The 72,089-nt window shown below is 41.0% G+C and overlaps 7 protein-coding genes and 1 long non-coding RNA gene across 16 annotated transcripts in view; 7 read left to right on the top strand and 1 right to left on the bottom strand.

The window, feature by feature from the left end:
- Nucleotides 1-3,408: 3,408 nt before the first annotated feature.
- On the top strand, nucleotides 3,409-4,984 carry LOC139765427 (uncharacterized). 2 transcript variants are annotated; one of them, XM_071692791.1, is made up of 2 exons: nucleotides 3,409-3,561; nucleotides 4,064-4,984. In XM_071692791.1, the coding sequence occupies exons 1-2, from the start codon at nucleotides 3,550-3,552 to the stop codon at nucleotides 4,556-4,558; spliced, it is 507 nt and encodes a 168-aa protein (XP_071548892.1). In that variant the 5' UTR covers nucleotides 3,409-3,549; the 3' UTR covers nucleotides 4,559-4,984. The 2 variants fall into 2 exon arrangements, with proteins under 2 accessions (XP_071548892.1, XP_071548890.1); XM_071692789.1 differs by having other exon boundaries at nucleotides 3,500-3,561; nucleotides 4,061-4,984.
- Nucleotides 4,985-8,996: 4,012 nt separating this feature from the next.
- On the top strand, nucleotides 8,997-10,330 carry LOC139765428 (uncharacterized). 2 transcript variants are annotated; one of them, XM_071692792.1, is made up of 2 exons: nucleotides 8,997-9,114; nucleotides 9,614-10,330. In XM_071692792.1, the coding sequence occupies exons 1-2, from the start codon at nucleotides 9,103-9,105 to the stop codon at nucleotides 10,109-10,111; spliced, it is 510 nt and encodes a 169-aa protein (XP_071548893.1). In that variant the 5' UTR covers nucleotides 8,997-9,102; the 3' UTR covers nucleotides 10,112-10,330. The 2 variants fall into 2 exon arrangements, with proteins under 2 accessions (XP_071548893.1, XP_071548894.1); XM_071692793.1 differs by having other exon boundaries at nucleotides 9,039-9,114; nucleotides 9,617-10,330.
- A 4,203-nt stretch (nucleotides 10,331-14,533) lies between these two features.
- LOC139765429 (uncharacterized) lies at nucleotides 14,534-15,882 on the top strand. Of its 2 annotated transcripts, none has more exons than XM_071692795.1 (2): nucleotides 14,534-14,666; nucleotides 15,169-15,882. In XM_071692795.1, exons 1-2 carry the CDS (start codon nucleotides 14,655-14,657, stop codon nucleotides 15,661-15,663), a joined length of 507 nt encoding a protein of 168 aa, XP_071548896.1. In that variant the 5' UTR covers nucleotides 14,534-14,654; the 3' UTR covers nucleotides 15,664-15,882. The 2 variants fall into 2 exon arrangements, with proteins under 2 accessions (XP_071548896.1, XP_071548895.1); XM_071692794.1 differs by having other exon boundaries at nucleotides 14,592-14,666; nucleotides 15,166-15,882.
- Nucleotides 15,883-20,239: 4,357 nt separating this feature from the next.
- Nucleotides 20,240-21,531, top strand: LOC139765432 (uncharacterized). 2 transcript variants are annotated; one of them, XM_071692802.1, is made up of 2 exons: nucleotides 20,240-20,369; nucleotides 20,869-21,531. In XM_071692802.1, the coding sequence occupies exons 1-2, from the start codon at nucleotides 20,358-20,360 to the stop codon at nucleotides 21,310-21,312; spliced, it is 456 nt and encodes a 151-aa protein (XP_071548903.1). In that variant the 5' UTR covers nucleotides 20,240-20,357; the 3' UTR covers nucleotides 21,313-21,531. The 2 variants fall into 2 exon arrangements, with proteins under 2 accessions (XP_071548903.1, XP_071548904.1); XM_071692803.1 differs by having other exon boundaries at nucleotides 20,255-20,369; nucleotides 20,872-21,531.
- On the bottom strand, nucleotides 20,340-50,628 carry LOC139765433 (uncharacterized). The gene is made up of 3 exons (XR_011716661.1): nucleotides 50,598-50,628; nucleotides 49,974-50,115; nucleotides 20,340-20,415 (listed from the first exon to the last, which is right to left on the bottom strand). It is a non-coding gene; the product is annotated as an uncharacterized lncRNA (long non-coding RNA).
- LOC139765430 (uncharacterized) lies at nucleotides 26,969-28,135 on the top strand. Of its 2 annotated transcripts, none has more exons than XM_071692796.1 (2): nucleotides 26,969-27,027; nucleotides 27,527-28,135. In XM_071692796.1, the coding sequence occupies exons 1-2, from the start codon at nucleotides 27,016-27,018 to the stop codon at nucleotides 27,914-27,916; spliced, it is 402 nt and encodes a 133-aa protein (XP_071548897.1). In that variant the 5' UTR covers nucleotides 26,969-27,015; the 3' UTR covers nucleotides 27,917-28,135. The 2 variants fall into 2 exon arrangements, with proteins under 2 accessions (XP_071548897.1, XP_071548898.1); XM_071692797.1 differs by having other exon boundaries at nucleotides 27,530-28,135.
- Nucleotides 30,964-32,302, top strand: LOC139765431 (uncharacterized). 2 transcript variants are annotated; one of them, XM_071692801.1, is made up of 2 exons: nucleotides 30,964-31,088; nucleotides 31,591-32,302. In XM_071692801.1, the coding sequence occupies exons 1-2, from the start codon at nucleotides 31,077-31,079 to the stop codon at nucleotides 32,083-32,085; spliced, it is 507 nt and encodes a 168-aa protein (XP_071548902.1). In that variant the 5' UTR covers nucleotides 30,964-31,076; the 3' UTR covers nucleotides 32,086-32,302. The 2 variants fall into 2 exon arrangements, with proteins under 2 accessions (XP_071548902.1, XP_071548899.1); XM_071692798.1 differs by having other exon boundaries at nucleotides 31,022-31,088; nucleotides 31,588-32,302.
- Nucleotides 50,629-66,539: 15,911 nt separating the features above from the next.
- The window catches only part of LOC139765720 (5-phosphohydroxy-L-lysine phospho-lyase-like), a 203,296-nt gene continuing 197,746 nt past the window's right edge, over nucleotides 66,540-72,089 (top strand). For all 3 annotated transcript variants that reach the window (XM_071693523.1, XM_071693526.1, XM_071693525.1), the window contains exon 1: nucleotides 66,540-66,644. The gene's annotated coding sequence lies outside the window, so the exon portion shown is untranslated. The remainder of the gene's footprint in view (nucleotides 66,645-72,089) is intronic.

Here is a 72,089-nt window from a genome sequence, read left to right on the forward strand (position 1 = left end):
ATCTTTCCTCACTCATTCTCTCCATGTGCCCAAACCATTTCAAAACACACTCTTCTGCTCTCTCAACCACGCTCTTTTTATTTCCACACATCTCTCTTACCCTTACGTTACTTACTCGATCAAACCACCTCACACCACACATTGTCCTCAAACATCTCATTTCCAGCACATCCATCCTCCTGCGCACAACTCTATCCATAGCCCACGCCTCGCAACCATACAACATTGTTGGAACCACTATTCCTTCAAACATACCCATTTTTGCTTTCCGAGATAATGTTCTCGACTTCCACACATTCTTCAAGGCTCCCAGGATTTTAGCCCCCTCCCCCACCCTATGATCCACTTACGCTTCCATGGTTCCATCCGCTGCCAGATCCACTCCCAGATATCTAAAACACTTTACTTCCTCCAGTTTTTCTCCATTCAAACTTACCTCCCAATTGACTTGACCCTCAACCCTACTGTACCTAATAACCTTGCTCTTATTCACATTTACTCTTAATTTTCTTCTTTCACACACTTTACCAAACTCAGTCACCAGCTTCTGCAGTTTCTCACATGAATCAGCCACCAGCGCTGTATCATCAGCGAACAACAACTGACTCATTTCCCAAGCTCTCTCATCCCCAACAGACTTCATACTTGCCCCTCTTTCCAAAACTCTTGCATTCACCTCCCTAACAACCCCATCCATAAACAAACTAAACAACCATGGAGACATCACACACCCCTGCCGCAAACCTACATTGACTGAGAACCAATCACTTTCCTCTCTTCCTACACGTACACATGCCTTACATCCTCCATAAAAACTTTTCACTGCTTCTAACAACTTGCCTCCCACACCATATATTCTTAATACCTTACACAGAGCATCTCTATCAACTCTATCATATGCCTTCTCCAGATCCATAAATGCTACATACAAATCCATTTGCTTTTATAAGTATTTCTCACATACATTCTTCAAAGCAAACACCTGATCCACACATCCTCTACCACTTCTGAAACCACACTGCTCTTCCCCAATCTGATGCTCTGTACATGCCTTCACCCTCTCAATCAATACCCTCCCATATAATTTACCAGGAATACTCAACACACTTATACCTCTGTAATTTGAGCACTCACTCTTATCCCCTTTGCCTTTCTACAATGGCACTATGCACGCATTCCGCCAATCCTCAGGCACCTCACCATGAGTCATACATACATTAAATAACCTTACCAACCAGTCAATAATACAGTCACCACCTTTTTTAATAAATTCCACTGCAATACCATCCAAACCTGCTGCCTTGCCGGCTTTCATCTTCCGCAAAGCTTTTACTACCTCTTCTCTGTTTACCAAATCATTTTCCCTAACCCTCTCACTTTGCACACCACCTCAACCAAAACACCCTATATCTGCCACTCTATCATCAAACACATTCAACAAACCTTCAAAATACTCACTCCATCTCCTTCTCACCTCACCACTACTTGTTATCACCTCCCCATTTGCGCCCTTCACACAAGTTCCCATTTGCTCCCTTGTCTTACGCACTTTATTTACCTCCTTCCAAAACATCTTTTTAATCTCCCTAAAATTTAATGATAGTCTCTCATCCCAACTCTCATTTGCCCTCTTTTTCATCTCTTGCACCTTTCTCTTGACCTCCTGTCTCTTTCTTTTATACATCTCCCACTCAATTGCATTTTTTCCCTGCAAAAATCGTCCAAATGCCTCTCTCTTCTCTTTCACTAATAATCTTACTTCTTCATCCCACCACTCACTACCCTTTCTAATCAAACCACCTCCCACTCTTCTCATGCCACAAGCATCTTTTGCGCAATCCATCACTGATTCCCTATATACATCCCATTCCTCCCCCACTCCCCTTACTTCAATTGTTCTCACCTTTTTCCATTCTGTACTCAGTACTATATATATATATATATATATATATATATATTCTTTGTTTTTTGTCCCCGGGGATATGAAACACTAAATTCCCATGTGCACTTTCGTGTACTTATCACATCATCAGGGGATATACAACGAAAAGACGAAGGTAGGACGCCATTTGGTAAACAACTGACGAACCGAATGGAGGTCAGGTGCCTTCAAGTATGGCAAAAAGAGTATCATAAAATAAAACATTTATTATGTATACAAGAAAGGGAACTCTTTCCAAATTTCATCAACAATAAAACTATCAAATCTTTATAGACCTTCATAAATATTACTATTACAATTCTTTGTGAATCTAACAACAGAAGATTCAATATTATTTCTCGTGTTACTGGAGTTAGATTTAATAATTGAGATGGCATTAATCCAGTTAGTACAATGTTGATGATTTCTAAATTCATTAAACAAGGGATTTGATTCTTCTCTTGCTCTTACACTATATCTATGTTGCTTAAGTCTAACAGAAAGATCCTTAACAGGCTGCTCACCAAAAACTCATCAAGACTTATACATGGTACTCTATAAACAAATCGTGCAGAACTTTCTGGGATTTCCTGATTAAGATATTTTCATAGCAGTGTTGTTTCTGAAGGCAATATTTCCATTAAAAGATTTATTCAACAGAAGTAAAGTCAAAGTATTACTAAAACGGACTAGTAAAAGGTTCCTGGCGTCAAGGGGAGGTTTAGGTATAACTGTATATGATGATTTTTTTGCCAACTTAAGGGATTTATCAATGAAAGGCGTACGATACTTTAGCATGGATCCAATAGACTTTACCCTCTCAAACTGATCATCAATAACCTTTGTAATGCATGTATGTATTGCCCTAAGGAGCATAAACATCAATGATGATCATCTATCATATTGAGTTGAGTAATAATGGATATATGAGCACACATTGGTAGGTTTTATGTATATGCTAAACATTAACATGTTTCCATCACTATGGATTATGATATCTAATAAGGGTAAAATACCATTATTTTCAATTTCTACATTATAGTTAATGGAAAGCACTAAATTCTTAAGGCAGAAATGTTTGTAATTTTCATTTCTTGGCCAAACACAAAGAACATCATCTACATTCCTAAACAAAACTGCGTTAGAGGGTAAGATATCTTTTAGTAAATTTATTTCAAAGACTTCCATGGAAAGATTACTTCACAAAGGTGAAAGATGGTTCCCCATTGCCATACCAAATTTCTGAGCATAATATTCTCCATTAAATTTAAATAGAGAGTCATTTATACAAGAGGTTATCAATAAAAAACAGATAAATGAATATCTTTTATATAAGACTTCATCTAAATATTCTAAGAAGTCATCAACTTAGAACTTTTATGAACAGATATAATAAACTCTGGTATATAAAACATGAGGAATTCAGGTTGTCAAGGCAATAGACACAACGTACGTCGCAAATGAAAAAAGAATATATATAAAAGATTCAGGCTACCGAACCAACACAATAAGTAGTGGCTGTCCTTCAAGGATCATCGTAATGTGGTGGGTGCGTCGCCGCCCTGGCTGGTATAAAAGACAGCGCCGCCACCACCTCACCACAGTCGGCACACAGACAATCCGACGCCATGAAGACTTGGGTGAGTTGAACTTTTAACCTCCCATCTTGTAAAACAACACATCATGCTACGGGTAGACACAACCAACTTCAGTTCTACAATACACTTTTGATGTAGACATATCATGGGATAACATTCCACGTGCTCTTGACCAGAAGTTGTCGTGTACGACTGACTATTTTCAAGACATCATTATACTTCGGTAACATTCAGTGCGCGTACTCAACGCGAGAGACAAAAACTCAATTATTTCTCCTCCTTATAAAAATAATAACCTAACTATTATTACATTTCATTATATGTGCCTTAGTTTACCTTACCGTAGCCATAAGAAATCATCAGGAGGTACAACAGGTCCCCAAAGGTAATGTTATTGTGCATTTCTCTTATAGAGTGAGTGCAGGATAACTGAGGTGTAGGTGGGTGGGCAGTGGCTTCCGTGTGGAAGTTATATTATGGACAATTGTCAACGACAACTTAACTCTTTATATATGCGAACTAAACCATTATATACACCCAGCAGGTGGCTACTGCTGCTGCTTTGGCAGCCTTCTGCGTGGTGGTCGCCACCGCTGAACCACTGGCAGAAGCTGACCCTGAAGCCGACCCTGCACCAAGTTACACCTACGGCAAGAGGAGCGCAGAAGCAGATCCCAGTCCTAGCTATGGTTCTTACGGCCGTCGCAAGAGGAGTGCAGAAGCAGATCCCAGTCCTAGCTATGGTTCTTACGGCCGTCGCAAGAGGAGTGCAGAAGCAGATCCCAGTCCTAGCTATGGTTCTTACGGCCGTCGCAAGAGGAGTGCAGAAGCAGATCCCAGTCCTAGCTATGGTTCTTACGGCCGTCGCAAGAGGAGTGCAGAAGCAGATCCCAGTCCTAGTTATGGTTCTTACGGCCGTCGCAAGAGGAGTGCAGAAGCAGATCCCAGTCCTAGTTATGGTTCTTACGGCCGTCGCAAGAGGAGTGCAGAAGCAGATCCCAGTCCTAGTTTTGGTTTTTCTGGACACTATTACGGCTAACGTGACTGGACGACTGCAGAGCCTGACCCTGGTCTGGTTCCTGGCTTAAAGGGTCGTCAACCATTGGCCTGGGGATCTCTGAAAGTGGGGACAGGACAATGGCAGCCATGACAACTAGTGCTGAACATTAACCATGGCAAGCTTTTCTCTCTTACATGTTTGTGTCACTGGTTATAAGACATTATTCCAGAAAAGCAAATAAAATATAAAGCAACTTCTCATACAATATATATCTATCCCTCGTCTCGCTTCTGTAAATACTGTAATGGATATGGTGGTAATCATTTTTCACTTTCTTATTTAAGCCTTGGTCCTGAAAAATCATATAACACACATGTGAAATTTTCCTTTTCATTCTATAAAGTAACCTGACAAAACCAATGATACAAACAAGTTCATAAGTCAACAAATAAACATATAAACCCATGTTCACGAGTTTTTTAGTCCCAAAAGGAGCTAGTTGGTATGAATACACAAAATATATCTCTATCTATATATCAATCTATCTATCTATCTATCTATCTATCAATATATATATATATTTCTTCTTTTTTCCTTTTTCGCTATCTCCCGCGTTTGCGAGGTAGCGCAAGGAAACAGACGAAAGAAATGGCCCAACCAACCCCCCATACACATGTATATACATACGTCCACACACGCAAATATACATACCTACACAGCTTTCCATGGTTTACCCCAGACGCTTCACATGCCCTGATTCAATCCACTGACAGCACGTCAACCCCGGTATACCACATCGATCCAATTCACTCTATTCCTTGCCCTCCTTTCACCCTCCTGCATGTTCAGGCCCCGATCACACAAAATCTTTTCCACTCCATCTTTCCACCTCCAATTTGGTCTCCCACTTCTCCTCGTTCCCTCCACCTCCGACACATATATCCTCTTGGTCAATCTTTCCTCACTCATTCTCTCCATGTGCCCAAACCATTTCAAAACACACTCTTCTGCTCTCTCAACCACGCTCTTTTTATTTCCACACATCTCTCTTACCCTTACGTTACTTACTCGATCAAACCACCTCACACCACACATTGTCCTCAAACATCTCATTTCCAGCACATCCATCCTCCTGCGCACAACTCTATCCATAGCCCACGCCTCGCAACCATACAACATTGTTGGAACCACTATTCCTTCAAACATACCCATTTTTGCTTTCCGAGATAATGTTCTCGACTTCCACACATTCTTCAAGGCTCCCAGGATTTTAGCCCCCTCCCCCACCCTATGATCCACTTACGCTTCCATGGTTCCATCCGCTGCCAGATCCACTCCCAGATATCTAAAACACTTTACTTCCTCCAGTTTTTCTCCATTCAAACTTACCTCCCAATTGACTTGACCCTCAACCCTACTGTACCTAATAACCTTGCTCTTATTCACATTTACTCTTAATTTTCTTCTTTCACACACTTTACCAAACTCAGTCACCAGCTTCTGCAGTTTCTCACATGAATCAGCCACCAGCGCTGTATCATCAGCGAACAACAACTGACTCATTTCCCAAGCTCTCTCATCACCAACAGACTTCATACTTGCAACTCTTTCCAAAACTCTTGCATTCACCTCCCTAACAACCCCATCCATAAACAAACTAAACAACCATGGAGACATCACACACCCCTGCCGCAAACCTACATTCACTGAGAACCAATCACTTTCCTCTCTTCCTACACGCACACATGCCTTACATCCTCCATAAAAACTTTTCACTGCTTCTAACAACTTGCCTCCCACACCATATATTCTTAATACCTTACACAGAGCATCTCCATCAACTCTATCATATGCCTTCTCCAGATCCATAAATGCTACATACAAATCCATTTGCTTTTATAAGTATTTCTCACATACATTCTTCAAAGCAAATATCTGATCCACACATCCTCTACCACTTCTGAAACCACACTGCTCTTCCCCAATCTGATGCTCTGTACATGCCTTCACCCTCTCAATCAATACCCTCCCATATAATTTACCAGGAATACTCAACAGACTTATACCTCTGTAATTTGAGCACTCACTCTTATCCCCTTTGCCTTTCTACAATGGCACTATGCACGCATTCCGCCAATCCTCAGGCACCTCACCATGAGTCATACATACATTAAATAACCTTACCAACCAGTCAATAATACAGTCACCACCTTTTTTAATAAATTCCACTGCAATACCATCCAAACCTCCTGCCTTGCCGGCTTTCATCTTCCGCAAAGCTTTTACTACCTCTTCTCTGTTTACCAAATCATTTTCCCTAACCCTCTCACTTTGCACACCACCTCAACCAAAACACCCTATATCTGCCACTCTATCATCAAACACATTCAACAAACCTACAAAATACTCACTGCATATCCTTCTAACCTCACCACTACTTGTTATCACCTCCCCATTTGCGCCCTTCACACAAGTTCCCATTTGCTCCCTTGTCTTACGCACTTTATTTACCTCCTTCCAAAACATCTTTTTATTCTCCCTAAAATTTAATGATAGTCTCTCACCCCAACTCTCATTTGCCCTCTTTTTCATCTCTTGCACCTTTCTCTTGACCTCCTGTCTCTTTCTTTTATACATCTCCCACTCAATTGCATTTTTTCCCTGCAAAAATCGTCCAAATGCCTCTCTCTTCTCTTTCACTAATAATCTTACTTCTTCATCCCACCACTCACTACCCTTTCTAATCAAACCACCTCCCACTCTTCTCATGCCACAAGCATCTTTTGCGCAATCCATCACTGATTCCCTAAATACATCCCATTTCTCCCCCACTCCCCTTACTTCCATTGTTCTCACCTTTTTCCATTCTGTACTCAGTACTATATATATATATATATATATATATATATATATATATATATATATATATATATATATATATATATATATATTCTTTGTTTTTTTGTCCCCGGGGATATGAAACACTAAATTCCCATGTGCACTTTCGTGTAATTATCACATCATCAGGGGATATACAACGAAAAGACGAAGGTAGGACGCCATTTGGTAAACAACTGACGAACCGAATGGAGGTCAGGTGCCTTCAAGTATGGCAAAAAGAGTATCATAAAAGAAAACATTTATTATGTATACAAGAAAGGGAACTCTTTCCAAATTTCATCAACAATAAAACTATCAAATCTTTATAGACCTTCATAAATATTACTATTACAATTCTTTGTGAATCTAACAACAGAAGATTCAATGATATTTCTCGTGTTACTGGAGTTAGATTTAATAATTGAGATGGCATTAATCCAGTCAGTACAATGTTTATGATTTCTAAATTCATTAAATAAGGGATTTGATTCTTCTCTTGCTCTTACACTATATCTATGTTGCTTAAGTCTAACAGAAAGATCCTTAACAGGCTGCTCACCAAAAACTTATCAAGACTTATACATGGTACTCTATAAACATATCGTGCAGAACTTTCTGGGATTTCCTGATTAAGATATTTTCATAGCAGTGTTGTTTCTGAAGGCAATATTTCCATTAAAGGATTTATTCAACAGAAGTAAAGTCAAATTATTACTAAAACGGACTAGTAAAAGGTTCCTGGCGTCAAGGGGAGGTTTAGGTATAACTGTATATGATGATTTTTTTGCCAACTTAAGGGATTTATCAATGAAAGGCGTACGATACTTTAGCATGGATCCAATAGACTTTACCCTCTCAAACTGATCATCAATAACCTTTGTAATGCATGTATGTACTGCCCTAAGGAGCATAAACATCAATGATGATCATCTATCATATTGAGTTGAGTAATAATGGATATATGAGCACACATTGGTAGGTTTTATGTATATGCTAAACTTTAACATGTTTCCATCACTATGGATTATGATATCTAATAAGGGTAAAATACCATTACTTTCAATTTCTACATTATAGTTAATGGAAAGCACTAAATTCTTAAGGCAGAAATGTTTGTAATTTTCATTTCTTGGCCAAACACAAAGAACATCATCTACATTTCTAAACAAAACTGCGTTAGAGGGTAAGATATCTTTTAGTAAATTTATTTCAAAGAGTTCCATGGAAAGATTACTTCACAAAGGTTATTTCAAACAGTTCCATGGAAAGATTACTTCACAAAGGTGAAAGATGGTTCCCCATTGCCATACCAAATTTCTGAGCATAATATTCTCTATTAAATTAAAATAGAGAGTCATTTATACAAGAGGTTATCAATAAAAAACAGATAAATGAATATCTTTTATATAAGACTTCATCTAAATATTCTAAGAAGTCATCAACTTAGAACTTTTATGAACAGATATAATAAACTCTGGTATATAAAACATGAGGAATTCAGGTTGTCAAGGCAATAGACACAACGTACGTCGCAAATGAAAAAAGAATATATATAAAAGATTCAGGCTACCGAACCAACACAATAAGTACTGGCTGTCCTTCAAGGATCATCGTAATGTGGTGGGTGTGTCGCCGCCCTGGCTGGTATAAAAGACAGCGCCGCCACTACCTCACCACAGTCGGCACACAGACAATCCGACGCCATGAAGACTTGGGTGAGTTGAACTTTTAACCTCCCGTCTTGTAAAACAACACATCATGCTACGGGTAGACACAACCAACTTCAGTTCTACAATACACTTTTGATGTAGACATATCATGGGATAACATTCCACGTGCTCTTGACCAGAAGTTGTCGTGTACGACTGACTATTTTCAAGACATCATTATACTTCGGTAACATTCAGTGCGCGTACTCAACGCGAGAGACAAAAACTCAATTATTTCCCCTCCTTATAAAAATAATAACCTAACTATTATTACATTTCATTATATGTGCCTTAGTTTACCTTACCGTAGCCATAAGAAATCATCAGGAGGTACAACAGGTCCCCAAAGGTAATGTTATTGTGCATTTCTCTTATAGAGTGAGTGCAGGATAACTGAGGTGTAGGTGGGTGGGCAGTGGCTTCCGTGTGGAAGTTATATTATGGACAATTGTCAACGACAACTTAACTCTTTATATATGCGAACTAAACCATTATATACACCCAGCAGGTGGCTACTGCTGCTGCTTTGGCAGCCTTCTGCGTGGTGGTCGCCACCGCTGAACCACTGGCAGAAGCTGACCCTGAAGCCGACCCTGCACCAAGTTACACCTACGGCAAGAGGAGCGCAGATGCAGATCCCAGTCCCAGCTATGGTTCTTACGGCCGTCGCAAGAGGAGTGCAGAAGCAGATCCCAGTCCTAGCTATGGTTCTTACGGCCGTCGCAAGAGGAGTGCAGAAGCAGATCCCAGTCCTAGCTATGGTTCTTACGGCCGTCGCAAGAGGAGTGCAGAAGCAGATCCCAGTCCTAGCTATGGTTCTTACGGCCGTCGCAAGAGGAGTGCAGAAGCAGATCCCAGTCCTAGCTATGGTTCTTACGGCCGTCGCAAGAGGAGTGCAGAAGCAGATCCCAGTCCTAGTTATGGTTCTTACGGCCGTCGCAAGAGGAGTGCAGAAGCAGATCCCAGTCCTAGCTATGGTTTTTCTGGACACTATTACGGCTAACGTGACTGGACGACTGCAGAGCCTGACCCTGGTCTGGTTCCTGGCTTAAAGGGTCGTCAACCATTGGCCTGGGGATCTCTGAAAGTGGGGACAAGACAATGGCAGCCATGACAACTAGTGCTGAACATTAACCATGGCAAGCTTTTCTCTCTTACATGTTTGTGTCACTGGTTATAAGACATTATTCCAGAAAAGCAAATAAAATATAAAACAACTTCTCATACAATATATATCTATCCCTCGTCTCGCTTCTGTAAATACTGTAATGGATATGGTGGTAATCATTTTTCACTTTCTTATTTAAGCCTTGGTCCTGAAAAATCATATAACACACATGTGAAATTTTCCTTTTCATTCTATAAAGTAACCTGACAAAACCAATGATACAAACAAGTTCATAAGTCAACAAATAAACATATAAACCCATGTTCACGAGTTTTTTAGTCCCAAAAGGAGCTAGTTGGTATGAATACACAAAATATATCTCTATCTATATATCAATCTATCTATCTATCTATCTATCTATCAATATATATATATATTTTTTCCTTTTTCGCTATCTCCCGCGTTTGCGAGGTAGCGCAAGGAAACAGACGAAAGAAATGGCCCAACCAACCCCCCATACACATGTATATACATACGTCCACACACGCAAATATACATACCTACACAGCTTTCCATGGTTTACCCCAGACGCTTCACATGCCCTGATTCAATCCACTGACAGCACGTCAACCCCGGTATACCACATCGATCCAATTCACTCTATTCCTTGCCCTCCTTTCACCCTCCTGCATGTTCAGGCCCCGATCACACAAAATCTTTTTCACTCCATCTTTCCACCTCCAATTTGGTCTCCCACTTCTCCTCGTTCCCTCCACCTCCGACACATATATCCTCTTGGTCAATCTTTCCTCACTCATTCTCTCCATGTGCCCAAACCATTTCAAAACACACTCTTCTGCTCTCTCAACCACGCTCTTTTTATTTCCACACATCTCTCTTACCCTTACGTTACTTACTCGATCAAACCACCTCACACCACACATTGTCCTCAAACATCTCATTTCCAGCACATCCATCCTCCTGCGCACAACTCTATCCATAGCCCACGCCTCGCAACCATACAACATTGTTGGAACCACTATTCCTTCAAACATACCCATTTTTGCTTTCCGAGATAATGTTCTCGACTTCCACACATTCTTCAAGGCTCCCAGGATTTTAGCCCCCTCCCCCACCCTATGATCCACTTACGCTTCCATGGTTCCATCCGCTGCCAGATCCACTCCCAGATATCTAAAACACTTTACTTCCTCCAGTTTTTCTCCATTCAAACTTACCTCCCAATTGACTTGACCCTCAACCCTACTGTACCTAATAACCTTGCTCTTATTCACATTTACTCTTAACTTTCTTCTTTCACACACTTTACCAAACTCAGTCACCAGCTTCTGCAGTTTCTCACATGAATCAGCCACCAGCGCTGTATCATCAGCGAACAACAACTGACTCATTTCCCAAGCTCTCTCATCCCCAACAGACTTCATACTTGCCCCTCTTTCCAAAACTCTTGCATTCACCTCCCTAACAACCCCATCCATAAACAAACTAAACAACCATGGAGACATCACACACCCCTGCCGCAAACCTACATTGACTGAGAACCAATCACTTTCCTCTCTTCCTACACGTACACATGCCTTACATCCTCCATAAAAACTTTTCACTGCTTCTAACAACTTGCCTCCCACACCATATATTCTTAATACCTTACACAGAGCATCTCTATCAACTCTATCATATGCCTTCTCCAGATCCATAAATGCTACATACAAATCCATTTGCTTTTATAAGTATTTCTCACATACATTCTTCAAAGCAAACACCTGATCCACACATCCTCTACCACTTCTGAAACCACACTGCTCTTCCCCAATCTGATGCTCTGTACATGCCTTCACCCTCTCAATCAATACCCTCCCATATAATTTACCAGGAATACTCAACACACTTATACCTCTGTAATTTGAGCACTCACTCTTATCCCCTTTGCCTTTCTACAATGGCACTATGCACGCATTCCGCCAATCCTCAGGCACCTCACCATGAGTCATACATACATTAAATAACCTTACCAACCAGTCAATAATACAGTCACCACCTTTTTTAATAAATTCCACTGCAATACCATCCAAACCTGCTGCCTTGCCGGCTTTCATCTTCCGCAAAGCTTTTACTACCTCTTCTCTGTTTACCAAATCATTTTCCCTAACCCTCTCACTTTGCACACCACCTCAACCAAAACACCCTATATCTGCCACTCTATCATCAAACACATTCAACAAACCTTCAAAATACTCACTCCATCTCCTTCTCACCTCACCACTACTTGTTATCACCTCCCCATTTGCGCCCTTCACACAAGTTCCCATTTGCTCCCTTGTCTTACGCACTTTATTTACCTCCTTCCAAAACATCTTTTTAATCTCCCTAAAATTTAATGATAGTCTCTCACCCCAACTCTCATTTGCCCTCTTTTTCATCTCTTGCACCTTTCTCTTGACCTCCTGTCTCTTTCTTTTATACATCTCCCACTCAATTGCATTTTTTCCCTGCAAAAATCGTCCAAATGCCTCTCTCTTCTCTTTCACTAATAATCTTACTTCTTCATCCCACCACTCACTACCCTTTCTAATCAAACCACCTCCCACTCTTCTCATGCCACAAGCATCTTTTGCGCAATCCATCACTGATTCCCTAAATACATCCCATTCCTCCCCCACTCCCCTTACTTCCATTGTTCTCACCTTTTTCCATTCTGTACTCAGTACTATATATATATATATATATATATATATATATATATATATATATATATATATATATATATATATATATATATATAAATATTCTTTGTTTTTTGTCCCCGGGGATATGAAACACTAAATTCCCATGTGCACTTTCGTGTAATTATCACATCATCAGGGGATATACAACGAAAAGACGAAGGTAGGACGCCATTTGGTAAACAACTGACGAACCGAATGGAGGTCAGGTGCCTTCAAGTATGGCAAAAAGAGTATCATAAAAGAAAACATTTATTATGTATACAAGAAAGGGAACTCTTTCCAAATTTCATCAACAATAAAACTATCAAATCTTTATAGACCTTCATAAATATTACTATTACAATTCTTTGTGAATCTAACAACAGAAGATTCAATATTATTTCTCGTGTTACTGGAGTTAGATTTAATAATTGAGATGGCATTAATCCAGTCAGTACAATGTTGATGATTTCTAAATTCATTAAATAAGGGATTTGATTCTTCTCTTGCTCTTACACTATATCTATGTTGCTTAAGTCTAACAGAAAGATCCTTAACAGGCTGCTCACCAAAAACTCATCAAGACTTATACATGGTACTCTATAAACAAATCGTGCAGAACTTTCTGGGATTTCCTGATTAAGATATTTTCATAGCAGTGTTGTTTCTGAAGGCAATATTTCCATTAAAGATTTATTCAACAGAAGTAAAGTCAAAGTATTACTAAAACGGACTAGTAAAAGGTTCCTGGCGTCAAGGGGAGGTTTAGGTATAACTGTATATGATGATTTTTTTGCCAACTTAAGGGATTTATCAATGAAAGGCGTACGATACTTTAGCATGGATCCAATAGACTTTACCCTCTCAAACTGATCATCAATAACCTTTGTAATGCATGTATGTACTGCCCTAAGGAGCATAAACATCAATGATGATCATCTATCATATTGAGTTGAGTAATAATGGATATATGAGCACACATTGGTAGGTTTTATGTATATGCTAAACTTTAACATGTTTCCATCACTATGGATTATGATATCTAATAAGGGTAAAATACCATTATTTTCAATTTCTACATTATAGTTAATGGAAAGCACTAAATTCTTAAGGCAGAAATGTTTGTAATTTTCATTTCTTGGCCAAACACAAAGAACATCATCTACATTCCTAAACAAAACTGCGTTAGAGGGTAAGATATCTTTTAGTAAATTTATTTCAAAGAGTTCCATGGAAAGATTACTTCACAAAGGTTATTTCAAACAGTTCCATGGAAAGATTACTTCACAAAGGTGAAAGATGGTTCCCCATTGCCATACCAAATTTCTGAGCATAATATTCTCTATTAAATTAAAATAGAGAGTCATTTATACAAGAGGTTATCAATAAAAAACAGATAAATGAATATCTTTTATATAAGACTTCATCTAAATATTCTAAGAAGTCATCAACTTAGAACTTTTATGAACAGATATAATAAACTCTGGTATATAAAACATGAGGAATTCAGGTTGTCAAGGCAATAGACACAACGTACGTCGCAAATGAAAAAAGAATATATATAAAAGATTCAGGCTACCGAACCAACACAATAAGTACTGGCTGTCCTTCAAGGATCATCGTAATGTGGTGGGTGTGTCGCCGCCCTGGCTGGTATAAAAGACAGCGCCGCCACCACCTCACCACAGTCGGCACACAGACAATACGACGCCATGAAGACTTGGGTGAGTTGAACTTTTAACCTCCCGTCTTGTAAAACAACACATCATGCTACGGGTAGACACAACCAACTTCAGTTCTACAATACACTTTTGATGTAGACATATCATGGGATAACATTCCACGTGCTCTTGACCAGAAGTTGTCGTGTACGACTGACTATTTTCAAGACATCATTATACTTCGGTAACATTCAGTGCGCGTACTCAACGCGAGAGACAAAAACTCAATTATTTCTCCTCCTTATAAAAATAATAACCTAACTATTATTACATTTCATTATATGTGCCTTAGTTTACCTTACCGTAGACATAAGAAATCATCAGGAGGTACAACAGGTCCCCAAAGGTAATGTTATTGTGCATTTCTCTTATAGAGTGAGTGCAGGATAACTGAGGTGTAGGTGGGTGGGCAGTGGCTTCCGTGTGGAAGTTATATTATGGACAATTGTCAACGACAACTTAACTCTTTATATATGCGAACTAAACCATTATATACACCCAGCAGGTGGCTACTGCTGCTGCTTTGGCAGCCTTCTGCGTGGTGGTCGCCACCGCTGAACCACTGGCAGAAGCTGACCCTGAAGCCGACCCTGCACCAAGTTACACCTACGGCAAGAGGAGCGCAGAAGCAGATCCCAGTCCTAGCTATGGTTCTTACGGCCGTCGCAAGAGGAGTGCAGAAGCAGATCCCAGTCCTAGCTATGGTTCTTACGGCCGTCGCAAGAGGAGTGCAGAAGCAGATCCCAGTCCTAGCTATGGTTCTTACGGCCGTCGCAAGAGGAGTGCAGAAGCAGATCCCAGTCCTAGCTATGGTTCTTACGGCCGTCGCAAGAGGAGTGCAGAAGCAGATCCCAGTCCTAGTTATGGTTCTTACGGCCGTCGCAAGAGGAGTGCAGAAGCAGATCCCAGTCCTAGCTATGGTTCTTACGGCCGTCGCAAGAGGAGTGCAGAAGCAGATCCCAGTCCTAGCTATGGTTTTTCTGGACACTATTACGGCTAACGTGACTGGACGACTGCAGAGCCTGACCCTGGTCTGGTTCCTGGCTTAAAGGGTCGTCAACCATTGGCCTGGGGATCTCTGAAAGTGGGGACAAGACAATGGCAGCCATGACAACTAGTGCTGAACATTAACCATGGCAAGCTTTTCTCTCTTACATGTTTGTGTCACTGGTTATAAGACATTATTCCAGAAAAGCAAATAAAATATAAAACAACTTCTCATACAATATATATCTATCCCTCGTCTCGCTTCTGTAAATACTGTAATGGATATGGTGGTAATCATTTTTCACTTTCTTATTTAAGCCTTGGTCCTGAAAAATCATATAACACACATGTGAAATTTTCCTCTTCATTCTATAAAGTAACCTGACAAAACCAATGATACAAACAAGTTCATAAGTCAACAAATAAACATATAAACCCATGTTCACGAGTTTTTTAGTCCCAAAAGGAGCTAGTTGGTATGAATACACAAAATATATCTCTATCTATATATCAATCTATCTATCTATCTATCTATCTACCAATATATATATATATATTTTTTCCTTTTTCGCTATCTCCCGCGTTTGCGAGGTAGCGCAAGGAAACAGACGAAAGAAATGGCCCAACCAACCCCCCATACACATGTATATACATACGTCCACACACGCAAATATACATACCTACACAGCTTTCCATGGTTTACCCCAGACGCTTCACATGCCCTGATTCAATCCACTGACAGCACGTCAACCCCGGTATACCACATCGATCCAATTCACTCTATTCCTTGCCCTCCTTTCACCCTCCTGCATGTTCAGGCCCCGATCATACAAAATCTTTTTCACTCCATCTTTCCACCTCCAATTTGGTCTCCCACTTCTCCTCGTTCCCTCCACCTCCGACACATATATCCTCTTGGTCAATCTTTCCTCACTCATTTTCTCCATGTGCCCAAACCATTTCAAAACACACTCTTCTGCTCTCTCAACCACGCTCTTTTTATTTCCACACATCTCTCTTACCCTTACGTTACTTACTCGATCAAACCACCTCACACCACACATTGTCCTCAAACATCTCATTTCCAACACATCCATCCTCCTGCGCACAACTCTATCCATAGCCCACGCCTCGCAACCATACAACATTGTTGGAACCACTATTCCTTCAAACATACCCATTTTTGCTTTCCGAGATAATGTTCTCGACTTCCACACATTCTTCAAAGCTCCCAGGATTTTAGCCCCCTACCCCACCCTATGATCCACTTACGCTTCCATGGTTCCATCCGCTGCCAGATCCACTCCCAGATATCGAAAACACTTTACTTCCTCCAGTTTTTCTCCATTCAAACTTACCTCCCAATTGACTTGACCCTCAACCCTACTGTACCTAATAACCTTGCTCTTATTCACATTTACTCTTAATTTTCTTCTTTCACACACTTTACCAAACTCAGTCACCAGCTTCTGCAGTTTCTCACATGAATCAGCCACCAGCGCTGTATCATCAGCGAACAACAACTGACTCATTTCCCAAGCTCTCTCATCCCCAACAGACTTCATACTTGCCCCTCTTTCCAAAACTCTTGCATTCACCTCCCTAACAACCCCATCCATAAACAAACTAAACAACCATGGAGACATCACACACCCCTGCCGCAAACCTACATTCACTGAGAACCAATCACTTTCCTCTCTTCCTACACGTACACATGCCTTACATCCTCCATAAAAACTTTTCACTGCTTCTAACAACTTGCCTCCCACACCATATATTCTTAATACCTTACAAAGAGCATCTCTATCAACTCTATCATATGCCTTCCCCAGATCCATAAATGCTACATAGAAATCCATTTGCTTTTATAAGTATTTCTCACATACATTCTTCAAAGCAAACATCTGATCCACACATCCTCTACCACTTCTGAAACCACACTGCTCTTCCCCAATCTGATGCTCTGTACATGCCTTCACCCTCTCAATCAATACCCTCCCATATAATTTACCAGGAATACTCCACAGACTTATACCTCTGTAATTTCAGCACTCACTCTTATCCCCTTTGCCTTTCTACAATGGCACTATGCACGCATTCCGCCAATCCTCAGGCACCTCACCATGAGTCATACATACATTAAATAACCTTACCAACCAGTCAATAATACAGTCACCACCTTTTTTAATAAATTCCACTGCAATACCATCCAACCCTGCTGCCTTGCCGGCTTTCATCTTCCGCAAAGCTTTTACTACCTCTTCTCTGTTTACCAAATCATTTTCCCTAACCCTCTCACTTTGCACACCACCTCAACCAAAACACCCTATATCTGCCACTCTATCATCAAACACATTCAACAAACCTACAAAATACTCACTGCATCTACTTCTCACCTCACCACTACTTGTTATCACCTCCCCATTTGCGCCCTTCACACAAGTTCCCATTTGCTCCCTTGTCTTACGCACTTTATTTACCTCCTTCCAAAACATCTTTTTATTCTCCCTAAAATTTAATGATAGTCTCTCACCCCAACTCTCTTTTGCCCTCTTTTTCATTTCTTGCACCTTTCTCTTGACCTCCTGTCTCTTTCTTTTATACATCTCCCACTCAATTGCATTTTTTCCCTGCAAAAATCGTCCAAATGCCTCTCTCTTCTCTTTCACTAATAATCTTACTTCTTCATCCCACCACTCACTACCCTTTCTAATCAAACCACCTCCCACTCTTCTCATGCCACAAGCATCTTTTGCGCAATCCATCACTGATTCCCTAAATACATCCCATTTCTCCCCCACTCCCCTTACTTCCATTGTTCTCACCTTTTTCCATTCTGTACTTAGTACTATATATATATATATATATATATATATATATATATATATATATATTTATATATATATATATATACACACACACATATATATATATATATATATATATATATATATATATATATATATATACACACACACACACACATATATATATATATATATATATATATATATATATATATATATATATATATATATATATATATATATATATGTATATATATATATATATATATTCTTTGTTTTTTGTCCCCCGGGATATGAAACACTAAATTTCCATGTGCACTTTCGTGTAATTATCACATCATCAGGGGATATACAACGAAAAGACGAAGGTAGGACGCCATTTGGTAAACAACTGACGAACCGAATGGAGGTCAGGTGCCTTCAAGTATGGCAAAAAGAGTATCATAAAAGAAAACATTTATTATGTATACAAGAAAGGGAACTCTTTCCAAATTTCATCAACAATAAAACTATCAAATCTTTATAGACCTTCATAAATATTACTATTACAATTCTTTGTGAATCTAACAACAGAAGATTCAATGATATTTCTCGTGTTACTGGAGTTAGATTTAATAATTGAGATGGCATTAATCCAGTCAGTACAATGTTGATGATTTCTAAATTCATTAAATAAGGGATTTGATTCTTCTCTTGCTCTTACACTATATCTATGTTGCTTAAGTCTAACAGAAAGATCCTTAACAGGCTGCTCACCAAAAACTTATCAAGACTTATACATGGTACTCTATAAACATATCGTACAGAACTTTCTGGGATTTCCTGATTAAGATATTTTCATAGCAGTGTTGTTTCTGAAGGCAATATTTCCATTAAAGGGTTTATTCAACAGAAGTAAAGTCAAATTATTACTAAAACGGACTAGTAAAAGGTTCCTGGCGTCAAGGGGAGGTTTAGGTATAACTGTATATGATGATTTTTTTGCCAACTTAAGGGATTTATCAATGAAAGGCGTACGATACTTTAGCATGGATCCAATAGACTTTACCCTCTCAAACTGATCATCAATAACCTTTGTAATGCATGTATGTACTGCCCTAAGGAGCATAAACATCAATGATGATCATCTATCATATTGAGTTGAGTAATAATGGATATATGAGCACACATTGGTAGGTTTTATGTATATGCTAAACTTTAACATGTTTCCATCACTATGGATTATGATATCTAATAAGGGTAAAATACCATTACTTTCAATTTCTACATTATAGTTAATGGAAAGCACTAAATTCTTAAGGCAGAAATGTTTGTAATTTTCATTTCTTGGCCAAACACAAAGAACATCATCTACATTTCTAAACAAAACTGCGTTAGAGGGTAAGATATCTTTTAGTAAATTTATTTCAAAGACTTCCATGGAAAGATTACTTCACAAAGGTTATTTCAAACAGTTCCATGGAAAGATTACTTCACAAAGGTGAAAGATGGTTCCCCATTGCCATACCAAATTTCTGAGCATAATATCCTCTATTAAATTAAAATAGAGAGTCATTTATACAAGAGGTTATCAATAAAAACCAGATAAATGAATATCTTTTATATAAGACTTCATCTAAATATTCTAAGAAGTCATCAACTTAGAACTTTTATGAACAGATATAATAAACTCTGGTATATAAAACATGAGGAATTCAGGTTGTCAAGGCAATAGACACAACGTACGTCGCAAATGAAAAAAGAATATATATAAAAGATTCAGGCTACCGAACCAACACAATAAGTACTGGCTGTCCTTCAAGGATCATCGTAATGTGGTGGGTGTGTCGCCGCCCTGGCTGGTATAAAAGACAGCGCCGCCACTACCTCACCACAGTCGGCACACAGACAATCCGACGCCATGAAGACTTGGGTGAGTTGAACTTTTAACCTCCCGTCTTGTAAAACAACACATCATGCTACGGGTAGACACAACCAACTTCAGTTCTACAATACACTTTTGATGTAGACATATCATGGGATAACATTCCACGTGCTCTTGACCAGAAGTTGTCGTGTACGACTGACTATTTTCAAGACATCATTATACTTCGGTAACATTCAGTGCGCGTACTCAACGCGAGAGACAAAAACTCAATTATTTCCCCTCCTTATAAAAATAATAACCTAACTATTATTACATTTCATTATATGTGCCTTAGTTTACCTTACCGTAGCCATAAGAAATCATCAGGAGGTACAACAGGTCCCCAAAGGTAATGTTATTGTGCATTTCTCTTATAGAGTGAGTGCAGGATAACTGAGGTGTAGGTGGGTGGGCAGTGGCTTCCGTGTGGAAGTTATATTATGGACAATTGTCAACGACAACTTAACTCTTTATATATGCGAACTAAACCATTATATACACCCAGCAGGTGGCTACTGCTGCTGCTTTGGCAGCCTTCTGCGTGGTGGTCGCCACCGCTGAACCACTGGCAGAAGCTGACCCTGAAGCCGACCCTGCACCAAGTTACACCTACGGCAAGAGGAGCGCAGAAGCAGATCCCAGTCCTAGTTATGGTTCTTACGGCCGTCGCAAGAGGAGTGCAGAAGCAGATCCCAGTCCTAGCTATGGTTCTTACGGCCGTCGCAAGAGGAGTGCAGAAGCAGATCCCAGTCCTAGCTATGGTTCTTACGGCCGTCGCAAGAGGAGCGCAGAAGCAGATCCCAGTTCCAGCTATGGTTCTTACGGCCGTCGCAAGAGGAGTGCAGAAGCAGATCCCAGTCCTAGTTATGGTTCTTACGGCCGTCGCAAGAGGAGTGCAGAAGCAGATCCCAGTCCTAGTTTTGGTTTTTCTGGACACTTTTCCGGCTAACGTGACTGGACGACTGCAGAGCCTGACCCTGGTCTGGTTCCTGGCTTAAAGGGTCGTCAACCATTGGCCTGGGGATCTCTGAAAGTGGGGACAAGACAATGGCAGCCATGACAACTAGTGCTGAACATTAACCATGGCAAGCTTTTCTCTCTTACATGTTTGTGTCACTGGTTATAAGACATTATTCCAGAAAAGCAAATAAAATATAAAACAACTTCTCATACAATATATATCTATCCCTCGTCTCGCTTCTGTAAATACTGTAATGGATATGGTAGTAATCATTTTTCACTTTCTTATTTAAGCCTTGGTCCTGAAAAATCATGTAACACACATGTGAAATTTTCCTTTTCATTCTATAAAGTAACCTGACAAAACCAATGATACAAACAAGTTCATAAGTCAACAAATAAACATATAAACCCATGTTCACGAGTTTTTTAGTCCCAAAAGGAGCTAGTTGGTATGAATACACAAAATATATCTCTATCTATATATCAATCTATCTATCTATCTCTCTATCTACCAATATATATATATATTTTTTCCTTTTTCGCTATCTCCCGCGTTTGCGAGGTAGCGCAAGGAAACAGACGAAAGAAATGGCCCAACCAACCCCCCATACACATGTATATACATACGTCCACACACGCAAATATACATACCTACACAGCTTTCCATGGTTTACCCCAGACGCTTCACATGCCCTGATTCAATCCACTGACAGCACGTCAACCCCGGTATACCACATCGATCCAATTCACTCTATTCCTTGCCCTCCTTTCACCCTCCTGCATGTTCAGGCCCCGATCACACAAAATCTTTTTCACTCCATCTTTCCACCTCCAATTTGGTCTCCCACTTCTCCTCGTTCCCTCCACCTACGACACATATATCCTCTTGGTCAATCTTTCCTCACTCATTCTCTCCATGTGCCCAAACCATTTCAAAACACACTCTTCTGCTCTCTCAACCACGCTCTTTTTATTTCCACACATCTCTCTTACCCTTACGTTACTTACTCGATCAAACCACCTCACACCACACATTGTCCTCAAACATCTCATTTGCAGCACATCCATCCTCCTGCGCACAACTCTATCCATAGCCCACGCCTCGCAACCATACAACATTGTTGGAACCACTATTCCTTCAAACATACCCATTTTTGCTTTCCGAGATAATGTTCTCGACTTCCACACATTCTTCAAGGCTCCCAGGACTTTAGCCCCCTACACCACCCTATGATCCACTTACGCTTCCATGGTTCCATCCGCTGCCAGATCCACTTGCAGATATCTAAAACACTTTATTTCCCCCAGTTTTTCTCCATTCAAACTTACCTCGCAATTGACTTGACCCTCAACCCTACTGTACCTAATAACCTTGCTCTTATTCACATTTACTCTTAATTTTCTTCTTTCACACACTTTACCAAACTCAGTCACCAGCTTCTGCAGTTTCTCACATGAATCAGCCACCAGCGCTGTATCATCAGCGAACAACAACTGACTCATTTCCCAAGCTCTCTCATCCCCAACAGACTTCATACTTGCCCCTCTTTCCAAAACTCTTGCATTCACCTCCCTAACAACCCCATCCATAAACAAACTAAACAACCATGGAGACATCACACACCCCTGCCGCAAACCTACATTGACTGAGAACCAATCACTTTCCTCTCTTCCTACACGTACACATGCCTTACATCCTCCATAAAAACTTTTCACTGCTTCTAACAACTTGCCTCCCACACCATATATTCTTAATACCTTACACAGAGCATCTCTATCAACTCTATCATATGCCTTCTCCAAATCCATAAATGCTACATACAAATCCATTTGCTTTTATAAGTATTTCTCACATACATTCTTCAAAGCAAACATCTGATCCACACATCCTCTACCACTTCTGAAACCACACTGCTCTTCCCCAATCTGATGCTCTGTACATGCCTTCACCCTCTCAATCAATACCCTCCCATATAATTTACCAGGAATACTCAATACACTTATACCTCTGTAATTTGAGCACTCACTCTTATCCCCTTTGCCTTTCTACAATGGCACTATGCACGCATTCCGCCAATCCTCAGGCACCTCACCATGAGTCATACATACATTAAATAACCTTACCAACCAGTCAATAATACAGTCACCACCTTTTTTAATAAATTCCACTGCAATACCATCCAACCCTGCTGCCTTGCCGGCTTTCATCTTCCGCAAAGCTTTTACTACCTCTTCTCTGTTTACCAAATCATTTTCCCTAACCTCTCACTTTGCACACCACCTCAACCAAAACACCCTATATCTGCCACTCTATCATCAAACACATTCAACAAACCTACAAAATACTCACTGCATCTACTTCTCACCTCACCACTACTTGTTATCACCTCCCCATTTGCGCCCTTCACACAAGTTCCCATTTGCTCCCTTGTCTTACGCACTTTATTTACCTCCTTCCAAAACATCTTTTTATTCTCCCTAAAATTTAATGATAGTCTCTCACCCCAACTCTCTTTTGCCCTCTTTTTCATTTCTTGCACCTTTCTCTTGACCTCCTGTCTCTTTCTTTTATACATCTCCCACTCAATTGCATTTTTTCCCTGCAAAAATCGTCCAAATGCCTCTCTCTTCTCTTTCACTAATAGTCTTACTTCTTCATCCCACCACTCACTACCCTTTCTAATCAAACCACCTCCCACTCTTCTCATGCCACAAGCATCTTTTGCGCAATCCATCACTGATTCCCTAAATACATCCCATTTCTCCCCCACTCCCCTTACTTCCATTGTTCTCACCTTTTTCCATTCTGTACTCAGTACTATATATATATATGTATATATATATATATATATATATATATATATATATATATATATATATATATATATATATATATATATATATATATATATATACACACACACATATATATATATATATATATATATATATATATATATATATATATATATATGCAAGAGTCCTGGAAAGAGGGGCAAGTATGAAGTCTGTTGGGGATGAGAGAGCTTGGGAAGTGAGTCAGTTGTTGTTAGCTGATGATACAGCGCTGGTGGCTGATTCATGTGAGAAACTGCAGAAGCTGGTGACTGAGTTTGGTAAAGTGTGTGGAAGAAGAAAGTTAAGAGTAAATGTGAATAAGAGCAAGGTTATTAGGTACAGTAGGGTTGAGGGTCAAGTCAATTGGGAGGTGAGTTTGAATGGAGAGAAACTGGAGGAAGTGAAGTGTTTTAGATATCTGGGAGTGGATCTGTCAGCGGATGGAACCATGGAAGCGGAAGTGGATCATAGGGTGGGGGAGGGGGCGAAAATTTTGGGAGCCTTGAAAAATGTGTGGAAGTCGAGAACATTATCTCGGAAAGCAAAAATGGGTATGTTTGAAGGAATAGTGGTTCCAACAATGTTGTATGGTTGCGAGGCGTGGGCTATGGATAGAGTTGTGCGCAGGAGGATGGATGTGCTGGAAATGAGATGTTTGAGGACAATGTGTGGTGTGAGGTGGTTTGATCGAGTAAGTAACGTAAGGGTAAGAGAGATGTGTGGAAATAAAAAGAGCGTGGTTGAGAGAGCAGAAGAGGGTGTTTTGAAATGGTTTGGGCACATGGAGAGAATGAGTGAGGAAACATTGACCAAGAGGATATATGTGTCGGAGGTGGAGGGAACGAGGAGAAGAGGGAGACCAAATTGGAGGTGGAAAGATGGAGTGAAAAAGATTTTGTGTGATCGGGGCCTGAACATGCAGGAGGGTGAAAGGAGGGCAAGGAATAGAGTGAATTGGAGCGATGTGGTATACAGGGGTTGACGTGCTGTCAGTGGATTGAATCAAGGCATGTGAAGCGTCTGGGTAAACCATGGAAAGCTGTGTAGGTATGTATATTTGCGTCTGTGGACGTGTGTATGTGCATGTGTATGGGGGGGGGTTGGGCCATTTCTTTCGTCTGTTTCCTTGCGCTACCTCGCAAACGCGGGAGACAGCGACAAAGTAAAAAAAAAAAAAAAAAAATATATATATATATATATATATATATATATATATATATTCTTTGTTTTTTGTCCCCCGGGATATGAAACACTAAATTTCCATGTGCACTTTCGTGTAATTATCACATCATCAGGGGATATACAACGAAAAGACGAAGGTAGGACGCCATTTGGTAAACAACTGACGAACCGAATGGAGGTCAGGTGCCTTCAAGTATGGCAAAAAGAGAATCATAAAAGAAAACATTTATTATGTATACAAGAAAGGGAACTCTTTCCAAATTTCATCAACAATAAAACTATCAAATCTTTATAGACCTTCATAAATATTACTATTACAATTCTTTGTGAATCTAACAACAGAAGATTCAATGATATTTCTCGTGTTACTGGAGTTAGATTTAATAATTGAGATGGCATTAATCCAGTCAGTACAATGTTGATGATTTCTAAATTCATTAAACAAGGGATTTGATTCTTCTCTTGCTCTTACACTATATCTATTTTGTTTAAGTCTAACAGAAAGATCCTTAACAGGCTGCTCACCAAAAACTTATCAAGACTTATACATGGTACTCTATAAACATATCGTACAGAACTTTCTGGGATTTCCTGATTAAGATATTTTCATAGCAGTGTTGTTTCTGAAGGCAATATTTCCATTAAAGAGTTTATTCAACAGAAGTAAAGTCAAATTATTACTAAAACAGAAAAGTAAAAGGTTCCTGGCGTCAAGGGGAGGTTTAGGTATAACTGTATATGATGATTTTTTTGCCAACTTAGAGGGTTTATCAATGAAAGGCGTACGATACTTTAGCATGGATCCAATAGACTTTACCCTCTCAAACTGATCATCAATAACCTTTGTAATGCATGTATGTACTGCCCTAAGGAGCATAAACATCAATGATGATCATCTATCATATTGAGTTGAGTAATAATGGATATATGAGCACACATTGGTAGGTTTTATGTATATGCTAAACTTTAACATGTTTCCATCACTATGGATTATGATATCTAATAAGGGTAAAATACCATTACTTTCAATTTCTACATTATAGTTAATGGAAAGCACTAAATTCTTAAGGCAGAAATGTTTGTAATTTTCATTTCTTGGCCAAACACAAAGAACATCATCTACATTTCTAAACAAAACTGCGTTAGAGGGTAAGATATCTTTTAGTAAATTTATTTCAAAGACTTCCATGGAAAGATTACTTCACAAAGGTTATTTCAAACAGTTCCATGGAAAGATTACTTCACAAAGGTGAAAGATGGTTCCCCATTGCCATACCAAATTTCTGAGCATAATATCCTCTATTAAATTAAAATAGAGAGTCATTTATACAAGAGGTTATCAATAAAAACCAGATAAATGAATATCTTTTATATAAGACTTCATCTAAATATTCTAAGAAGTCATCAACTTAGAACTTTTATGAACAGATATAATAAACTCTGGTATATAAAACATGAGGAATTCAGGTTGTCAAGGCAATAGACACAACGTACGTCGCAAATGAAAAAAGAATATATATAAAAGATTCAGGCTACCGAACCAACACAATAAGTACTGGCTGTCCTTCAAGGATCATCGTAATGTGGTGGGTGTGTCGCCGCCCTGGCTGGTATAAAAGACAGCGCCGCCACCACCTCACCACAGTCGGCACACAGACAATCCGACGCCATGAAGACTTGGGTGAGTTGAACTTTTAACCTCCCATCTTGTAAAACAACACATCATGCTACGGGTAGACACAACCAACTTCAGTTCTACAATACACTTTTGATGTAGACATATCATGGGATAACATTCCACGTGCTCTTGACCAGAAGTTGTCGTGTACGACTGACTATTTTCAAGACATCATTATACTTCGGTAACATTCAGTGCGCGTACTCAACGCGAGAGACAAAAACTCAATTATTTCTCCTCCTTATAAAAATAATAACCTAACTATTATTACATTTCATTATATGTGCCTTAGTTTACCTTACCGTAGACATAAGAAATCATCAGGAGGTACAACAGGTCCCCAAAGGTAATGTTATTGTGCATTTCTCTTATAGAGTGAGTGCAGGATAACTGAGGTGTAGGTGGGTGGGCAGTGGCTTCCGTGTGGAAGTTATATTATGGACAATTGTCAACGACAACTTAACTCTTTATATATGCGAACTAAACCATTATATACACCCAGCAGGTGGCTACTGCTACTGCTTTGGCAGCCTTCTGCGTGGTGGTCGCCACCGCTGAACCACTGGCAGAAGCTGACCCTGAAGCCGACCCTGCACCAAGTTACACCTACGGCAAGAGGAGCGCAGAAGCAGATCCCAGTCCCAGCTATGGTTCTTACGGCCGTCGCAAGAGGAGTGCAGAAGCAGATCCCAGTCCTAGTTATGGTTCTTACGGCCGTCGCAAGAGGAGCGCAGAAGCAGATCCCAGTCCTAGTTATGGTTCTTACGGCCGTCGCAAGAGGAGCGCAGAAGCAGATCCCAGTCCTAGCTATGGTTCTTACGGCCGTCGCAAGAGGAGTGCAGAAGCAGATCCCAGTCCTAGCTATGGTTTTTCTGGACACTATTACGGCTAACGTGACTGGACGACTGCAGAGCCTGACCCTGGTCTGGTTCCTGGCTTAAAGGGTCGTCAACCATTGGCCTGGGGATCTCTGAAAGTGGGGACAAGACAATGGCAGCCATGACAACTAGTGCTGAACATTAACCATGGCAAGCTTTTCTCTCTTACATGTTTGTGTCACTGGTTATAAGACATTATTCCAGAAAAGCAAATAAAATATAAAACAACTTCTCATACAATATATATCTATCCCTCGTCTCGCTTCTGTTACTAAATACTGTAATGGATATGGTGGTAATCATTTTTCACCTTATCATTTAAGCCTTAGTCTTGAAGTATCATATAACACATATGTGAAATTTTCATTTCATAATATTAAGGAACCTGACAAAATCATGAATATTTTTGGTCCACAAGGAGCTAGCTATATATGAATATATCTATCTACACACACACACACACACACACACACACACACACACACACCACACACACACACACACACAAACACACACGCACACATTTATATATATATATATATATATATATATATATATATATATATATATATATATATATATTTATATATATATATATATATATATATATATATATATATATATATATATATATATATATATATATATATGTTTTATTTATTTATTTATTTTACTTTGTCGCTGTCTCCCGCGTTTGCGAGGTAGCGCAAGGAAACTGACGAAAGAAAATGGCCCAACCTACCCCCATACACATGTATATACATACACGTCCACACACGCAAATATACATATCTATACATCTCAATGTACACATATATATACACACACAAACATATACATATATACACATGAACATAATTCATACTGTCTGCCTTTATTTATTCCCATCCCCACCTTGCCACACATGGAATAACATCCCCCTCCCCCCTCATGTGTGCGAGGTAGCGCTAGGAAAAGACAACAAAGGCCCCATTTGTTCACACTCAGTCTCTAGCTGTCATTTAATAATGCCCGAAACCACAGCTCCCTTTCCACATCCAAGCCCCATAGAACATTCCAGGGTTTACCCCAGACGCTTCACATGCCCCGATTCAATCCATTGACAGCACGTTGACCCCGGTATACCACATCGTTCCAATTCACTCTATTCCTTGCACGCCTTTCACCCTCCTGCATGTTCAGGCCCCGATCACTCAAAATCTTTATCACTCCATCTTTCCACCTCCAATTTGGTCTCCCACTTCTCCTCGTTCCCTTCACCTCCGACACATATATCTTCTTGGTCAATCTTTCCTCACTCATTCTCTCCATGTGACCAAACCATTTCAAAACACCCTCTTCTGCTCTCTCAACCAGACTCTTTTTATTTCAACACATCTCTCTTACCCTAACATTACTTACTCTATCAAACCACCTCACACCACATATTGTCCTCAAACATCTCATTTCCAGCACATCCACCCACCTGCGCACAACTCTATCCATATATACATATATATACATATATATATATATATATATATATATATATATATATATATATATATATATATATATAGCGGTACCTCGCGTGGTGGAGGGGTGGTATTTCCTGTGTGACGGGGTGGAAACGAGAATAAATGAAGGCAGCAAGTATGAATATGTACATGTGAATTTATGTATATGTCTGTGTATGTATATGTATGTATACGTTGAAATGTATAGATAGGTATATGTGCGTGTGTGTGTGTTTATGTATATACATGTGTATGTGGGTGGGTTGGGCAATTCTTTCGTCTGTTTCCTTGCGCTTCCTCGCTAACGCGGGAGACGGCGATTAAGTATGATAAATGAATAAATAAAGAAATATATATATATATATATATATATATATATATATATATATATATATATATATATATATATATATATATATATATATGGGATGTATTTAGAGAAGCAGTGATGGCTTGCGCAAAAGATGCTTGTGGCATGAGAGGCGTGGGAGGTGGGCAGATTAGAAAGGGTAGTGAGTGGTAGGATGAAGAAGTAAGTTTATTAATGAAAGAGAAGAGAGAGGCTTTGGACGATCTTTGCGGGGAAATAATGCAAATGGCTGGGAGACGTATAAAAGAAAGAGGCAAGAGGTCAAGAGAAAGGTGCAAGAGGCGAAAAAGAGAGCAAATGAGCGTTGCGGTAAGAGAGTATCATTAAATTTTAGAGAGAATAAAAAGATGTTTTGGAAGGAAGTAAATAAAGTGCGTAAGACAAGGTAACATCAGTGAAGGGGGCAAATGGGGAGATGATAATAAGTAGTGGTGATGTGAGGAGATGGAGTGAGTATTTTCAAGAATTGTTGAATGTGTTTCATGATAAAGTGGCAGATATACGGTGTTTTGGTTGAGGTGGTTTGCGAAGTCAGAGGGTTAGGGAGGATGATTGGGTAAACAGAGAAGAGGTAGTAAAAGCTTTGCGGAAGATGAAAGCCGGCAAGGCAACGGGTTTGGATGGTACTACAATGGAATTTATTAAAAACGGGGGTGACTGTGTTGGTAACTGGTTAGTAAAGTTATCTAATGTATGTATGACTCATGGTGAGGTGCCTGAGGATTGGCGGAATGCTTGCATAGTGCCATTGTAGAAACCCAAAGGGGATAAGGGTGAGCGCTCAAATTTCAGAGGTATAAGTCTGTTGAGTATTCCTGGGAAATTATATGGGAGGGTATTGATTGAGAGGGTGAAGGCATGTACAGATCATCAGATTGGGGAAGAGCAGGGTGGTTTCAGAAGTGGTAGAAGATGTGTGGATCAGGTGTTTGCTTTGAAGAATGTATGTGAGAAATACTTAGAAAAGAAAATGGATTTGTATGTAGCATTTATGGATCTCGAGAAGGCATATAACAGAGCTGATAGAGATGTTCTCTGAAAGTCATCAATTTGGAACTTTTATGAACAGAGATAATAAACTCTGGTATATACAACATAAGGAATTCAGGTTGTCAAGGCAATCGACACAACGTACGTCGCCTATGAAAAAAAAATATATAAAAGATTCAGGCTACCGAACCAACACAATAAGTACTGGCTGTCCTTCAAGGATCATCGTAATGTGGTGGGTGTGTCGCCGCCCTGGCTGGTATAAAAGACAGCGCCGCCACCACCTCACCACAGTCGGCACACAGACAATCCGACGCCATGAAGACTTGGGTGAGTTGAACTTTTAACCTCCCATCTTGTAAAACAACACATCATGCTACGGGTAGACACAACCAACTTCAGTTCTACAATACACTTTTGATGTAGACATATCATGGGATAACATTCCACGTGCTCTTGACCAGAAGTTGTCGTGTACGACTGACTATTTTCAAGACATCATTATACTTCGGTAACATTCAGTGCGCGTACTCAACGCGAGAGACAAAAACTCAAATATTTCCCCTGCTTATAAAAATAATAACCTAACTATTATTACATTTCATTATATGTGCCTTAGTTTACCTTACCGTAGACATAAGAAATCATCAGGAGGTACAACAGGTCCCCAAAGGTAATGTTATTGTGCATTTCTCTTATAGAGTGAGTGCAGGATAACTGAGGTGTAGGTGGGTGGGCAGTGGCTTCCGTGTGGAAGTTATATTATGGACAATTGTCAACGACAACTTAACTCTTTATATATGCGAACTAAACCATTATATACACCCAGCAGGTGGCTACTGCTGCTGCTTTGGCAGCCTTCTGCGTGGTGGTCGCCACCGCTGAACCACTGGCAGAAGCTGACCCTGAAGCCGACCCTGCACCAAGTTACACCTACGGCAAGAGGAGCGCAGAAGCAGATCCCAGTCCTAGTTATGGTTCTTACGGCCGTCGCAAGAGGAGTGCAGAAGCAGATCCCAGTCCTAGCTATGGTGATTATGGCCGTCGCAAGAGGAGCGCAGAAGCAGATCCCAGTCCTAGCTATGGTTCTTACGGCCGTCGCAAGAGGAGCGCAGAAGCAGATCCCAGTCCTAGCTATGGTTTTTATGGCCGTCGCAAGAGGAGTGCAGAAGCAGATCCCAGTCCTAGCTATGGTTCTTACGGCCGTCGCAAGAGGAGTGCAGAAGCAGATCCCAGTCCTAGCTATGGTTCTTACGGCCGTCGCAAGAGGAGTGCAGAAGCAGATCCCAGTCCTAGCTATGGTTTTTCTGGACACTATTACGGCTAACGTGACTGGACGACTGCAGAGCCTGACCCTGGTCTGGTTCCTGGCTTAAAGGGTCGTCAACCATTGGCCTGGGGATCTCTGAAAGTGGGGACAGGACAATGGCAGCCATGACAACTAGTGCTGAACATTAACCATGGCAAGCTTTTCTCTCTTACATGTTTGTGTCACTGGTTATAAGACATTATTCCAGAAAAGCAAATAAAATATAAAACAACTTCTCATACAATATATATCTATCCCTCGTCTCGCTTCTGTAAATACTGTAATGGATATGGTGGTAATCATTTTTCACCTTATTATTTAAGCCTTAGTCTTGAAGTATCATATAACACATATGTGAAATTTTCATTTCATAATATTAAGGAACCTGACAAAATCATGAATTTTTTGGTCCCAAAAGGAGCTAGCTATATATCAATATATCTATCTACACACACATACACACACACACACACATTTATATATATATATATATATATATATATATATATATATATATATATATATATATATATATATATATATATGCCTGAGGATTGGCGGAATGAGTGCATAGTGCCATTGTACAAAGGCAAAGGGGCTAAGAGTGAGTGCTCAAATTACAGAGGTATAAGTTTGTTGAGTATTCCTGGTAAATTATATAGGAGGGTATTGATTGAGAGGGTGAAGGCATGTACAGTGCATCAGATTGGGGAAGAGCAGTGTGGCTTCAGAAGTGGTAGAGGATGTGTGGATCAGGTGTTTGCTTTGAAGAATGTATGTGAGAAATACTTAGAAAAGCAAATGGATTTGTATGTAGCATTTATGGATCTGGAGAAGGCATATGATAGAGTTGATAGAGATGCTCTGTGTAAGGTATTAAGAATATATGGTGTGGGAGGCAAGTTGTTAGAAGCAGTGAAAAGTTTTTATCGAGGATGTAAGGCATGTGTACGTGTAGGAAGAGAGGAAAGTGATTGGTTCTCAGTGAATGTAGGTTTGCGGCAGGGGTGTGTGATGTCCCCATGGTTGTTTAATTTGTTTATGGATGGGGTTGTTAAGGAGGTGAATGCAAGAGTTTTGGAAAGAGGGGCAAGTATGAAGTCTGTTGGGGATAAGAGAGCTTGGGAAGTGAGTCAGTTGTTGTTCGCTGATGATATAGCGCTGGTGGCTGATTCATGTGAGAAACTGCAGAAGCCGATGACTGAGTTTGGTAAAGTGTGTGAAAGAAGAAAGTTAAGAGTAAATGTGAATAAGAGCAAGTGTTATTAGGTACAGTAGGGTTGAGGGTCAAGTCAATTGGGAGGTAAGTTTGAATGGAGAAAAACTGGAGGAAGTAAAGTGTTTTAGATATCAGGGAGTGGATCTGGCAGCGGATGAAACCATGGAAGCGGAAGTGGATCATAGGGTTGGGATGGGGCGAAAATTCTGGGAGCCTTGAAGAATGTTTGGAAGTCGAGAACATTACCGCAGGAAGCAAAAATGGGTATGTTTGAAGGAATAGTGGTTCTAACAATGTTGTATGGTTGTGAGGAGGAGGGTGGATGTGCTGGAAATGAGATGTTTCAGGACAATATGTGGTGTGAGGTGGTTTGGTCGAGTAAGTAATAATAGGGTAAGAGAGATGTGTGGTAATAAAAAGAGTATCATTGAGAGAGCAGAAGAGGGTGTTTTGAAATGGTTTGGTCACATGGAGAGAATGAGTGAGGAAAGATTGACCAAGAGGATATATGTGTCGGAGGTGGAGGGAACGAGGAGAAGTGGGAGACCAAATTGGAGGTGAAAAGATGGAGTGAAAAAGATTTTGAGTGATCGGGGCCTGAACATGCAGGAGGGTGAAAGGCGGGTAAGGAATAGAGTAAATTGGAACGATGTGGTATAACGGGGTCGACGTGCTGTCAGTGGATTGAATCAGGGCATGTGAAGCGTCTGGGGTAAACCATGGAAAGTTCTGTGGGGCCTGGATGTGGAAAGGGAGCTGTGGTTTCGGGCATTATTACATGACAGCTAGAGAGTGAGTGTGAACGAATGGGCCCTTTGTTTTTGTTTTCCTAGCGCTACCTTGCACACATGAGGGGGGAGGGGGATGTTATTCCATGTGTGGCGAGGTGGCGATGGGAATAAATAAAGGCAGACTATGAATTATGTACATGTGTATATATGTATATGTCTGTGTGTGTGTATATATATGTGTACATTGAGATGTATATATATGTGTACATTGAGATGTATAGGTATGTATATTTGCGTGTGTGGACGTGTAAGTATATTTATGTGTATGGGGGTGGGTTGGGCCATTTCTTTCGTCTGTTTTGCGCTACCTCGCAAACGCGGGAGACAGCGACAAAGCAAAATAAATAAATAAATAAATATATATATATATATATATACATATATATATATATATATATATATATATATATATATATATATATATATATATATATATATATATATATTCAATATCATACTTAACCGCAGTTTCCCGCGTTAGCGAGGTAGCGCCAGGAAACAAACGAAAACTGGCCCATTCACTCATATACATACATAAATGCCCATGGACGCAAATATACATACATATACATATCAACATATACATACACATACACAAACATAAATACACATGAACATATTCACACTTGCTTGCCTTCATCCATTCCTGTCGTTACCACGCCACAAAGGATATAGCGTCGCTACCCATCGTTTGGCGAGGTAGCGCCAGAAAACAGATTAAAAGGTCATATTCGCTCACACCCAGTCTCTAGCTGTCATGTGTAATGTATCGACACCACAGCTCCCTATCCACATCCAGGCCCCACAGACCTTTCCATGGTTTACCCAAGAAACTTCACAAGCCTTAGTTCAGTCCACTGACAGCACGTCGACCCTGGTATACCACATCGTTCCAATTCACTCTATATCTGGCACGCCTCTTACCCTCTGTTATGTTCAGGCCCCAATCGCTCAAAAACCTTTTCACTCCGTCCTTTCACCTCCAATTTGTTCTCCCGCTTCTCCTTGTTCCCTCCACCTCTGACACATATATCCTATTGGTCAATCTTTCCTCACTCATTCTCTCCATATGTCCAAACCATTTCAACACGCCCTCTTCTGTTCTCTCAACCACACTCTTTTTATTACCACATATCTCTCTTACCCTTTCATTACTTACTCGGTCAAACCACCTCACACCACATATTGTCCTCAAACATTTCCAGGACATCCACCCTCTTCCGTACAACCCTATATATAGCCCATGCCTGGCAACCATATAACATTGTTGGAACTACTATTCCTTCAAACATACCCATTTTTGCTCTCCGAGATAACGTTCTCTTCTTCCAAACATTCTTCATCACTTTCAGAACCTTCACCCCTTCCCCCACCCTGTAAATCACCTCCACTTCCATAGTTCCATCCGCTGCTAAGTCAACTCCCAGATATCTAAAACACTTCACTTCCTCCAATTGTTCTCCATTCAAACTTACATCCCAATTAACTTGTCCCTCAACCCTACTGAACCTAACAACCTTGCTCTTATTCACATTTACTCTCAACTTTCTCCTTCCACACACTTTTCCAAACTCAGTCACCAACCTCTGCAGTTTCTCACCCGAATCACCCACAAGAGCTGTGTCATCGGCGAACAACAAAAGACTCATTTCCCAAGCTTTTTCATACACATTAGACTGCATACTCGCCCCACTCTCCAATACTCTTGCATTTACCTCCCTAACCACCCCATCCATAAACAAATAAAACAACCATGGGGACATCACGCACCCCTGCCGCAAACCTACATTCACTGAGAACCAATCACTTTCCCCTCTTCCTACTCGTACACATGCCTTACAACCTTGGTGAAAACTGTTCACAGCTTCTAGCAACTTACTTCCCACATGGTATACTCTTAAAACCTTCCACAAAGCATCTCTATCATCCCTATCATAAGCCTTCTCCAGCTCCCTAAATGCTACATACAAATCCATCTGCTTTTCTAAATATTTCTCACATACATTCTTTAAAGCAAACACCTGATCCACACATCCTCTACCACTTCTGAAACCACACTGCTCTTCCCTAGTCTGATGCTCTGTACATGCCTTCACCCTCTCAACAGGGGTTATCATATCCTAGCCGTAATGCTCCCATCTCCTACGCAGGGAACCCGGGTTCGATCCTGGCTGTTGGAGGTATGTTATACAGTGGTGCGTGTTCATATGCACTATTTACGCATATATATGTATATATATATATATATATATATATATATATATATATATATATATATATATATATATATATATATATATATAGAGAGAGAGAGAGAGAGAGAGAGAGAGAGAGAGAGAGAGAGAGAGAGAGAGATTGTGTGAACGAATGTGGCCTTTGTTGTCTTTTCCCAGCGTTACCTCGCGCGCGCGCTAACGCGGGAGACAGCGACTAAGTATAATAAATAATAAATATAAACATATATCTATTTATATCTATTATACTTAATCACTTATTCATACTTGCTGCCTTTCTCCATTCACGTCGCCACCCCGTCATACATGCCATGGTTCAATACACTGACAGCATGTCCACTCCGGTACACCATATCGTTCCAATTCACTCAATTCCTTGCATGCCTTTCACCCTCCAGCATGTTCAGGCCCCGATCGCTCAAAATCTTTTTCACTCAATCTTTCCACCTCCAATCTGGTCCCCCGCATCTCCTCGTTCCCTCCACCTCAGACACATATATCCTCTTGGTCAATCTTTCCTAACTCATTCTCTCCATGTGACCAAACCATTTCAACACACCCTCTTCTGCTCTCTCAACTACACTTTTTGTTACCACACATCTCTCTTACCCTTTCATTACTTACTCGATCAAACCATCTCACACCACATATTGTCCTCAAACATCTCATTTCCAACACATCCACCCTCCTCCGCATAACTCTATCTAGAGCCCACGCCTCGCAACCATATAACATTGTTGCAACCACTATTCCTTCAAACATACCAATTTTTGCTCCCCGAGATAATGTTTTCGCCTTCCACACATTTTTCAACGCTCCCAGAACCTTCGCTCCCTCCCCCACCGTGTGACTCACTTTCGCTTCCATGGTTCCATCTGCTGCCAAATCCACTCCCAGATATCTAAAACACTACATTTCCTCCAGTTTTTCTCCATTCAAACTTACCTCCCAACTAACTTGTCTCTCAACGTTACTGAACCTAATAACCTTGCTCTTTTTCACATTTACTCTCCGTAAATGTATATTGGAAAGGATCACAGTTTTGCGCGTGATCAAGATATTCCTATGAGTTCACGTGGAAAATGAAACACGATAAGTTCCCATGTGGACTTTCGTGTAATAATAGAGAAACATAACAGTCAGTTGATACACATCGAAGAGACGAAGTTAGGACGCCATTTGGTAAACATGTGATTGTCCAAGGCAGATAACGAGCGTTCATAAACTTATCATTTTACAAATTTTATCAACAATAAAGTTATCAAATTTGTATAGACCATCACTAATATTAAGATTGTAATTCTTTATGTATCCAATGATAGAAGATTCAATGATATTTCTCAAGGTAATAGAGTTAGATTTAATAACTGAGATGGCATTACTCCCGTCTTGGTGTCAATGGGAGGTTTGGGCTCAACTCTATACAATGATTTCTTTGCTAACTTAAGGGATTTATCAATCTAAGTTAAAGTACCCTAGATCTTTTTCATTTATATATCCCTTAAGTTAGCAATGAAATCATCTTATAGAGTTGAGCCCAAACCTCCCATTGACATCAAGAATCTTTTAGCTCTCCCTTGTAATAATAATTCTACTTTACTTCCCATTTTGCTTAAATCCTTTAATGTAAATGTTGCCTTCAGCAACAATAACACTATAAAGAATATCTTAATCAGGAATTCACCAGAAAATTCTCCTGGATGTATCTATAAAGTGCTATGTAGAAATTGTGATAAGTTTTATGTTGGGCAGACTGGTAAGGATCTTTCTGTTAGACTTAAGCAACATAAATATAGTATAAAAAACGGGACAAGAATCAAATGCCTTGTTTAATCACGTTAAAAACTATGATCATTATATTGACTGGAGTAATGCCATCTCAGTTATTAAATCTAACTCTATTGCCAAGAGAAATATCATTGAATCTTCTATCATCAAATACACAAAGATTTATAATCTTAATATTAGTGATGGTCTATACAAATTAGATGACTTTATTGTTGATAAAATTTGTAAAATAATAAGTTTATGAACGCTCGTTTTATGTTTTGGACAATCGTATGTTTATCAAATGGCGTCCTAGCTTCGTCTCTTCGATGTATAACAACTGACTATTATATTTCTCTCTTGTGTCTCCCCTGATTCATAATAATTCATAATTCATACTTGCTGGCCTTATTCATTCCCGTCGCCACCCCGCCACATATGAAATGACAACCCCCTCCCCCTGCATGTGCGCAAGGTAGCGCTAGGAAAAGACAACAAAGGCCACATTCGTTCACACTCAGTCTCTAGCTGTCATGTATAATGCACCGAAACCACAGCTCCCTTTACACATCCAGGCCCCACAAAACATTCCATGGTTTACCCCAGACGCTTCACATGCCCTGATTCAATCCATTGACAGCACGTCGACCCCGGTATACCACATCGTTCCAATTCACTCTATTCCTTGCACGCCTATCACCCTCCTGCATGTTCAGGCCTCGATCACTCAAAATCTTTTTCACTCCATCTTTCCACCTTCAATTTGGTCTCCCACTTCTCGTTCCCTCCACCTCTGACACACATATTCTCTTTGTCAATCTTTCCTCACTCATTCTCTCTATGTGACCAAACCATTTCAAAATACCCTCTTCTGCTCTCTCAACCACACTCTTTTTATTACCACACATCTCTCTTACCCTTACATTACTTACTCGATCAAACCACCTCACACCACATATTGTCCTCAAACATCTCATTTCCAGCACATCCACCCTCCTCCGCACAACTCTATCTATAGCCCACGCCACTGGTCCCGACCGGTGGACGTGGCTAGCTTCTCGAGTGTTGCAGGAACCTCATAAGGACAGAGGGGACTCATAGGGCAGATTGGAAAGGTAAGGCATATTTGCTTTTTCTAACGTGAGATATGCAGTGAGAACTGTGAAAGTGTTAACGTTCTGTTGCTGAAAAATAATAAAAAAAAAAAAGAGTCAAGTTGCCTTCATAATTGCTTCCTCATCATCTATTTATGATGCAAAGTTCATGTACCTAACAACACACACACATACACACACACACACACACACACACACACACACAACACACACAACACACTGAATTCTGTAGTGACGTGAGGATATCCGTGCTGGCTGGTCATTGATTAGACTTTCCTACCGTCCTACACAGTATGTGCAGACGACCTGAATGCATAGGAAAATACTAACTCTTTATAGAAGTAAAACTGGTTAATGTATTTCTTACTACGATACGTGTGGCGTAAGGCACGGTTGATGGAGTCGATTCTGTACGCTAATGTCCATCGGGACAGGACTAGAAACCCTTCGCCAAACCCTCTGCCGCTAAATACGAGAACTTTGGACCTACATGAAACATGTCTCTTACGGACACAAACCAACTCTCTCAGTACCGCCAAATCAACTCAGTAATAAGTTATGATCATATTCCCAGCTTCAAGTATAAACCTTTCTTGAGAGAGAGGACAACTTCCACATCCAGGTAGAAACACTAGCTTCCACATCCAGGTAGAAACACTAGCTTCCACATCCAGGTAGAAACACTAGCTTCCACATCCAGGTAGAAACACCAGCTTCCACATCCAGGTAGAAACACCAGCTTCCACATCCAGGAAGGGAAGGTAACATCCAATTTAGAGCAATTCTTGGTGTGTGTGTGTGTGTGTGTGTGTGTGTGTGTGTGTGTGTGTGTGTGTCCCGTCGTAATTACTATGCTCTCTGGTTAGAAGGAATTTGACCACGGAGACTGCGTCTGTCACCCCGGAGTCGAAGTGTTCCCCCCCTCCCCTCCCCCCCAATAAAAAGATCCTTCCTTGGCTCTGGCATGAGAAAATATTGATCGTACACTCCTCCTAGCATGAAAGTGTGTTCCATCACTTTGTGACTACGCTCTCACCTTACGGGGAAATTCTCTGAGGACGCATATTAGTGTCGATAAATGGCCGCTGATATGTGTGTGTGTGTGTGTGTGTGTGTGTGTGTGTGTGTGTGTGTGTGTGTGTGTGTGATATCCTCCTGTATCCTCACTACTACACAACAACAGAGTTCATGATGTCTGGAGAGGAAGACCTGCTTGACCAACACAGGATACTGTGTCTCGGCGACGTCATTGTTTACCACTGCACATACCATGACCAGGGGACTGTATGGTCACATACCATGACCAGGGGACTGTATGGTCACATACCATGACCAGGGGACTGTATGGTCACATACCATGACCAGGGGACTGTATGGTCACACACCATGACCAGGGGACTGTATGGTCACATACCATGACCAGGGGACTGTATGGTCACATACCATGACCAGGGGACTGTATGGTCACATACCATGACCAGGGGACTGTATGGTCACATGATCTGGTTTACACCAGTGAGGTTCGTAACCATGTCTTCAGCCTGGTTACAAGACGCCCGTCATTTACACCCGTGGAAGGTACGCTGTCGCAACTCATGAAACCCATGACCTGGAAACTTGAAATCAGTAGTACATGACCTCCTCCTATTATGATGTACTGTAACGTGTTAGTTTTGACTTCTTTAAGAGAACGGTCTACCTGCCATGAATATCTGGATCCCATGCTAATCTTAACGCTTAAAGTATCTTACTGTCTAATTCTGGTCTTGTGTTTACCACACGAGTGTGAAGAGGCATTAGTGCCTCTCATAATACTTGATGCTGCAACTACCTGTTCCATCGGCGTCTCTGAGATAAATCTTCGAAGGCATTACCAGTTACTGGAGAAAATATCATTTGTTCTCCTTGGGTTGAGGTCTACCTCATCCCAAGCCTGTCGGACCATCTCGTCATTATGACCCCTGGCAATCTGAACCTTGTATGTGAAGAAATCCGAACGAATTATATGCCAAGGCCTCATGGACGTATTCCATAACCTCTGTATGTCGTCGACACAGTCGACGGAGGTAAGAGCTGCTTTAAAACTAGGTATCTTAAGACCGTTAACAAGATAACTCATCTACCTGACCTGCATTACTACGTGGTTGTGCATCCGTTACAGGATAAGTAAACGTGATCTTTCTTTCCTACAAAAATATAAACATAGACGTCCCCTGAGTTCACGAAAAATTATACCACGATGATTCCTTCAATATAATTCTATAACAAAATGGCATAATTCATGTTTTCTAGCAAGGTAAAAACATCAACAATCTAGCAGTAGTTCATCATGAACCTCATAAGTACAATACCGGACCAGACAAGCCACTTGGTTTCGCATCAGCTGTCAAAGATAAAAGGAAAATGAGTCTGTGATGTACATTTTTACATCTGATTAAGAGGATGAATAATGATAAACTTGTGTTATATGAACGACATAAGTATGTAATTATAGTTGATCCTAACGTGATTTCATCAAAGATTTTTCACTTTAATGAGCAGGATAAAATGTACTACGTTTTCCATTTCAGCAGTACGCAACCTCCCTAGCAACCAGCAGTACCCATCCCCCGTAGCAACCAACTCTGGTGGTTCATATTCCAACCCAGTTTATTTCTCTTCACCAGAATGATCAACGGCAAATCCTGACATCTCTGAATCGAGGCCAAGCGATGGTGAAGGAGTTCACACAATCGCACAGAAGATCTGTTGTTGTCCAATGGACTAGTTTTCCGTCGGGTAAACATGACACACGGGGTATTTCCCCGCGGCCTGGAGGTCGCCCAACCCGCTAATTCCACTACACCGTCAACACTAGCTGGTTTTTGCTCCTCGTTAGGACACCTCACACAGCGTTGAACTTTCTTCTAAATCTAATAACGAATCGAAAATTATATTTCCTTCGATGCAACTGGTAGGTTTTGCATGACTGGTCGATAATTGTTTGTTATCTCAAAAAACACTAACATTTAGTTGTTTTTTTTGTGCTTAAACCTTGGACGACTCCCCCCCCCCCCAGTCCTAACACAGAGTCGAAGGAATACTGGATCAATAAAGAGATCAGAGGCACCTGTCTTGTTTAAGGATACCGGCGACTCGGCCTAATGAGAGATAATGAGATCTTACGTGGTGAGCCTGAGGACAAGAGAGAATGATGCCCTTGTGAGCCGCGCGCAGCCTGACGGGGAAGTAACGGCCTCCATTACCATTTGTGCAGGCCGGGAGTCCCTGCAGTCACTGTTCCTCTTGACTTTAAACACTTCCTGCAGTAAAGGTACACGATGCCCTCAACGGTGACACAATAGCTCGAGGACGAGACCAGGGAAAGTAGGGAGGTAACGTTAGACAAGATTTAGCCTTAACAGACTTGGCCACCTGTGGTTTCACAGCAAGACGAGTCACCTTCGGCATATCGCCGGCCGGAGTGCTATCTCGTCGAGGAATTTCTCACTCCAAAAGAGTCCATCCTTTCCGCGCTACTGAAGCTGCAGGAGCCCCTGAAGAATAGGTCCTCGGGCTTACGTAACAAAAATAAGATGTTGAAGCATCCCGACATATATATAAGACGCATGGAGATGTTTCTCCATAATACTCCTGGAGTGTGATGAGCCCTTGACTGACCTCTTGAGGTGTTTGATAAAGACAGTGTGTGATGGGTTAATGCCACATACGTAGAACAGAGCAAACGTCTTAACTTTGCTATAAGATGGGAGACGGGAAATACACCGCACTACAGACCAGTATTTCTGACAACTGTGGTCTGCAAGACGCTTGGAAAGATCAAATCAAAAACCTTCTGGCAGCTTAACTGCATAGGATGAATTTCCTATGAAAGGTTTCATGAAACACTTGTCATAATATAATGAATCCATTGTACGTCCTGGGTACTGTAAGTGTTTTTTTAGCTGTGTTGCCAGATGACATGCAAGAGATAAAGAAAACAAAATACCTTCAGGCAATTATAAAGTAGGACTCCCTTCATGGCTCGTAAGTTATCTGAACGGAGACCAACACATGAAGCAGGTTTGAGGAACCATCACAAGCTGGGCTGGAATAACCAAGCAGTAGTGGAGTAGCAAGTGTCAAAGTTGGCCTTGGAGCCGCTCTTATTCTTGATCAATGCAAATGACTGGTCGGAAACACCTGATCAAGTGAATGTTTACGTACATGACACTAAGGTCATGAGAGCTGACGGGTGGCCAAGGCTAAACGACCTACGAATTAGACAAGCATAATACCTAGTCAGATACGTGGTTGGTAAACCGCGACACGACAATATATAGTAAAGTAAGGATGAAGTGCATAGAAAATGGGGCCTAATGTTGACTCTCATCATGAGGGAAGAATCGTACAGAAATCTATAATAATGGAAAAGAAGGGGTCGACAGTACCCGCCATCACCGGAGAATCATATAAGAACCTTTAAAGGTTAAGCGTCTATTGGTTCATGTCCGAATTTTCAGCATTACCGGACTCGGTCTACTCGAGGTTACCCGGCCGGGGGAAAAGACACCTGTGGCAAGGGTCGAACATGAGCATTACAGATGTATTCTCGTTCCAAAGTAGTCCATCATTTTCCTGTATTCTCGTTCCAAAGTAGTCCATCATTTTCCTGCTACTAGAAACAACCAAGCATTAGAGCTGTCTATCATCTGGAGAGGGAGTCCTGAGCTAGTCATAAATACATACATATCAGAACTGTGTAGGAACACGTCGTGAACAGAGGAATGCTATGAACACGTCGTGTACAGAGGAATGCTATGAACACGTCGTGTACAGAGGAATGCTATGAACACGTCGTGTACAGAGGAATGCTATGAACACGTCGTGTACAGAGGAATGCTGAGCAAACTTTTCATGCGGTTACCTTAACTGTAAAAGAAAAAGAAAATGTAGATCTAACACCTAAAGTACATGGGAGGCGAGAAATGTTCCATCTAGAGGAGTTAAAGGAAGAGAGAGAGAGAGAGAGAGAGAGAGAGAGAGAGAGAGAGAGAGAGAGAGAGAGAGAGAGAGAGAGAGTCGGTGTGTTTGCAGACAGCTTGAGAAACAGAAGCATGGAAGTGACTTGGTTGCAGCTTTCGAGTCCCTGGGTCGATCTGACGATTTCCAGGTGCAGCAGTTCCTAGAAATCTATCTGAAGGAAACGACATCGAGGAGAGAGCGTGACCTTAAGAACCTAAGATTAAGAAGGGTTTGAAAAAAATAGAGATATGAAGCAATATTAATACCGTACAGTCTTAAGATGGTGGACGAGTGAAACAATCTGAGAAACGAAAGGTTAAAGATAAAAAAAAAAAAAACATCATGGTAAGAAGAATTACGATACTGAACTCCATCACTGACAACCATTCCCATACAGTAAAAAAAAAGAAAAATGATAATCACAAATAGATGATGGGAACCTAATCTAACCTACTGTACCACAGTGGTACCAATACAATGTATTATCTTTCAGTTTCTGAAGTCATCAACATCATCATCATCTCTCACGAGCACTAATTAGTTAGCTAATTAGTTATACAGATCTATCACGGTACAGGATCGGCGAGAGAAGGAATTGTGAAAACACTTACGCCACCAGTTTATCCAACTAAATAGGGCTGTCACTACGTGTGTGTCATGAGAGGGACTCCTGGCAAGAAGTGTTGGTCGAGCGAAGGACTCATCAAAGAAATTTCACTCCATAAGAATCTAAATTTCCCTGCTACTGAAAGTAACGCAGAATTTAAAAAGAGGTCCTAAACCTGGGTTCGAATCATGAACCTGGTCACACGCACATGTTCGAAGCACTAGTGTCACAGGTTCACGTTAATAGCACTGGTGTGATGAGGCTTCGAGCTGCCGACATCCAGGGTAGTCTACTAATGAAACTGTTCGTCATTAACAAAATACAGCTGGGTAATTCGCATGTGTGGTTACACAGGAAATGCACGCTACCAAGCCGATGAAGTTTTTCTGAAGTTCACTCTGGGTTCACGTGATAAGACCGTATGCCGGTAAAATATACTTGTGGAACTAGACGTGTCATCCAGTATGTTCACTCCCATCCACCCCGCTACACCCTTGGTGCATACTTAATGAACGTATGACTGATGACATGATACAGCATTACGTCAGCTGTTTGACCTGTCTGCAGAATATTTTGTACCATGATCAAGGACTACATGCTTATGGTGAAATGTAAGTCTCTCTATTGAACAACACAGACACAAAGTACGTGTATGGTAAAGGTTGGACGAAATAACTACACAGTCGAAAGATCTAGTGAAAGCCTTCATGTCCTGTTCTTTAACTTGCCCGTTCTCGTCGACATTGTGTCTGGTCTTCAAAAAATGGAGTTACATCTACCAAGCAAAAACGTTTGCGGAAGTGCAAGGAAACGTTACCTAGTTACCTACGACAGATTACCGTATACTTTCTAGAATTACATCCTTTCCTTACACACTAAAACATTCCTAATGGTGGAAGGAGCGTCAAGATAACATTCTGCAAATCACTGCTGTACTAACAATGTATGTCACGACATTTTATCCAAAAGAAATGGTCCAAAGTAGGAAGCTAGGTGATGTCACTCTAACCTACCCCTACTATCGTTCAACCATTACCTTGTAACAATACCTCGTCATCAGGGATGTTGGATGACCCATTAATGTTGAGGCGTCGATGCCTCCTAAAGATGGGTATAACGATGTTGGTAACAGCATTACGGACGTCAAATATGAAACAAAAACTGATGTTCTGATACTATTAAGCCTTCTGCATGAAGCAAGAAAGTGTTGTGCTCACCGAGTCAGACTCAAGTCCCTTCAAAAATTTAAGTGGCAACAGGAAAAAAAGTCGGCTGACAACCAAGGATGAACATGACGAGTCTCCACTGTGGCTTCTGCCAAGGTAAAAGGCAGTGATGATAGTCTGCTGTGCGTTCATGTTGGTCTAACCACTGAGATATATCGTCAGCCAGCAGTGGTGCTGGATAAGATGCGAGATATTGCGCTGACGTTGGTATAATGTGAATGCAAGTGCAAGCAACTGATACAGCTGATAAGGAAGTAACAAACTGTACATGTCCTGCGCGTTGGTAGAATAATATTCGCGTTCTAAAGATTTCCTAAGCTAATCTATGCTGCCTAGGCTAAGCTAGGCTATGCTAGACTAGGTTCGAGTCAAAATATGAAAAGCTAACCTTATTTAACCATGCACAGGAAATCGTTAGGTTGGAAAGGTGGACGGAGACGACTCTAGGCGATCTGAGCAAGGTTGGAAATATCAGTAAATGTTTCTTTTCTGTATATGAAAGTCTAATTTATAAACTCTAAAGGGCAAACTACTTGGTTTTGCAATCATATAATATAAAACAAATGTATATGGATATCTAGAATGGAAAAAAATTCTTTACCCACTGGCGGATGAACTATGTTCCTCTAAATTCAATATGAATATAAAGAAGCTTTTAATTCATTTTTTGATCGAAGCGAAAAAAAAAAAAATACGACAAATGAGTGAAAATACGGTAAACAAAAAAAAACAGTTCCAGTTTAAGTGTACCACAGAATTAGGTCTGGAATGTGAAATATATATCATAATGGTAATGTAGTGTAGGGAACAGAATAATTTCTTTTTTTACAATTATGAATATGTCGAGAGTGGGGAGGGAGATGAAAAATCAGGAAGACCGAGTTATCAATTTACATAAAAGTAGGTGAAACACCTAAGGAAATAAACAGAATCTATGACGACCCTAGTAGCCTCATAAAACAAAATTTATCTTGGATTTTCAGTGTTATATTCGAAATATACCAACGGCATTATTTTCTGGTGTCCCCCCCCCCCCCATGGTGAAGAATGTACGCACGAACGACTAAGAACTGGATGAAATTACTGAAATAACGCTGAAACTACGATACATCTTAGCTGCTCGAAGAAGTTTGGTAAAGTTTCCAGAGGTTCTTCATAACACTCCACTATCGGATTAGGGCCTCAGCTGCCCACGCCCACTCAGCAAACATAAAAGAAAAAAAATCTGCGCCACGATTACTGGTGCAAAACTAGACGGCAAACGCAAGACTTGGTATGTCAATCAACAGAGGACATTCCAAGTCTTGGGCAGCGCTGTCGGTTCCATGAGTGCTGAGGACGAGTATAAGTACCTCGGCATCTTGGTCGGATCTAAGGGGCGGCGAAAGTCCTACGGCGCCCTGCTAGAAGAGGGGCTCCTGAACATCACCAGAGCCCCTCTAAAACCTCAGCAAAGAGTTGCGTTGCTTGTGGGACACTTGGTGCCCAAGCTCAATCATCGACTGGTGCTAGGTGAAGTTTATAAGACGCAGTTAGCACGTATGGACAGGCAGGTGCGAGTGGCAGTCCGCCGCTGGCTCCGCCTAGCCCATGACGTGCCCTGCGCATACTTTCACTCGGCTACAGGAGATGGGGGCTTGGGTATACCGGACTTTGTCTCAACCGTCCGTCTGAATAAACAGGCGCGGTTCGAAAAGTTGCTCACCTCGACCGACCCGGTGATTCATGCGGCAGTTCGGGAGCCTGCAGTCATGAGCAAACTGCAGCGCTGGGCCGGACCCGCACGCATCGCTGGTCGGCAGGCGGGCAACAAGTTCGAACGCCTGAACGCATGGAGGTCCAACTTAGTCAGTACTGTTGACGGAGCGGCTCTCGCTCCATCTGCTGCCGTGCCTCAGGTCAGTAGATGGGTTACCAGCGGGAACCGTTTCATGTCCGGTTCTGACTACGTGAAGGCCGTCCAAGTCAGGATAGGCGCGCTGCCGACCCCAGCCAGGGCGTCCAGAGGCCGGCCCGAGATCAACGGTCTCTGTGACACCTGTCACAAACCTGGGACACTGGGGCACATCGCTCAGATGTGCCCTCGTACCCATGGGGGTCGTGTCAGACGGCACGACAACATCTGTGCCTATTTGGCCGGACGTTTGAGACAGAGGGGGTACCAAGTGGTCTGTGAGCCTCGCATCCCTATTGCGGGGTCCTTTAGGAAGCCGGACATCGTGGCTTCCAAAGGTACAGAGGCCTGGATAATAGATGCCCAGGTCTCTGGTGTCCACCTCGCACTCTCAACTGCACACAGGCATAAGTGCAGTTATTACGGTACCCCGGAAGTCCTACAGGGCGTACGGGATCTAACCGGTAAAGACACCGTGCACCTAACATCAGCCACTGTCAACTGGCGGGCTGCATGGTGTCAAGAGAGTGCGAGTGCTCTCATTGGGCTAGGGCTGACACACCGGGACCTAGAGGTGTGCAGTGTCAAAGCCCTAACCTGGACGCATTCCCTCTACCGAATGTGGTCCAAGAGCACAGGGTAACATAGTCGGGCCTGCCTCGAACATCTGGTGTCGGCCGTCGGGCAGGTCGAAGGTCATCTCCCCTTTGTTGGCATAGGGTGTGCGGGATTAGCCTGTTCTCCCGTGGCTCCCGGGCAGGTACCAGTTCCTGAGGGCGGGTTGTCGGGCGGGCGGTGGACGCCTTGGCAGGGTTGCCCATTGCTCCCGACCGACAGGCCGTTCTGGAAGGTTGAGCGGTGCTGGGAGGTCACTGTGCTTCAGGTTCGGTAAGGCTATAGTCGAACCATCGTCTTTCTGCCATCTCCCAACTGATTTCCGCCTGTGCTATCAGCAGTCTGATCTTAATCTTCCTCTTCCTCTGTCCATACGATCTTACTTCAATTAAACACTTCCTTCACTATCTACATGTAGTTTAGGTCGCTTACCGACATCCACCCCTTTTGTGTAGTTAACGTTAACTCTCAAAAGAGAAGCACAGTTTGTATTAGAAATGTAGTTAGACCTTCCTGCACGTCCCAATCAACTAATTGGGAATCTATGAAGATAACCCATTAGCTTACACGGCAAATGGCGTCCATGAATTATGCTTAGCTGATTAAATCCTTAATCTTTAAGGTATTCTGATAAATAACACGCAGCAAAAATAATCTATATATATCCGCCCAACCTCTAACATGTATATATAAACCTTACACAGCTGGACTACAATATTATCACTATATTCCTTAGGTCGTAATAGTTATGCTGCCGGCTGCGTTAATATTCCGTTTGATCTTAATATAACTAATAATTTCGTTTCACTTTCCTACTATGATAACGGCCGAGTGTACACGGAAACTACCTCGCATGGACCCAATAGGCCTTATGATGTTGCCTTCTGACATTGGTCATATATGACATGATGAAAAGAAACATGACCTTCAAACAAGATTCAACAAATTATCAATGAACAGTCGAAAAATGAATGTCAAATATTGTTTAACATTTAACCAATAATAACTTGAAAAATAATGGCTAAACAATACTGAACATCTATAATCAACTGAAACAACAATCGACATAACTATAATCAGTTGAAACCTTATGGCCTACCATGAATCGACAAATCACAAAATCAGATGAAACACCATAGTTAAAACAAAAATCGACATATAATCAGGTGAAACATATTGGAGCAACAAGAATCGACATACCAAACAGGTTAACATTCATAAACATCATAGGTAAGCAATACTTGACATATCACCAACAATCAGCTCCAACATCAAGGTAAAATAATACTGAAAGTATGACCTATAATACATAATGGCCAAACAGCAAAGTGGAAATATCATCTATACACACGGAAACATCATGGCTGAATGAAATCGACATTTCATGAGGTAACCTGGTCAAACAAGATCATAAATGGTAATACTGTTACTTACCTTTCGCCGGCCCTCCACCTCTAGGCCATCAGGTCATGAGCTAGGCCATCATGCCATGACTCACATCCAGAAAATCAGTTATCAATCAACACAGTTTTTTTTCAATCACACTTTTTAATCATACTCTATCCTTATCCTAGACCTGTATCGAATAAAACAATTTATCACTACAATTTATCACAATACTTCACATTTTTCAATAATCACTGTAATTACTAATTTTCACCACTCGTGGTTAAGTTTTCACCCCGGTCATGATCTATCGCAACGATAAACTAATATTTCACTTATATTGTTCATTAATCTCTGACCCACACAAGTAAATTCACAAACATTACTTAATCACTTGCTTCTCGTGCCAGAAACATATCTGTCTCGTCGGTTGCACATCTGAATTGTACTGATACAATACTCGATTTAACGTATCTTTTTTTAAGAACGAATCACTTACACCATAACTCTCACGCAACACACTGTAGTTGTCAAATATGAACACCGGCGACGAAACACTCATGAATAACAATGATTACAGTCAGTATCATTAGTGTCAGCGTCATCTTCCAAATGTCTTGGTGTATCATCAAATAGTCATATATATATATATATATCACATAGAGTCAGTACGTGACGTGTACGTTCTCCAACACGATCTGAGTACAACTGGTTCACCCCCCTGGGTCCTGCCGGCTCTTGGTCGAACCACCTTACCAAAGATCGTAACAACCAGTTGGACATTTGAATCTGTTGCTTCACTCGGTATTGTTGGCAAGTAAGTAATATTGTTTCTGTTGTAATTACAAGTTTAACTCTATGAAACTCATTGGTTGGTAAATATTAATTACGTGTGTTACTAAGATCAATCAATGTGGCTGGTGGATTTTGTTAAGTCGATGATCGAAAAAATGTGATTATGACAAATGACTGAAAATAATGGTAGAGTTCCAGTGCTGATGTGCCAAGTAGGAAATTTACATTTATAATTATGATGTAGCGTGTTGCGAAAATACTATAAAAGAGCTTTTTGTCTGGTAATGATTATAAAGACAGGGAAAATGAATGAATAATCTACGCAAGAGTAGGTGAAATACTTTAGGAAATAAACAGAATCAATGAAAACATCAACTACTTTCACCCGAAGACCGAGATTTACTTTGATATTACGGTCGAAATATATCAGCTTCGTCTGTTGCGCCTCACTACATACACACTGAGGAATTTACACATGAAAGGCCCAAAACTGGCTGTAGAGAAACCATAACAATCACATTCTTCTTTTTCAAATAACATTGTAAATAAGGGAAACGTCGGCTGCGAAAAGATATCAGTTCAGATTTACAGAGGCCTTGTTTATTCCTAAATATGTTTTACTGACTTTTACATTTTCTGCCACGTATTTTTCCTGATCTTCACACCTTCTCCACCATTGACATATCTAAAAGCAAAGAAGTAATGACAAAAACAAATTGATGCCGGAGCCACTCTTATTATGTTTTCTACGTAGTAACTCCCCCATAATGCAAAACAAAATCACTCATTCTTTAAAGTTATTTCTGTGGCGCATCTAAACAAAAACTTCAAATGCGAGACATTTTCAGCAGCCTTCAAGAACATACACTTCCGGTTGTTGAAAATATTAATGATAATAATAATTATGAAATGATAATGATAATGATAATAATAATGATATATCAATGAACAGTGAAAATGAATCATTTCTTTAATGAAGTCTTGTTCACATAGTTCACATATTCGAACTGGTCTCGAACTTTGTTTGTTTGTTTGTTTGTTTGTTTTTCTACCATCACTCGTTTACTGATTTTGATTTTGTTACCATTACTCGTTTATTGACGTATAGGGTTAAAGTAACTTAAAAAGTTCTTTATTACTGAAAAATGTCATTGTCTCGCGAGCTTGAATCTCCGAATGAATACATTACTGAATGTAGGTATACTATAATTTCATCCTCTGCAGGTTTAATAAGATGCAAAATTATGAATAGAATTTGGAGAAATTTATCCTTTTATCAAGGGGGGGGGGGGAGGTGGTTGAGGGGTTAGTTAAATATTATCCAGGCTGTCACAGTCATGAGGTGTAAGGTTACGGCTCTAAGGTTGTGTTACATCTGTGTCAGCTTATCTTACTACGGTTACTAGTAACAGATAAGTGTACACGGTAACTGCCTTACATTGGCTTTATGTGGTGTTCTTCAAACTTTTGTTCTCTAGTGACCTATAATGATTTAAAACATGACCATCAAACAAGGTTCATCATATAACTGTCGAATCATGATCGCCAAATATCGCTCAAGTAACTTATAATCAGTTGAAATATCATGACCAAACATGATAATTACCTATCATAAAAAACATCATTGACAAACGATACCTAGATATATCGCTAGTAATAAACTAGAACATCATGGCCAAACAACAGATATATATTCAATGATAAGCTGAAGCATCATGACCAAACAACACGAGATATATCGCCAGTATAAACTGGATCATGGCCAAGTTGGTTTATAATAATTATGTTACGTTCCACCTTCCGGCATGAGACTCATATCACTTCAGTCTTTTCAGCCTCAGTGTATACAGTAATTTCCGGAGGCTGTATTGTAGCGGGTCATTCACTATTATGTATGGCAGTGTTTCACCAAATTATTCAACAGTCTACATAGAGACGAGAACTGAAGTTTAAGGTAGACTTTATCCCTATGATTGAGTGATCATTCATTTAAGTGATATGTATCATTTTGGCTGGAGTGAGACCTCGGGAACCTGGTGTTACAGAACCTTTTATTACTAAAATATAAAAAAAAAAAAAAAAATAGGGGGAGAGAGGCGAGCGAAATAGCGGAAATAGATATCGATGAAAGAGATACAAAGACATTACTGTGTTTTTTCCGATTTTTTATGATGTTAAAGTGGCATTCCGGGCTATTCCTTTCTGTAGCGGCTTTAACACCAAACATAAAATGAGCAATTTTCCTTTAGTTACCCTCAACAGATTTTCATTTTTCTTATGCACATAGAAAACCGTTTTCTATGAGATCAACTCTGTGTCACCAAATAGTCACGTTAATGTCATAAGTATCACTTTGACCAGTTCATACCACTGTCTTCATAGACATATCACGGGATCCCAGTGCACAAGTGCAAGTAATCTATAAGGTTATCAGGAACATTTATCAGTACAATTTCACGAAAGACGTTCCAGGTAAGCACCAAACCCGTTATTAGTTTCAACTAAACACTACAAAATATGCTACTTAGCTGTCTGCATCAATATAAAATGATATAATCACATAAAACATGCAGAAAGAAATCATGAACATAGCAAACTCTAATCATCAATAATATTTTGTTGGCAAAGATGATGCAAAGATAATTTTGATTTCATCACAGGAGCATAGACGACCCGGTTAAGCAGCATTTTCTGTCAGCAAGAAAACTCTAAATTGTAGTGTCAAATCTTTTAGCAAATAATATCAAAACAATGTTGAACTCAGCTCCTTGTGTCCAAAAAGAGAAGTGCTTTTCGGACATTTCGAAAAGAGATTATGGAGAGAGGCGTAGGATTAGTAAAAAGTGCATTTTGATAGCCTGTAAACACCACTGAACTTGAGGTAGTAGCGAAAGTCATTACTTAGTCACTCAGTCAGTTGATTACAGAAAATAGTGGCGACTCAAAACAAGTCACCAGGCTTTTTTACAATGTTTCCTTAAAAGTGCAAACAAAACTCATGTGCACTACCGAGGCCAGTTCCATTGTTAACATAGGAACACTTTTTACCCGTTGGAGGTCCAGTCACGGAGAAAGACCACATCAAGGCCGGTCCTTAATTAGAATATAAAGAGATTAATGAAAGAGATTAATGAGATTAATGAAAGAGAAAAGGAGACAAGGAAATTTTGTTACGAATTTTGGAGGAAGTGAAAGGCTGTCTTTTGAAATTTGCCACGTCATAATTATTGTGAAGGACATGAGAGGTTATAGAGTTCCAAGCTTCGTGGTGTAGTTAAAGAAACAGTTATATAAATGGCCCAACCTTGAGCTGCCAACAGACCACACAGTAATCATGTGACGCAGCAGCTTGCTGTGGTGTTGCGTGGTCTAGACAGTGGTGGGGGTTCACAAGCAGCCAGCTATGAGGAGCATAAACCAAAGTAATACACAGAGAAAAGGGAAAGAACCAATATTGCGGCGCAAGGCAAACGGGATAAGTTTTGAAGTTGGCCTGGGAGAGTTTATAAGTCGGACCGCTTTCGACTCCACTCTTTCAGTTAGGATTCAGAGCTAGAACTACCCCAAATGTGAAAGCATTACTCGATATAAGGACGGAGCATCGGTTCGAAAGAAAAGGAACTTCGACATCAAATCAGGATTACCAGTTTTTTACAGGCAGATTTAGCTATTTCCGTAATGTGAGGTTTCCAAGACATAGTGGATGTTACAGTAATACCAAGTATGTTCACTGAATCAAACGGCAGAATTACAGATCCATTGAAGGAGAGAGGAAAGTTGTACAGAATTTTCGTTAGAGAGATGGACAAAAATTGGGTCTTGAGGCATTAAACTGAACCAGATTTCGTCTACCACACTGAGATATCCTGTCCAAGTCTGAGTTTACTGAAGAAGTCGTGTCAGGGCGAGATGCAGATCGAGTTAAAGAAGGAACAGAGTTGATGTGGAGGAATGCAGTGTTGAGTCGTCAGCGTATGAGTGCATTTGGTTATCTGTGGAAAATTTTAATTATTGAAAGAAAGAAGGAAAAGTGTCGGAGACAAGACTAAACCTTGAGGGACATCGCTATTGATGAAGAAAGTCTAGGAGGGCTGATCCATCAACAACCACAGAAATAGATCGGCCAGAGAAGAAGTTGAATATGAGGGAACAAAGTCAGTGAGGGAGTCCAAAAGAAGGGAGCTTAGAAATGAGACCAGATATCACATCCTGTCAAAAGCTTTGGATATGTCCAAGGCAGCTACATAGGATTGCCCAGAATCTTTCAGGGATGAAAGAATATCACCAGTGGATCTCGCTCGTCTGGTGATTAGAGAGAAGACTGTGATTTTCGAGGTGTATGGGAGTTGAGGAGAGATTCAAAGACTTTAGAAATGGTAGCTGTCAGAGCAACTGGACGATAGTTAAGGGGTCAAAACGTTCGCCCTTCGTAGGGATGGGATGAACCAACGCATGTTTCCAAGGAGGGAAAGTTCTGGATTTTAAGCAGAAACGAAACCAGACGAGCAAGCACAGGTGCAAGTTCAGAGACACACTGTTTCACTACACGGGGATGAATGCCATCAGGACCATAAGCTTTGCTTGTGTCCAGAAAGAGGAGTGCTTTTCGGACATTTCGAAAAGAGATTATGGGAAGAGGCGTAGGATTAGTAAAAAAAAAAAAAAAAAGAGCATCAGGGGGTGAAGGAATGTTAGAGTCATTCAAGAGAGAGTTAGAGGAGAAACATACTGACATAAAAATTGAGTATATGTCGTCAGCACTACATAGAATAAGAATGAATAAGACTGCAAGCTCATATGAATATCATCTGAGGACGCTGAAAGACAAAAATGAGATAAATCCTTGACTACCCTTTCCTACAAGTCACTTGATTGAGGAAAAGTTCCAGAGTAATGCAAGTTTGCCAATGTAACACAGATATTCAGAAGTGATAGGTCACTTCCCGAAAATGATCGTCACTTAGCTTAATGTCTCAAATTGATAACCTTATGGAACCATTTAGAGGATAACCACTCAATAAACGACTCTCAGCAGGGTTTTTGACGAAATCGTTCTCTGAGAAATAAGTTTGATTGTATGTATGTATGTATGATAAGTTTGATTGTATGTATGTATGTATGATAAGTTTGATTGTATGTATGTATGTATGTATGTATGTATGTATGTATGTATGTATGATAAGCTTGATTGTATATATGTATGTATGTATGTATGTATGATAAGCTTGATTGTATGTATGTATGTTATTTATATTTATTTATTATACTTTGTCGCTGTCTCCCGCGTTTGCGAGGTAGCGCAAGGAAACAGACGAAAGAAATGCCCCCCCCCCCCCATACACATGTATATACATACGTCCACACACGCAAATATACATACCTACACAGCTTTCCATGGTTTACCCCAGACGCTTCACATGCCTTGCTTCAATCCACTGACAGCACGTCAACCCCGGTATACCACATCGCTCCAATTCACTCTATTCCTTGCCCTCCTTTCACCCTCCTGCATGTTCAGGCCCCGATCACACAAAATCTTTTTCACTCCATCTTTCCACCTCCAATTTGGTCTCCCTCTTCTCCTTGTTCCCTCCATCTCCGACACATATATCCTCTTGGTCAATCTTTCCTCACTCATCCTCTCCATGTGCCCAAACCACTTCAAAACACACTCTTCTGCTCTCTCAACCACGCTCTTTTTATTTCCACACATCTCTCTTACCCTTACGTTACTCACTCGATCAAACCACCTCACACCACACATTGTCCTCAAACATCTCATTTCCAGCACATCCATCCTCCTGCGCACAACTCTATCCATAGCCCACGCCTCGCAACCATACAACATTGTTGGAACCACTATTCCTTCAAACATACCCATTTTTGCTTTCCGAGATAATGTTCTCGACTTCCACACATTCTTCAAGGCTCCCAGAATTTTCGTCCCCTCCCCCACCCTATGATCCACTTCCGCTTCCATGGTTCCATCTGCTGCCAGATCCACTCCCAGATATCTAAAACACTTCACTTCCTCCAGTTTTTCTCCATTCAAACTCACCTCCCAATTGACTTGACCCTCAACCCTACTGTACCTAATAACCTTGCTCTTATCATTACTCTTAACTTTCTTCTTTCACACACTTTACCAAACTCAGTCACCAGCTTCTGCAGTTTCTCACATGAATCAGCCACCAGCGCTGTATCATCAGCGAACAACAACTGACTCACTTCCCAAGCTCTCTCATCCCCAACAGACTTCATACTTGCCCCTCTTTCCAAAACTCTTGCATTTACCTCCCTAACAACCCCATCCATAAACAAATTAAACAACCATGGAGACATCACACACCCCTGCCGCAAACCTACATTCACTGAGAACCAATCACTTTCCTCTCTTCCTACACGTACACATGCCTTACATCCTCGATAAAAACTTTTCACTGCTTCTAACAACTTTCCTCCCACACCATATATTCTAATTACCTTCCACAGAGCATCTCTATCAACTCTATTATATGCCTTCTCCAGATCCATAAATGCTACATACAAATCCATTTGCTTTTCTAAGTATTTCTCACATACATTCTTCAAAGCAAACACCTGATCCACACATCCTCTACCACTTCTGAAACCACACTGCTCTTCCCCAATCTGATGCTCTGTACATGCCTTCACCCTCTCAATCAATACCCTCCCATATAATTTACCAGGAATACTCAACAAACTTATACCTCTGTAATTTGAGCACTCACTCTTATCCCCTTTGCCTTTGTACAATGGCACTATGCACGCATTCCGCCAATCCTCAGGCACCTCACCATGAGTCATACATACATTTAATAATCTTACCAACCAGTCAACAATACAGTCACCCCCTTTTTTAATAAATTCCACTGCAATACCATCCAAACCTGCTGCCTTGCCGGCTTTCATCTTCCGCAAAGCTTTCACTACCTCTTCTCTGTTTACCAAATCATTTTCCCTAACTCTCTCACTTTGCACACCACCTCGACCAAAACACCCTATATCTGCCACTCTATCATCAAACACATTCAACAAACCTTCAAAATACTCACTCAATCTCCTTCTCACATCACCACTACTTGTTATCACCTCCCCATTTGCGCCCTTCACTGTATGTATGTATGTATAATCAATATGTACGATGAAAGCAAATTTGTTGATATTATCTATTCAGATAAAAAAAAAAAAACATCAATACAGCTCTGAATTAAAGATTACCAGCAAAGGCTAATTTGCATGGTATAGATGGTCTCTTCCATGCGTGGTTAGGTTAGGTTAGGTTAGGTTAGGTTAGGTTAGGTTAGGTTAGGTTAGGTTAGGTTAGACGTAGCACGTGGTGTCCCACAGACAACAGTCTTGAAAATCGCTCTTCTTTCCCATACTTGTTAATGATGCTGATAATGGACTACATAATGGACCACATAATGGACTACATGATAAGATATCGAAATTTGCAATGAGACTAAGGTGGGATGGAAATCTACTGCGAGTCTGCTACTTCAAACTGACAGACTGGGCTAACTGGTGGCGAATTAATCTTAATAATCGACAAGTGTGAGGTTTTACATTGTAAAAACATGTGACCTTGTTACAGTAGGAACTGTGTTGAGTTACTGAAGGTAAATGATTTAGAACTCCCTCCCCGTACCGAAGAGTGTTGAACTCCCCGTATTAGAGAAAGCTGTAGAACTCCCTCCCCTCACCGGAGACTGTTGAAGAACTTCCTCCCCGTACCGAAGGGTGTTGAATTTCCTCCTCGTATCGAAGTGTTGAACTCCCTCCCCGTATTAGAGAAAGCTGTAGAACTCCCTCCTCGCACCGGAGACTTGTAGAACTCCCTCCCCGTACCGTACAAACAGACAATTGCAAAAGAACAAGTGAGGGCAGAACACACAGAAAGGGTGATGGTGGGTAACACCATGCAAGACAGAGCAGCAGAGCAGGATGTGGAGAGGAACCTTGCATGGCCATCGTGGACCTCGGCACAACAGGTGAGACTCGTAGGTAGGCAAGAGTCAGGTATGACAAGTAGGGAGGTAGAGAGAGAAGGTAGGTGGGTAGATCCGCTGGGAGAGAGCGTGTGGCGTGAGGGAGGCAGGTGTGGCGTGAGGGAGGCAGTTAAGTAACAGGCGTAAGATGAGGTTAATAGGAAGGGGGGGGGGGGGGTTGCTGTGGGAGGCAGCGACTTACACAACTTGTACGACGTCACTGAGCTATTGATCAACCCGGCCCCCAGCTGTGTGGGAGACGACACCACGGCCAGCGAACACTCAGGTGGGCGGGCGGGCCGGCGGACTGGGTAGGCTAGCAGTCAGAGATGGGGAAACTGATGGATAGGAAGCGGGACGTGTGACGGATAGATGGCCTTTGAATGGTCGGTCGGGTCGGTGAGGAGGAATAGCGGGATAGGCGGAGTGGAGGGAGGCCGCTGGGCGAGGCCTCTCTTCTATCCGTTCGCTCCCTATCTTCCTCAAACATCAGTTCCAGGTTGTCCTCACATCTTCTCATGTGTTGCTCTCACATCTTCTCATGTGTTGCTCTCACATCTTCTCATGTGTTGTCCTCACATCTTCTCATGTGTTGTCCTCACATCTTCTCATGTGTTGTCCTCACATCTTCTCATGTGTTGCTCTCACATCTTCTCATGTGTTGCTCTCACATCTTCTCATGTATTGCTCTCACATCTTCTCATGTGTTGTTCTCACATCTTCTCATGTGTTGTCCTCACATCTTCTCATGTGTTGTCCTCACATCTTCTCATGTGTTGTTCTCACATCTTCTCATGTGTTGTCCTCTCATCTTCTCATGTGTTGTCCTCACATCTCCTCATGTGTTGTTCTCACATCTTCTCATGTGTTGCTCTCACATCTTCTCATGTGTTGTCCTCACATCTTCTCATGTGTTGTGCTCACATCTTCTCATGTGTTGTCCTCATATCTACTCATGTGTTGCTCTCACATCTTCTCATGTGTTGTCCTCACATCTTCTCATGTGTTGTTCTCACATCTCCTCATGTGTTGTTCTCACATCTTCTCATGTGTTGTTCTCACATCTTCTCATGTGTTGCTCTCACATCTCCTCATGTGTTGTTCTCACATCTTCTCATGTGTTGCTCTCACATCTTCTCATGTGTTGTCCTCACATCTTCTCATGTGTTGTTCTCACATCTTCTCATGTGTTGTCCTCACATCTACTCATGTGTTGCTCTCACATCTTCTCATGTGTTGTCCTCACATCTTCTCATGTGTTGCTCTCACATCTTCTCATGTGTTGCTCTCACATCTTCTCATGTGTTGCTCTCACATCTTCTCATGTGTTGTCCTCACATCTTCTCATGTGTTGTCCTCACATCTTCTCATGTGTTGCTCTCACATCTTCTCATGTGTTGCTCTCACATCTTCTCATGTGTTGCTCTCACATCTTCTCATGTGTTGTCCTCACATCTTCTCATGTGTTGCTCTCACATCTTCTCATGTGTTGTTCTCACATCTTCTCATGTGTTGCTCTCACATCTCCTCATGTGTTGTCCTCACATCTTCTCATGTGTTGCTCTCACATCTTCTCATGTGTTGTCCTCACATCTTCTCATGTGTTGTCCTCACATCTTCTCATGTGTTGTCCTCACATCTCCTCATGTGTTGTTCTCACATCTTCTCATGTGTTGCTCTCACATCTTCTCATGTGTTGTCCTCACATCTTCTCATGTGTTGCTCTCACATCTTCTCATGTGTTGTCCTCACATCTTCTCATGTGTTGTCCTCTCATCTTCTCATGTGTTGTCCTCACATCTCCTCATGTGTTGTTCTCACATCTTCTCATGTGTTGTCCTCACATCTTCTCATGTGTTGTCCTCACATCTCCTCATGTGTTGTTCTCACATCTCCTCATGTGTTGTCCTCACATCTTCTCATGTGTTGTCCTCACATCTCCTCATGTGTTGTTCTCACATCTCCTCATGTGTTGTTCTCACATCTCCTGTGTTGTTCTCATATCTCCCCATCTCTTGGGCACGTCTGACGTCTTCTCCCTATGGCTTATAGTTTCTACAGTTGTGGTACAAGTCTAGGTGCACATCGCTAGACCCTCTCCGGCGAACTTAACACCTGTCCAAACTGATGTCAGAGACACTTAACTCGGTCTTTGGGTCTACCATGAGCCGTTGTTGATACCTTCCTTGCATGAGTACCTGAAGTATCTTCCTGTTCACCAGCAGATTACTTTCGTATATCTTGCTCGTGGTGTATTAGGTACTACATCGGCCATTACATCTGCAGGTGCTTTCCCGCCAGATGGCAGTAGTAGTCTGGAGTAGTGTAACTGTGATCAGTCTTCAATACTGTGCATATAATTCGTGCAAGTTTCACTAACTCTGTATGTGAACGCTATTGTTGCCTTCTAATCTCCTTGCAGGAAGTCAAGATGCTAAACTCACCAGTTTTCTCCCAGATTATCAACACCATCCGCGAACATAGTCAGGTATGATACGAGTCATACCAACAAGTCGTCTCCACAGAACAGAAACAGCCGGAGATCACCGCTGGTTACTTCCAACCGCACTGGAAAAGTACCTGTGATATATATATATATATATATATATATCCTATGTACGTCTTAACATCTTCGTACGTCCACTATATATATATATATATATATATATATATATATATATATATATATATATATATGTGTGTGTGTGTGTGTGTGTGTGTGTGTGTGTATCCTACTTTTTTCTTCACTTGCTGTCTTGATATGCTTTATCTTCACTTGTCACTGTGAGAACTGATACAAACATAAGAGACTCCAGGAAATCTGTGTCCCTTTGTTGACGACATCCTGGGCTGCCATGACCCTCCAGTCTCGCCCGTACCTCCTGCTAACGGGAAGAGATGGTCAGACAGTCGCAGTGCCGAGCCAATGTAAGAACCTTACCCCTTTACAAATTTGATTCGTTTTTCATTCAGTTCACCGATATTTGCGGTCGTTCTTCTATCCTTCCCATCTAGATAGTGTCTCCAAACACCTTGCTTCTCTCAAAGGCCAAATTATCAAACATTTTCACTCATTCCTTTCGTATTGTAAACAATAAATTTCACATTTGTTTCCCCTTTTAGACAAGAAGTTTGTTTTCATTCTAACATCACCACTTTGACATCTGTTGGGTTAAGATTTCTTTCACCTGCTGCTTTCATAACTCAACAAACATTCACATTCTTCGACGTTGAGCTTGCCATAATCTCAACAGGCTTGAGGTCCTCCACTTAACACTTCTGAGTTGTCACGCCTAGTGACTGAATTTTCTAGGGGTATTCATCCTGAGTTCTGTATTCCTCAATTTGAATGGGTAACATGGCTAACCAATTAATCAACCAAACTATTTAATAAGCTAACTGCACCGCGGGGAAAAAAAAGATAGAACATAATAATGGAAAACAAACCTAATTTAACCTTGATTCTATAAGAAATTAACCATCTGGCCAAGAGTTCACAGGCTGACAACTAAAGTTAGTCATTAGTTCTAGCTAGTTGAAGCTACGCTAACATAGTATGGGCTGTTTCAAAGGGATGATATATAACCAGGCGCTACATTGTGAGTTATGGCGCAATACAGTATGACTACCACTCACCACTGTAAGTCCTGAGTGTCATCCGACGCTCCCAGCCGTCCACATCCGGTCTGCACACACACCCAGCCAGCCTAGGAAGAACATTGGATTTCCAGGAACACACCGCTGCCGCTGAAACTATCGTCTTGAAGACACTTTCTGGTATACCAAAGTTTTTCCTTACTCCACAGTTTTGATTTAACTTTTAGGGATTTTCTCGGTAACCAGAGAAAATGATCCTAGCCCAAAACAGAACTAATAACACAACACCTATGACCAATATATTACATTTTGTACTGATAATTCTTACCTGTATATGATAATAGTATAGGTTTAACATTGATAACAAAGGACAAATGAGAAACAATAACAAACAGAGAACTCAGTTATTGAAGGTACGGTTATGGATCGGGTAAGTAAGACCTCAACATTCAGAATAATCCTCGCTGACCTATCTAAGTGCAACCAGAGTTGCTCTACGTACTAAAGCATCAAGAATATATGTAACTGGAAGCCTTGGTTGACCAGTCACTTTGAGCTGATGTGTTCTACCCTCAGACCTCCACCATCTCCAGACCTTTCTGTCATCAGCCTATCACATCTTCAAATGTTCCAACTCAGCTAATTATTTGCCTGCTCTTGACCCAACTGTGTGAGGATTCAGCAAAAACTACTAGCAGACATTTTGAACTGCCTTACCACCTAGTCAGCACACTGGACCACGCCAGTATGCATGTCAACACACACTGGACCACGTCTGTGTGCATGTCAACACACACTGGACCACGTCTGTATGCATGTCAACACACACTGGACCACACCTGTATGCATGTCAACACACACTGGACCACACCCATAAGCATATCAACGTACCCTGGACATACCAGCGCATGACAGGTCAGAGATATCATGCAGTAAGACGCAAATCTCTGGTAAAAGTTTACTCTCCCGGAGACACGCGTGTGCTCACGCAAGGATCAACACATACCAGGTACTAGCACACTGCCTTATCTGGATACCTAAGAGTGCAGTTACAACGGCCACTGTGGGGCTTCGCGGTACACCGCTCCACCAATTGTTCACGGGCAGAGGTGCTATGCTGGGTTAGAGACCATATACGTGTCCACAGACCAGCCTAAGACTGAACGCGTGCATCCTAGGTAGAGACCATACGCATGTCGGCACGCTAAGCTGATGATGAAACGCGTCATAAGCTAAACTTGAAAACCTACACATTTATCACAGCTAAGGCTGACACCATAAGCATGCCCATGGTGCTAGGCTGGAGACTACACACGTTCATGGCTAGGCGAGAGACCATACACGTGTTCACATCATTTTTTTTTTTTTCTTTGTTGACATTTTAGTCCTTTGTCTTTCTGTTGTGAAATATGCTTGATTCTATGCTTGCTTTGGATGCTATGGTACAGTAACAGATGATGGAAGACTGGTTACTAAGCTCCCCGTTACCTGATGGAAGACTGGTTACTAAGCTACCCGTTACCTTCATCATGGAGGCTGGTCACACGGTCAAGGCCAGCACATTTCTAATGCTTCCTTGCACATACCTTCCTTACAACCTCCCTACTGAATCATCATGTCAGGCTTGTATGGCCTCCAGCTCTGTTTAAATATAAACACCGGCCAGTACCAGCCACACTGAAGGGCAAAGCGGGCAGCCGCCTGTTGTGACCTGACACTTTACAGAACTCAACATTTTTGCAGTAAATTGTTTGCGGTGAAAGTTTTGTTTGCCGGTCAAGTTCTACGTCTCTTCACGATAAGCAACACAGATGGTTTTGGTTCTCGCATCTGGGAATACTATTTGCATTCCAACACCATTTCTTGTCTAATTTCCCTAATGATTATCAAGATGATCTTCGATCCGTCTGTGTTTGTTATTGTTCGAAAGTCTCACCACAAGTTCACTGTTACTGTGTGACGACGTCAAGGCCCAAAGCATATCATAACGGTAATGCAGCTCTGACGGACCGCTTATTGCAGTCCACAATAAGAAAAAGGAAATCCCGTTGTCGTATACACGATTTTTCAAAATTGTCTGATTGATCCATGTTTCTTTCAATCTTGTGAGTTCCAATTTTTTTTTTCTATCTTGTGCTAGATCAATCTATGTCATTTAGTCGTATGAGTGATCCACTTCTGTCCGTCTTGTGATTGATCCACCATTTCTTTCAATCTTGTGATTGATTCATCAATTGTACACTGAAACTATAATCTTTTTTACTCCACAAAATAGTAGATGGCTTGTAAGGTACTGGGAATGGCCATAACCATCTTCCACTTTCCATGTCAGCAGGTTGTAGAGAGAAGCCGGCCAAGGACTACCCTCTTAACTTAGGAGCAATGAAGTGATGCCAAGAACCATCTTACCTTCTCCATGTCAACAATACTGCTCTTATTTTCTGCCTCATTTACACCGAAGTATCAGTCAAGCCTCAAGACCTTAACCCAGGATACACCACGTGCATGTCCCATTTGATTGATTTCATAGCTATCATTGCATTCTTCTCCCTCACCTCCTTTGTCTCTTTATAAACCTTTGATTACTAACACACAAGAGCTCAACAACAAGGTCCTGGTTTCTTGTTTTCAGTATGAGGTTCAGAGAATCTCTGGAATCCCGCCTGTTTCTGCTGCTAACGTGAGGGAAGGTTCAGGCAGTAGCACTGTCAGTCCTCGCTTGCCTCTGGAAAAGATTTGATTTTTTTCTTCGTTCATTTCGCCAACATTAGCGACCTCTCTATTAACTTTTTTCTTCTGAACCTCACCTGGCTTGTATCTCTTCTCATAATCTTACCCCTCTCGTAAAACACAGTGTGATATTTTTTATTAATCCATTTCGCATCTCCAGCTACAAATCTTATTCACGTTTGTGCGTCACAGGGGAAAGTAGTCGTTATTCCAGCACCAACACGCTTCTTACATGCCTCGTAAACCTGCAGTCCTCAAACTCTGAACGTTATCTGGCTGGAGATCTCTCTCCCATAATCATATTTCGCTGACTTGTTCTCTTAACTCTACAGACTTACTTCAACTATCTAAACTTCTGCCTACGCGGCCGTGACGTATCTCATCCTCAAGCTTACATCACAAGCAATGACTAAATCCCCTCACAAAAATTGATCTGATACGAATTATGAACCACTTCACACAGGCCCGATTTGTTTACCTTACCACCGATGTAAACGTATCCTTGCTAAGCGCACCTTCCTCCTTCTCTAGTTGATATTTCATTCAAGGTCTGACGTCGGTGTGGATTTTGTCTGTAACTGGAACCTGTAGAACAATAAGACTACGACTGCTGATATTAATATACGTGCTTGTTCACCCTCTTTTGCCTTACTGAGGTAGTAGCACCAGGAACAAATGACACACCCTTAAAGAAAACCTCTTCCTACAGCTCTGTGTTCAGTTCTTTTTTACGGAAATCAAAATGACATGAGGAAATACTTCATCCCCTTAACATGCAAGAGATTCGTGTAGATACTAACATTATCGTGAAAATGATCATTATGATTTTCTGTATCTGTGTGTCATGGGTTCGGTTGCGAAAAATCGCACGTAACAAACTTTTTCATCTATTAGTAATAATCATCATACAACATCATAATTTTCCACAGTAACGCTCTACCTCCCATGGTTTCCGCTGTACTACTCGGTTTGATGTTGCTGTGTAGGTTCCGTGCGGGGGCAACGTTCACCTCGTAGCATCATAGCGGAACTTGATCCTATTCATAACGTCCATTAAGCACACGCTTTCAATAGAGGAACTTCGATAAGGTTATGTGATGCTCACACAACACGGTGCATTCTCATGGTAGAGGATTTATGCATCACTGATTGGTCAGCTGGTTTTCTAATAACATATAAATGATTGAATATATATACATGCTTTCATGAACATCTTTTGGTCATGATTTTCAAGTGAATACCGTCATCATTTAATGGGGCCTGGATCGAGGTGACGGCAGCACGTGCTTACTTGTGGAGCGTTACTGCGCTGTCGGACGTATGATGCCCAAACTCTTTTGAAATCCGGAAAATACATCATTAAGGATTAATTCGAAAAATTGCATCGATCATTACGATACACTTTACCTATCAAAAAGTAGATATAAGTCCCCATCGCAGTACAGGAACTAGACATGCGTGCTACAGCTATCCCTGAAGCAAGCGGACAGGCCTGCAAGCGGGTCTCATGTTCCCGAGTCACCCGGTGCAGTGTCTGACACGTACGTGAGAGTGTTAGTGCGCTCTGTGTGCCGTTTCTGTACTCGTGAGTATTTATTGTGTTTAGATGTTTCATTTCTTGTAAGTAACACAATGAACCTATGACACGCGAAGGAAAGTGTATATTAACCAATACTTGACTGCTGTTTAAATTATAAGTGTTTTGGCTCTCAAGGTCACCTGGTACAGTTTCATTTGGAATTGTTTCGTTAAAACGTTCGTTGCGGAGATTTACATAATTTCGTTGAACACTCGACTCATGACGGGAATGGCTGTTTCCTAGTATATTAACCCACTGATATATCACATATTCATTGTTGCTTGCATTGTTATATGTGAGGTTGGCAATAAGCAACAAGCAATTTCCACTACGCATAGATCAGTCGAGATTATAGACATACATGTAAACAATTTAGTGTTCGTTTTCATGTAGCCTGTTTAACCCTTTCGTTGAACAAAGATACAGCACATATATTAATAGAAAAGTTAAGATTTGTTTATGTAGGTTAATGATCAATATTGCAGTGTGCGCTATAAGCGTTAGGTAAAACAAACGTGCATGTGGAATAGCAGTTCCGCGAACCACCACTAGTCCTTCGTCATCACACCCCGTGACCTTCGACCAAAGTTTCCTCGTGGCTGCCTTGAACCTCTCCTAATCCCGCTCTATATGTCCGTTTATGCTTGTGCACGTGATGTTTGCTTGTTTGTGCGTTTTCGTGTGTACATACTTGTTTTTCTGTGGTGTACGTGTGCCCGCTTATCTTGTGCACTGATGATTGTCTAGTGTTTTTACCTGCTTTTCTAAGTTTATGCTTGCTTGTGTTGTGGACATGCATTACTTTGTGGCGTACGTGCACTCTTCTGTGGTGCACTGGTCTTTTTTTTTTTTTTATCTTCATGAGTGGTATACGTTTATGCTTGCTTGTGTTATGTACGTTCATGATTGCTTCTGAGGTGTCCATGTTTGCATGTGAGATTTACGTGCATGTTTGCTGAAGGTATACTCGCATACTTAGGTGCTTGTGCTTCCTTGTTTGTGTAGTGTACCAGTTTGTTTCTAATATGGTGAACGTGCTGACTGGAGTGGTGAACGTGCTTGCTTGTGGTGTGCGTGGATACATGCTTGAGCAGTGTAATTTTTTGTGTGGTGCATGTGTATGTTTGCATGTCTTGAATTTGTGGTGCCTGTTTGCTTATGTGGTATACAAGCAAGCTTTCTTATGATAAGGCTGGAATTTTTCTTGTTTAGCACGTGTATGCTTGTATGTCTGGTGTACATGCTTGCTTCCTTGTGTGGTGTGCATGCATCTTGCTTGTGAGGTGTACGTGAATACTTAGGTGGTATACTTGCACAAGCCAGAGTAAATGCTTCTGTTTTGTAAGTTCATGGTTATTTTTATGGTGGACGTGCATGCTTGCTTATTTCTGTGGTGTTTGTATATATTGGCTTGTATGGAACATTTGTGCTTGTGTGGCGTACGTTACGTGCAAATTGGTTTTGTAGCATACTTGCTTCTTGTGTTGCGCGTGCTTCCTTGCTTGCCTGTGTCGAGTACTTGCATACGTGCTTTTAAGATAGATAATCATGCTTTCTTGTGGGGGAGCACGTTTATAATTTATTTTTCTGGAGTACTAGTTAGTGTACTTAACTATTTGTCTTGTGTGGTTTAGGGTTGTACGTAAATGCTTGTGATGTACATTCTTGCATGATTTTATGGTGCTTCCTTGTGTGTTGTACGTGCATCTTGCTTGTCTGCAGTATTGGGTACAAACATTTATGCTTTTGTGGTCTACGTGTTTTCCTTTTTTTTCTTGCGGTGAACGTGCATTCTTGCTTGTCTGGTGGACTGGTTTACTTGCTTACTTGCCTGTCTGGTGTACTGGTGTACATGCCTATCTGTGTGTTGTGTATCCATACTTTCTTGTAGTGAAAGGTATACTCATCTTGTGTGGTACATGCGTGCTGCCGTCTGTGGGGTACTTGCTTGTGTTGTGTACTTGCTTGTGTGGTGTACGTGTTTTGTAGTGTACGTGCTTGTATGTGTGGTGCACGTGCATACTTGCTTGTGCAGTGTACGTGTATGACTGCTTATCTTCTATGTGCATACTTGCTTGTGTAATGTACGTGTATGTTTGCTCGTCTAGTGTACGTGCATACTTGTGTGTGTAATATGCTTACTTGTGGTGTACGTGCATGCTTGCATGTATGGTATATGTGCATGCTTGCTTGTGTGGTGTACGTGCATACTTGCTTGTGTAATGAGCGCGCGTGCTTGCTTGTGTGGTGTACGCACATACTTGCATGCATGGTGTACGTGTATACTTGCATGTATGGTATACGTTCATACTTGCATGTATGGTGTACGTTCATACTTGCGTGTATGGTGTACGTTCATACTTGCGTGTATGGTGTACGTTCATACTTGCGTGTATGGTGTCCGTTCATACTTGCGTGTATGGTGTACGTTCATACTTGCGTGTATGGTGTACGTGCATACTTGCATGTGAAGTATGTGATCACTGATGGACACTTCAAGACGCTACGTATAACTAGCAGCTTTGGTGGATAGCAGTATAGAGGTGTTACGGCCAAACAGCCACATACAGGAGCGGAAGAGAGTACTAAAAGTACCTGATAACTTTGTTATTCTTAGCTACTTGAAACGATTACATGAATTAATTGGGGTATTTATCTTTTTATGAATTATACTGTGCTTGGGTTTCAGAGTCAAATGGTTCGGAAATGAACTGACCTTAAAAAGCAAAAGTTGTGTAATCCTGCATGTTTTCTTATATATTTTTTTCTTTAAGCTCTGCTATATTTTGATTTCATCAACAAACAATTATAAAAACATGAGTATCAGTGCTGCTAACTTCAGCTTTGAATTTTTATCACAAAAAAAGGACATGGAAAGAGAAACTTTCACACAATTCCGATGTTTGTTTGTTTTTCTTTTCCTCCGAACACTGTAAGTTTAGACAGCGACTCTTGACACGAGTAGAATACCTCTTTTATGAGGACATAAATAAGAAAATATGTAAATGGCATTATGGATCTCTCTTGGCAGTATTGAATAATTCTCTACTACACTACCTGTAAATGTTTACTTGATTTTAAGTTTACTTAAACTGTACTTTTGTACTGAAGAATACAGAACATGAGACACGTATGTTAACTGACCTTTACGGTGCCTACCTCACTGGATCAGTTGAGCTGCGGAATTTTCTCTCCCCCGTCGTCTTTCTGTCTTCTTGTAACCTTCTGTCTTGATTTCTGCATTTTTTTCCTCTCACCTAACCTAACCTTTTTCTGGGCCACACCATGACCGAGCCGTTTCGGTTAGTATGTAAAATATGTAGCTCGCACACGCGCTTGAAAATGTGAAATGTTTTCAGCCAAGCGTTACGTTCTGAATATATCTTGGCTTTGTAAACAACAGGTTTGCATCTGCCATTACCCGCAAATATCGCAAATTTTCTTAAGTAATCGGTATGGCACGGGCTAAGAAAACATGCCTTACTAGTTACCATCTCGATTGAAAAAAAATGCATAAAAAAAAGGAAGTGAATAGATCAGTTGCTAACTAGACTCCCTTCCTTTGGCTTCTCTTGCTGGCCTTTGTTCTGTGATGCATGGTTTCCTTGTTGCTGTAGTTGTTGATGGAGCAACATCTCCGTCTTGACCTACTAACAGTGGTACCAGTTCCATAGGGTTGTATAGCATCGATTGTCCTCATATCTCCAGAAGTGATCCTCCTTATATATCCATCCACAATCGTCCTCACGCTGCCGATTTCACTTTTCTGAATTCAACGCACTTTCCCTCTCCTCCTCACTCCTACACTCGATGTACTACTCACTGATTATATTTCGTCTCTTAACTAGGGCCTTTCGAAACAACTGGGAATGGGGAAGCAGTAACTTAGTCTAATTCATCAGTGAAGAACGCAGTTTTTACTTCCATCTATTCATATTTCACTCATTTCATGCTATTCATCTTTAAAATATCTTTGTTCCATCGTGCAGTAAGATAAACACTTTAGACACGATCACGTCCTCCACTCTACCTTGGAAAACTCACATCGCAAGATTTGCTTCCCAAAAGGTGGGTATATTGTGGAGGCACACCCGTTATTTTTCTTGCGACCAGCCATGTCCTATGTACAGGGACCTCATTCGCTCTTATATAAGTTGTTGCTTGCGTATGTGGGACGGCTCGTGTTGCGTCTCTCCCTTAGCTAGAGTAATTACCAAGAAAGGAAAAGAATTCCACAGTATCCCTGGACGAGAGGAAAGGAGGTACCGTAACGTCCACTCTTCGTGTAAATTCGTCTTCACTCCGAAAATGGAAATGGGGTAATGAGTACAAACAAGGTCACAGTTTCTTCATTTCCATGTCATTTGCTTCTGAGACAAATAAATTAGATCAAATTTTGTCCTCTGCGAAGTAGCTCGTTGATGTCTAAATATGGAGGTCAAGTACATCCTGGATTAGGATGTAATGCCACTGGAAGTCTGGACCCAAGAAGTGTCACACGGACCTCGACAGAGCCGTTGTTAGCCTTTGGAATATGAAATTGTTATACACACAGTTCTTGCTTGTGGACACCTCGCACAAATACCATCTGCTCTGGTCTCTTTAGTATCTCTCATGGTGTTCGAAAAAATTTTCGTGCTGTTGACAGAATTGTGCTAATAAACGTCGAACCTCATGCACAATATAGGTCAAGTAAATGGTGCACACTCAGATAAAAAAAAAATCATCTTAATTCCGTATTCCCTGTAACAACAACAGAATACGTAAATACCTTCAATAAGCAAATTCTTTTAGGAGTTACCAGGATGTTTGCGTGAGTTAACATGGGAATATCTTACTCACCAGTTATGATTAATGATGTCAAAACGCAAGTAATCAAACCAACTGTTGAAAATTATCTCGATTATTTTGGGAGATTATCATTTAAAATTACAGGGTACTAAAGAAAATATTATCCACTGCCTACAAAGAACTTTCAAGCCAAACAGTTCACAGATCAAACGCACGCACAGCAGTAAATGGCGTCATATACTTTCCTCACGCCTTGTGATATTGCCACCCACCAGTGAAGCTGGATAACAAACTCTGGCCCCGATGGGTGTTACGTGATGACGTAACAACGAGTTACCTTGGCAACCACTCGCTGGGTGACTTAGACTGGCACCATCAGTTCACCATTATCACCACCGAGTCACACTGCCCTCATTTTACCGTTGCTCACTTTTCATAGGTTTTAGAATCCAGATACACAGTATTACAAAACCCCTACAATAAGCTCCGAAGATTCCCTTTGACTAGAATTTGTGATATTATTGCCTTTTAAGCACTTCATTTGTTGATGACTTCCTATTGAAAAATCAGCATTATTTTGCGTAGATCAATACCTTCCACCGAAATCCCAGTTTGATAGTAACTTTTCAAGCCAGGAAATGCAAAATGAGCCAGAATTCG

The sequence above is a fragment of the Panulirus ornatus genome, chromosome 55 (assembly GCF_036320965.1).
Source record: "Panulirus ornatus isolate Po-2019 chromosome 55, ASM3632096v1, whole genome shotgun sequence".
NCBI classification, from domain to species: Eukaryota; Metazoa; Arthropoda; class Malacostraca; order Decapoda; family Palinuridae; genus Panulirus; species Panulirus ornatus.